This window comes from Capra hircus, chromosome 5 (assembly GCF_001704415.2).
Source record: "Capra hircus breed San Clemente chromosome 5, ASM170441v1, whole genome shotgun sequence".
NCBI lineage: Eukaryota > Metazoa > Chordata > Mammalia > Artiodactyla > Bovidae > Capra > Capra hircus.
Genome location: NC_030812.1, coordinates 3,816,221 through 3,888,309, shown reverse-complemented (window position 1 = coordinate 3,888,309; position 72,089 = coordinate 3,816,221). Strand labels below are relative to the sequence as shown.

Genomic DNA, 72,089 nt, shown 5'->3' with positions numbered 1-72,089 from the left:
TTTACCTTACACCAAAGTCATGCCCTCTTGATTATTATAGCTCTAGTCAGGAAGATCCCCTGGAGAAGTAGATGGCAGCCCACTCCAGTATTCTTGCCTGGAAAATCCCACGGAGAGAGAAGCCTGGGAAACTACAGTCCAAATGGTCACAAAGCGACACAATGGAGCAGCTGAATATACATGCACACAGCAAGCCTGGAATTCGATACATTGAGTCTTTGGTTTTCATCTTTCTCCAAATCGTTTTTGTAAAGTCATTTGCATAAACATTTATGAAGTTTATGGACAATGTCAAGACTACAGAAGATGGGTGAGGATGCTTTCCTCTATGGGAGCAGCGAGGACCCATTAATGCTCCTGAAAATATCGTTCTTTAGTGCCTGGCTCATCACAAAATCAAGTGCATTGATAAATAGTCATGCTTACCATGAGGATAATGCTATTTTTCAACATGTAGTTTAATTTTTGGTTTCTATTTCCAAAGTAGCAACATACAGCAGCAATGAGAACATGATGCAATTTGAAAAACATGACATTAGGAAATGGATGAAAACTCAAATGGCAATTCCCAAGTTCTTGCCTTGCCTTATTTGATTTTCTACAGATGCCGTTTGTTCTCAGCAAAATGTACTGCCACCCAGCAATAAATGATGTGCAAGTTTCTACTACTGAAGACATTTTTTTTTTCTGAGTCCTCACTGATTTTGTAGATCAACAAAATGTTATAACCAAGGGCCTGTATCTTTTCCATTACTAGCATCCTTTTTGCACCAGAAATCTTTTTATAAATAATGCTGAATAAATATTGGCAATAATTAAACATGAAAATATACTTAATCAAAAAGGTAGGAGAATTTATATATTTTTATATATGGGGCATATCATCAACTTCCAATTATTCATGACAATGGTGAATAGATAATTGGTGAACCTAAATATTGACTGTTCAGTTCAGTTCAGTTCAGTTCAGTTCAGTCACTCAGTTGTGTCCGACTCCTTGCGACCCCGTGAATCGCAGCACGCCAGGCCTCCCTGTCCATCACCAACTCCCAAATGGCTTTATATCTAAATAAACCAATTCTATTCCCTATAATTTTTCCCAAACTATTAAAAATGTCAAACAATTGGGGCAAGTTGTCAATAAAAGTAAGTAAGTACTGGGTATATTGTCATTCATTGGAAGGACTGATGCTGAAGCTGAAGCTCCAATACTTTGACCACCTGATGCAAAGAACTGACTCATTGGAAAAGACCCTGATGCTGGGAAAGACTGAAGGCAGGAGGAGGGATGACAGAGGATGAGCTGGTTGGATGGCATCACCGACATGATGAACATGAGTTTGAGCAGGCTCTAGGGGTTGGTGATAGACAGGGAGGTCTGGCATGCGGCAGTCCATGGGGTCACAACGAGTTGGACATGACTGAGCAACTGAACTGAACTGAACCGATGAAATTTCCTGTGGAGTGATGATTACTTAAGATGTGAGTAAAAGGTAATCAGAGAGAGAGATGAAGAAATGAAATTTCTACAAAGAAGAATCAGCCCCAAGAGAGCAAAGCAATAGCTACCTCAGCTAGGTCTTCATTTAAGATTTCCTTTTATCTTTGTTGAGCATTCTTTACTCAGTTGCTGATTTTGTGGTGGAAACTTGGAAATGACGGGACAGAACTCTCAGTGAGCCTAAGAGGGCGTACTTGCCTGATTGTATTCCTTAGGGTGTCATTGTATTCCTTATTCAGGTATTTTCTGCAGTTCTTCAAAGCCTGCTTCCAAACTTGTGTGCTTTGTCTTATTTCCTCAGTGGATTCTATGCCAGTTGCTTTGTGGACTAAAGACATCAACACTTATGTACCACGTGGTTTTTGGTAATTTCTTCACTTCTCTGTTAATCCTTTACGTTCCTCATCTTGTGGGTTTAATCAAACAATAGATATAAAGTGTTTAGAACTGTTAACCAACATTTCAGAAACAGCGACCTGATTGAAATAAAGTGGCATTATTTTAGGGTTTGTTGGGACTGCAGCCCAGGAGACAAATTCAAGTGCTTGAACTGTGTTCCACTGGGCTAAATAACAGCAAGGCTTATAAAGGAAAAAAAAAAAACCCACAAGGTTACATAAATTGATTGTCAAGAATTAGGATTTGAGCTGACAAGAAGAGTGTTTGTTAAGCAAAAATTGATTGTGGTCTGAAATGATTACATAGTTGCAAAGCAGGGAGGAACTTTGAAACAAGTTTGCAGCTAGAAGTTGCTAGCAGACTTTTTTTTTTTTTTTTTTTTTTTGATTGTGTCCTTGAGTTTGATACAGTTCAGAGAATATTCAAATTCTCGGTGACTCAGGAATGTGTGTGAAACTATAACCACAATGGCCACCAGGTTCCATTTTGCATGCTTGGACCATGATGAGTTACTTCATTTTAATTTTTAAATAATTTTAACTATTTTGTTAGAGCAATCCCTGAAATACTGCAATGGCTAATATGTTACTTGCTGTCTTACTGATATTTTTGTATCTCTACACCCACCTTTGTTGACCTTCTCAAATTTTCTTCTTCTAAATTTTCATCCATATTCTGTTTTGCTGTTGTCACCTAAAAATATACATGCAACCTAAAAGTTAAAAGGTATGTTTTATTTGGCAGAATTTTTTGGGATTTAAGCCTGGGAGGAAGCCTCCTAAGTAATCCTGAGAGAAGTGCTCCAAGGAGGTGGGGAGACCAAGCAGGTTATAGAGGAGTTTTGCTATCCTGACTTCCTCACTGAATGCAACTAGTCTTCTGGACAATATGCATGAAGTTCTTTGCTGCAGACTGTTTCAAGTTAATGCTAACAGGTGGACTAGGGGCTCAGACTACTTGGGTCCTCTTGGTGTTGCAATGAAAAGGAAAATAAAAGGAGTGAGTTTTTTTTGTTTTTTCCTTTCCCTTTCCTGAGAACAAAGAACATAAAGAGAATAGTGAGCAGGCCTGAATATTGTTTTTTTGGATTTTATCTAACTGCTCCTAACTCTGCTTGTCTAGAAGCAAGTTTGCTTTTCTGCCCTCTAACTCTGCAGGAGCTACGCTATCTTCCTTTGTCTCTGCACTTAATACATCCTTGTATTGGTGCTCGCCCTTACAACATTCTTCCCCTCATAGGTCTTCTTTTTTTACAACTCAGAAAGAAGACTTCAGAGGCACTGAACTGCCAGACTCCATTACTGAGTTACTGAGACAGCCTATGACTGTCTCTGAAGCAATGCAAGAGAAGAAATCAAGACGCTAACACCTTTGTTCCTCATCACTGATCCCAGACTGTGAGGCCTCATCTTCTGTAAGCCTTTAGACTCCTCACAGGTGGGGGCGCCGTTCTTGAGGCATGAGCCTACTGTGTTCCCCTCTCCCACTGCTGAGAATTAAAGCCACCTTTCTATTTCCTCCAAACTCTGTCTCTGTATTTTTTCATTCAGCTTCAGTGGGCAGAGAAAGCCAAGATTTGGGCCAGCAACAAGGGTGAATTTTCTGTTTTGGTCTTGTTTTCTTTTTCTCCAAGTCTCAGATCAAAGATGGCCTGAAGCCTGGAAATGCATATCAATTGGAGAGAGAAGCAGTTTCTAAAGAAGCACTTGCTTTTTGACCAGAGGAGTAGGAAGTGGAGGCCATTTGAGACAGTGAGTGGAAGAATGTTCTGTTCTCGTTTGCAGTCCCTCCCACCTTGGCCCTGAGACGCTTGGAGGGGCGTCTGTTTTAACTGGCCAGTTGTGAGTTCCAACAGAGCAGCTTTCCCTCCATCACGTGCTCATGTTCTAGAACAGTGTCTAGAACAGTGTATTGAGGAAACACTCAATAAATATTTGCATAAAGAAACTGAAAATTAAAAAAGGGGGCAAAAGGTAGAAGAAGGCATGAGAAAAGGAATATAGAACAATCAGAGAGAAGACCTTAGGATATTTTAATCCTCAAGAAAATGTACCCAAAAAGAACAAATAGGATCAATAGGGGCTTCCCTTTTGGCTCAGCAGTAAAGAATCCACCTGCAATGCAGGAGGTGTGGGTTCAATCCCTGGGTTGGGAAGATCCCCAAGAGAAGGACACGGCAACCCACTCTAGTCCTTTTACCTGGGAAGTCCTGCAGACAGAGGAGCCTGGTGGTCTTCAGTCCATATAAGAGTCAGACTCAACTTGGTGACAAAACTACCACTACCACCAGGATCAATAAAGTCATTTAAGATCATTTCTTTGGCAGATGAAGTAGAAAATAAAAAAGACTGCATTGGTCAGTGCTTCCCTGGGAGTCCAGTGGTTAAGAATCCACTCTTCCATTGCAGGGGACTCAGGGATTCAATCCCTGATCACGGAACTAAGATTCTGTGTGCAATGCATCATGGCCAGAAATCAATAAAACTTAATTCTGCATTGGTTAGAAAAAGTAAGACGTTTCAGTGAAACTTTGCATTAGGCATAACAATACATTTCATCTTCTCTTCAGTTATATCTGTATGTATGTAATATGGACTTGCAAAAGCAGCAATGCCTCATGAGATCTAAATAATCTTCTCTTTCTATATTATGGCAAATAGTCCTAAAATGAACCAAGTACTCCTCAACCCACAGCCATTTATTAGGTGCCACGTTAGTCACGCATTTTAGAGAATGGAGCTTAGCTTACTAAATTAAGGGGATTGTTTTCATAATAATTGGCCTCAGTAGACTTTTCCAATGATCACTGTGCACTGAGCACCCTGAAATAGGAGAACTCTGTGAATAGAAGTTGCAACCCTCTCTTCTGGGCTAAAACTTTGGCTTCCCCATGACTTGCTATCAGTGATAACTTTATATTTTTCTTCTCTGTGCTTTTTCCACCCCCCCTCCCCAGACATCTCTGATTTCAGAGTTTAGACAATGTGATAAATCATTTCATATACTCTCTCCTGGATATCTTCCACGTGAAATGCCCTCATTTTGCTTTTTTGTACAGTCTTTGTAGCATCTCATGATTTTATTGGATTCATCAATTGTGCAGAGCATTTGATTGTATATGGGCAAACACGACCATACAATTTCTCTAGTTTATCTTCTGTGTAATGTATCCTTTAAACAATCTCATAAATACACCCAGCCATTTCCCCAGCTTGTCCTCCCTTTGCAGAAGCAAGCTGAGGGGAAAATGTACAAAATCCTTTTTCATACAGTTTTACTCACTCTGAGGACTAGATGGGCAATTACTTCCCCCTTTTAAATGTTTTACATTGTGTTCAGTGCTGCTTGATACTTATGTAATCTTTTCAGTTACCTAGTCTTTAAATCCAGGAATTAAGTCCAAGCCCCTGAAACAGTTCCGCCAGCCTAGTATACCTGGCCTTGCTTTGAATAACCCTGGTTTAAATTTCATGAACATCTGTATGACAATTACTATATCCAGGTAGGAATATCTTGGCCACCTGATTCATGTAGGACACACAACCTTCTGATCAACTGAGTTTTCTGGAAAGCTGAAGACATGCATTTATGAGCAACAAAGTTTTGAAATTAATTTTGAATAGACATCATTTAAAAATGTGTTATGTTTTTCTTATGTATGATTCTAAGATACTAAAATAGAAGCACATGGGGGACATAGAAAGATTCCTAATACCACTATTGGAGAGATTTAACAAATTTTTTCAGGATCTTTTTTCCTTCAAAATTGTCAAAATCTGGGCAAAATCACCTTGGGAGTAACTAAGACTCCCAAATTTTCCTGTGGGATTTTTTTGAATCAGACTCTCCCAGAAAGCACTTGACTGTGACTCGAAAGTCACTCCTAGGAAACTCCTAGGTGAGGGGAGGGGAGCTGCATGGGTAGAAGTTTGCCCTAATGCAAAATGGTGATCAGTGATCTGATTTTGTAGTTCTCAAAGCTGCCTTTTGGGGTTTCCCAGGTGGCGCAGTGGTAAAAAATCCTCCTGCCAAAGCAGGACATACACGAGACCGATTTGATCCCTGGGGTGGGGACGATCGCCTGGAGTAGAATATGGCAACAAATTCCAGCATTCTGGCCTGGAGAATTCCATGGACAGAGGAGCCTGGCGGGTTACAGTCCAAGCGGTCACGAAGAGTCGGACGCGACTGAGCACGCGCGCACTGCTGCCTTTTGCTGTGCTTGCTCCTCGCTCGAGGCCGGCAGCTGTCTGCCATTGCTCACCGCTGTCAGCGCGCCGGCCAGTAACAGCCCTTCCCCTGCTGTCTACCGTAGTCACATTCTGAAAAGTGATAAATATGGGGAAAATGATACATTTCTTTGCAAAAGAAAAGTAAATATTCTCAAGGGTAGGCTCAAAGGGCCCTCTTGTGCATATTTTACCAACTTATGCAAGGGGCTGGGAACAGCTTTATTTTGTCTTTACTACAGGGACAGCTTTATTTTGTCTCCCCATTGCCTTAACCATACTCTTTGGAAGTCCCCTTTCGGCCTTTGGATGGTACTTCAGGTTATACTATAATTTAGGAATCACTTTCTGATTCTAAAAATCCCATTCAATCTGAATCAAAACTTCGAGCATGCATTCAGTTTAAAGCTTTCACCTCTTAGCAGGTAAAGCACCAGTGTGCTATAGGTCCAACAGAGAGGAAGAGGGGTGAGGGGATGGAACCTGGTCTGTTATTTCACTCTCTTTATTCCTAATGACTCTTCTCTCATCCCCACTGCAACAATTTCCTATTTGCATCTCTCCCTTGATTTTGGCTCAGCAGTGAAAGAACCCACCTGCCAATACAAGAAACCCAGGTTCAATCCCTGGGGCAGCAAGATCCACTGGAGAAGGGACAGGTTGCCCAGTCAAGCATTCTTGCCTGGGAAATCCAATAGCCAGAGAAGCCTGGCAGGCTACGGTCCATGAGGCCACAGAGTCGGACGCAACTGAGAGACTAAACCACAACTTGATTTTGGCAGGTGTCTATATTTATTTCCCAGAAGATATTAGTGGTTTCTTTGGAGAACACCAACAATGCATCCTATCTTTTTGTGGGGGATTTATTTTCTAGGAGATCTCACATCACCTTCACAAGCTTCTTCCCTCGCTCTTGGACGGGAACCGTTGCAGACAAGGGCTCATTTCTCTTGGGAGGCAACACTCTTGGATGACTTCCATGTCTTCCTGTAGGGCCACTGGAGGACTCACAAACCCTTGCCCCACAAGACATGGGAAGTTCAGGTCTGCTGACACTCCAACCCCTCCACTGTTCCTGCTTCCTTTCCACTACAGCTTTGTTTGGCCAGCTTGTGATTTGCAGATTCTTCCAGAGAAGGTCAAATACCTGTCCTTTCTTCCCTTGCAAACTTAAATGGCAACTGTTTTTCCCAAGTACACATTCAAGTTTCTGCAACTCAGCTGCATCTTTTCTATGCAGACAAATCTAAACTCTATGAGCAGTTTTTCCTTGGGGTGGTGGTGGGGTGCTCTACCTTTTTGACCTGTAGAGGAAGGGCTCTCCTTTCTACCTACTTAGGAGAACCACATGCATGCTTAGTCACATCTGACTCTAGCAACTCCATGGACTGTAGCCCACTAGGCTCTTCTGTCCATGGGATTCTCCAGGCAAGAATACTGGAGTGAGTTGCCATTCCCTTCTCCAAGGATCTTCCCGAACCAGGGATGGAACCCACATCTCCCATGTCTCCTGCATTGCAGGCAGGTTCTTTCCACTGTGCCATCTAGGAAGTCACTCCTAGGAAAGGGAGAAAGGAAAATGCCATAATAGTTTCTATCTCTAATGAGTCTCTACCCCCTCCCCATTTTTTCCAGTTTAAAAAAAGTTTATTTCTAAAACTTTCAAAGCCTGTTGAGTTCCTACCATATCACATTAGCCTTTCTTTCCAGAAGAAACCAATTTTTAAACTTTTATTTATATTTTCTTTATAATTTTATCATATAACCTTTTAAAAAATCACCTGGAGAAACCTGGGCTTCCCTGGTGGCTCAAATGGTAAAGAATCCGCATGCAAAGTAGGGGACCTGGGTTCAGTCTCTGGGTTTGGAAGATTCCCCTGGAGAAGAGAAGGGCAACCCACCCCAGTAATCTTGCCTGGGGAATAGCACGGACAGAGGAGCCTGGCAGGGTGCAGAGTGGGACATGACTGAGTGACTAAGCACAGCACACAGGAGACTAGATGAGTGCTGATAAGGACCAGTCTGCCACCTCTTAATAGGTCCTCTGGCATGGGGGTCACCTCTCTTTAGAGTGCAGGCCTGTACTTGTTGCTTGTCCTGAACTTTGCAGCCTCGGGCAGTCCCTCTAGACAGTAGGAATAGTCCCATTGGACACTCAGTTACAAGTATGTTGTGTGAGTGTGAACTGAGGGCTTTGTAATATTTGTCTCAGTTGCCAGGAGCCTTGTTAATTTTGTTTTATTTTATATCCTGGTGTACTTTAGATTTTCAAACCTGCAGTGCTGATATATTTCTAGTGTTTGGTAAGTGTAATGTGGAAGGTGCCCTGTATCATGATTTTTTTTTTTAATGTTTTAGATTTATGTCTCATCCCCCAAGCTAATTATAAGTAATTCACTGAATTCTTAAAATTTCTTATATTGTAATTAAATAAATATATATTAAGTTTTCAGCATGTTTGAAAAAGGAGTTCAATATGTATTTGTTTATTAATCATATGAGTTTTTCCTATGTAAATTTTTCTTCCTTCAACATGGTGCCTTTTCAAGACCAATACTTTGTTATTCTCTGTGTTAAAGAGGAAAAAGATTGGACTTTGGGTTAGATAGTCAAGTGCTGCTTGACCACTTAACTAGGTATGAGATTTGCAGAAAGATTTTCCACTTCACCCTCGGTTTTCAGTTTTTTAAAGAATAATACCGAATTTTTCTGTTCTTAGGAATGGAATTGTGCCATTTTGCAGAGATGCGGGTGGACCTATAGACTGTCATACCAAGTTAAGTAGGTCAGAAAGAGGAAAACAAATATCGTATATTAATGCATATGTGTGGAATCTAGAAAAATGGTACAGCTGAACCTGTCTGCAAAGCAGAAATAGAGACACAGATGTAGAGACTAGATGTACAGATCCCTTAGGGTAGGGGGACAAAGGGGTGGGATGGATTGGGGCTAATACATGCACACTACTATGTATAAAATAGACAACTCATGAGAACCTCCTACATAGCACAGACAACTTTATTCAATGATCTCTAGTACCTAAATGGGAAGGAACCCCCCCCCCAAAAAAAAGAAAGATAAATGTGCATATATGGCTGATTCACTCTGCAGGACACCTGAAAATAACACATCAGTATAAAGCAACTATACTTCAATAATTTTTTTTAAAGAATTATATGTTGCAATGAATATACATCTTCTGGAACTCAGCAGATTTATATGCGTTAGTAGCCTTCACTCATCCTCCAATTACTCTTGTCTTTCTTAAGATGTTTTACTCTATCTTCTCTAAATTAGTGATGGTGATTTCTTACTCTCAGAATAATTAATCTTTCACAATCTGTACCACAGAATCTACAGATCGGCTACACCAGCCACCCTTCGCTCACTTGTATTATATTATGCTCAGAGTCCTTAGAGAACTATAAAAAAATATGTGCACTTGCCAGGGGCACTATTGCTGCTTTTTCTGATTCCTTCTGAATTCTATAATGTAATTAATCTAGGCTTGGTGCTCTGTCAACTTCAATAATCCTGATAACCTTATTACACTCTCCAGTGGAGAGATAAGTATTAGGCAAGCACCTGGGGGAATTAGATTCTACTGTCGCTGTGACCAGCCAATGTTTTTAGAAACCACTTCACCCCCTCGTGTATATGAGAAATTGTATATTAAACTGAGGATGAATAGAGTTGTTGTGTTTGCCAACTTGTTTTCATAACTGGGGGCTGGGTGGGGGTGGAGAGCTGGTGAGGATTCTAATAAGGAAGAAGAAAATTAAACTGCATGTGTGTAGGTAAAACCAATAGTCTATTTTCATTATTAAAGCTGTTTGTCATTGCAACAACCACTGGTTGTTGTCGCAGGGAAGGATTGTACGTGCCTGCAGTTTTAGAAAACAGCTTCTCAATTTTGCTTTGCTGCTTTTGACTTGATTGCTGGGATGGCAGTGTGATTGGATACCTGAATAATAATAAATTTTGGCATGCAGATTTGAACAGTGAAGGAAAAAGATGAGGAAAATAATGGAGGTGGCTTAAGCCCATGTTAAATTTATGCAAAAATATGGTTAGCCAAATGATGAACAGATGCAGCTGAGTATTTCCATCATTTTTGTTAAATATCCTACAAATGATTCTGGCTGGTTATACAGGAAAATTGCATCAAAATGAAGTGTGTACATGAGTAAAATATTAATGACTGATCTCCATTCAATAGACTATAGAAAATGCAGCTGTTTTTAGCTTCCAGCTGTGGAAACATAACTTACTTTTTCTGCAGGGGAAGGAAAAGCAGACTTCCCATTTTGTTTTATTTCCATATTATTTCCTATTTACTTATTTTTTTTTTCTTCCTTTGGATTTCTGCCACCTCTTTCTTTTAGGAGTATCTCCAACACCCTCACAGTCTTCCTGAGTAATATGAATCAGCACTTGTAAACTTTATTTAGACTTCTGGTAGTGTGTGTTAATCCTGAGCGGTGGGCATCCTGGGAAAGAACCTATTAGAGTCTCGGTCTGAAGTAACTCTTCTGATGAGAGGCTGTGTGTCTTTGCCTTCTGAGTCAGAGCTGCCATGAGGCCAAGGGTAGGCAGAAAACTAGGGACTGTCCTCACTTCTCATAAAAGCTTGGCCAAGCTTGGGTGGTAATGATTAAGATTGTCGTTTTGAGAGACAAACAAAGGCATATAAGCGGTAGGGTAGGACGAGGATAGGCAGAAGGCTAAAAATGAACAGAAAAGTTAGTAAGTAAAATCTGTGAGGCAGAGGTGGTTGAAAAGCAACAGAAAACTCAAGTGGAGCAAAAGAGAAGAGAGCAAAGTGAATGGCTAATGATAATAATGGCATAGACATATGCAGCCAGAGACTGAAGATCATTTCGTACGCCATGTCATTAAATAGTCACAGCAATCCTACACGTATTCTAGAGCCCGTCTAAGTCCTACACATATGGAAAACTGAAATTCAGGAACATTAAAATATATATATATGCACATCCAAGATCATACAGTTGGTTGAATCTTACACTTTGGCTCCAGAGCCCATACTCTTAAGCACTGTTACTAAATTGCCTTCAGTCACACCTGTAGTAGTGAGAGAAAACCTGGGGAAGTAATTGACTTATCATTGTATCAGAAAAGGAGAGTAAGTAGCAGTTACTTTCACTGAGATCAGTTCTATTTCACAGAGTCTTTGCCTTAATCCTGCCATAATTCTGGCTATGAAACTTAACCTTTTCTCCTATGATGCCTGGCTATATGGTACTGAGACCTCCTACCCTTACTGCCTGAAGTATTCCAAAATAATATGAAGATAGGCCTAAAAGAAAGGTGAAGATGTGGGAATGGAGTCCAGGCAAAGACATGAACATGGATAAATGCTCTGAAATAGAATCAAGTCTAGCTGATTCTACTCTAAGCAAGAAGTCCAGTTTAGCTCTATTTTAACAGATTCTTTCTGTGCTACTTCAAAGGTCCTAAAACTTAGAACCATAAGAGTGACTGATACACTGGAAGGGCTGAATAACCACTTGTTAGATGAGTAACTGCACAAAGAAAACTGAACAATATTTAGGCACTGGGTATTGATGAATGGAAATCAAATGGTGCCAAAATGGTAACAAGAGGGGAAAAACAGTTCAAGCATGTAACATGAGAAAGTGAAGTGGCTCAGTCGTGTCCGACTCTTAGCGACCCCATGGACTGTAGCCTATCATGCTTCTCCATCCTTGGGATTTTCCAGGCAAGACTACTGGAGTGTGTTGCCATTTTCTTTAATTCACTAATCTGCTTTTGATTTGGGCTTCCCTGGTGGCTCAGATGGTAAAGAATCCACCTGCAATGCAGGAGACCTGGGTTTGGTCCCTGGGTTGGGAAGATCCCTTGGAGAAGGAAATGGCAACTCACTCCAGTACTCTTGCCTGGAAAATTCCATGGACTGAGGAGCCTGGTAGGCTACAGTCCATGGGGTCACAAAGAGTCAGACACAACTGAGCAACTTCACTTTCACTTTCACATGTTAGTAACTTCAGTGTTTCTCATTACCAGCTCTACAGACACACTCTTTGACCAACTCAAGTTTTATGTTAGGTAATAAACCATCTTCAATATAAATTGTAATTATATGTAACTGTGCTCTCTAGGATGTTAGAACTAGGAAATTCATTGATATCCACTTTGTCTTCTCTTTTGATGCTTCTCATGTTCTCCCTTATTCTAGCCATGAGCCTGTATTTCTTCAGTTCATAATGTGCGATTCACTTGGTGTTCTGAGTTCCTCATCTGCTACTGGTGTTAAAGCTGTCAGATGTTGGCACAAGATATGGTTAAAAAATCATTTTATTCACTATCTTTCAGTGCCATTAATGAACATTGGTCAAAATTCTATAAGTACCTGGCAGTACTAATTTGAGTTATAAGCACCAGGCTATACTGAAAATCCTCCTGTCCTTCAAATGTTTGAGTTATCAACCTTAAACAAAATCTCTCAGTTTCAGTATGTAATTGTATTAGTTTGTATGGACTGCCATAACAAAATACTATGGACTGTGTGGCTTAAACAACAGAAATGCAGAAATGTATTTTCTCACACTCAGGCACTTGGAAGTCCGAGACGGGAAGGTTTGACTTATTCTGGGGCCTCTCTCTGTGGCTTGAGAAGGCCATCATGCAGACGTCCTCAGGTGGTCGTGCCTCTGTCTGAGTCTCTATAGTAGTCTCTTCTACAACACCAGTCATATTGGATTAGGGCCCACCTATCCAACCCACAGGGACCTCACTGTGTCTTCATTACCTCTTTAAAGGCCATGTTCTCAAATATCATCACCTCCTGAGGTACTGGAGTTAGGACTTCAATACAAGAATTTTGAGAGGACATAGTTCAGCCTGTAACAATCGTATTCCCTCATGAAATATCTTCCAGAACAGGGGTTCCCAACCTCTGGACTGTGGACTGGCGCCTCCTGTCAAGTCAGTTGTGGCATTAATTTAAAAATAAAGTATACAATTAGTGTAATGTACTTGAATCATCCTGAAACCATCCCCGCCCTCCTCCTCGGCCCATGAGAAATGTTCTTCCACAAAACTGGTCCCTGATGCCAAAAAAGTTCAGGGACTACTGTCCTAGAAGAATCTTGATGGCCTTGCTGCATTAAGTATCTGGACATATCTAGGTAGCTTACACTTTAAAAAGCACCTTTCCTACAAGCAGAGGACTCTGATGGTTTTCAGAGGCTAAAGGGAAGAAATGATTGAGCAGATAATTTTGCTAATCTAGAGAATAGGCATATGTTAAGTTTTAATAAGGTCATTATACAATAAGTGTGTTTGTTTGAGTGTGTCTATGTGTGTGAATGTGTGGTTTTTTAAATCTTTACAACCACAAAAATTTTTATTTTATAAATCCTACTGTAAACATAAAAATATCAAGGCTTAGAAAAGTCAGGATGGGGAACAGATGTACACTCATGGCTGATTCATGTCAATGTATGACAAAACCACTACAATATTGTAAAGTAATTAGCCTCCAATTAAAATAAATAAATTAAAAAGTCATCTGATGTGAAAAATGGCAAGATTCTATTTCATAGAGCTGTGGTTAAAAAGCAGATTTCTATAATTTCAAAACCCTTACACTGTTGCTGTTACATAGGAACATCTCTCTAAAGGCTAAACTCAGTTTTGACCAAACTCATGTGGAAATTATTAAATGAGACTTACAGAAATGTTCTTTGCTTCTTTCATATTTGTAGGCAATAACCTAGTGCTTTTGTTAAATTAACAGAGGTGATTCCATTGAGAAATTCAGTTCAAGTAGGCTGACTTAAAATCTCACTGAGGGAATAGCAAGTAAAATTTCTGTGCTCACTACTGATGATAATAGCAGGGTTGTCCTGCATCTTAAAGCTGTACTAATTTAGAACCATTCAACTAAAATAAGATGTCTATTACAAATGAAGCTTGTGTCCATTTGTCTGTAAATCACATCTGGCAAAATGAACCAGATGGTTTTCCCCAAAACTGGAAAGTACATTTTCCATGGTTCAGTACAGAAAAATTCATGTTGAGATTTATGAGAGGTCTCAAAGGATGAGATAGTTATGCTGTGGTATAGGAAAAATATAAATAGACATTGTAAGACTGCCCATACAAAGAGGTATGTAATACTTACTAAGATGCCACAAATAACTAACCATTATTTTATCTAGAATCCCCAGGTCAATAATCATCATGACATATTCTTAGAAATACTATTTTTATGAATCAAACTGAAAGTTAAAATCACTTATTTGAGCAGAGATATTTGTAGCATGAGAGGTATACTTAATAAGAGCTGTCAATTCTAATTCTGTTGAATAGGCCAGAAGTTTTAAACAAAAGGATATGCTTTGGAATTCTTTCACCATATATTGTATTTATAACCACTGATTTTTTAAATTTATGATCTATTTTTATGATTTTATTTATGATTTATTTTTTAGTTGTGGTTTATGATTATTTATTTATTTATTTATGATCATTTGCACTGATACAAAAGTAATCCTGATAATTGGAAGAAAGCCTGTTAAGACAAAGCAGAAAGAATGACTTCCAAGTTAAAAAAAAAAAAGATGAAATAAGAAATTACCTACCAATTAGTGAATATGTAATAAAAATCATGAAGTAACAGAAAAATAACATGCATTTCAGTGTACAATCTTCACTGAGAGACTCTAACCCTGTGATATGCATACCCTAAGGTTTTCCTCCATTTAAATTTTAGTATGAATGATTAAACTTAGTTCTGTGACCACCCCCTAAAATGTACAAGACTAGTGAAATAAAATTTGTTTTTGAGAGATAACTCAGAGGTATATCATAATTGCAATATTTAAAATTATAAAATTGTAGTAATATTATGCAGTATTTAAATGGACTAATTGAAATGTACATGTGTGTATGCTTGCTCAGTCACTCAGTCATGTCTGACTCTGAGACCCTATGGATAGTAGTCTCCAGGCTTCTCCGTCCATGGGATCCTCCAGGCAAGAATACTGGAGTAGGTTGCCAGGCCCTCCTTTAAGAGATCTTCCTGACCCAGAGATCAAACCCGAGTCTCTATATGTCTCTTGCATTGGCATGCAGATTCTTTAGTACTCAGCCACCTAGGAAGCAAATTGTACATGCAGGAAACCATTATTTCTTAGCTTTCCAAAATATAGTTTGTATATTTACAGATTTTGGTTACAAGAGACCACCTGTTTATATTGCCAAGTGATAATGGAATGGATTATTGGTAAGAGGACTCATTACACAACTCGAGACCATAGAGAAAAAGAGAAGCACAGAAGAGGGAATCTATATAAATTATGTAATTGTATTTTTCCCATGTTTAAAAAATATATGGACAAAAATTATGAGAGGGGAAGTCAAATTGTTACATTTTACTGAAATTTGTATGATTTTGAGTTAGATACTTAGAATAGCAGAAATACTGGCAATCTTGTGACAACAATGGAATTACCCTTTAGAATAACCAAAGTACTTAATGAGCAAAAGGTAAAGGTGAAAGGCTTGGGTAATGGCACCCCACTCCAGTACTCTTGCCTGGAAAATCCCATGGATGGAGGAGCCTTGTGGGCTGCAGTCCATGGGGTCACTAAGAGTCGCACATGACTGAACGACTTCACTTTGACTTTTCTCTTTCATGCATTGGAGAAGGAAATGGCAACCCACTCCAGTGTTCTTGCCTGGAGAATCCCAGGGACGGGGGAGCCTGGTGGGCTGCTGTCTATGGGGTCGCACAGAGTCGGACATGACTGAAACAACTTAGCTGCAGCAGCAGCAGCAAGCTCTCTTTGTCACAAGGTATGTTCTTCACATGTCACACTCTAAGGATTATTTTATAATATTTCCACTTCTGTACATGCTTTAAAAATATTTTAAGAGCAAAATGTATTGTCAGTTACTCTACGAAAGATTCAGCCTTACAATGAAATCACTGCAGTGCATGGCTACATGTCTAAGTCATCAAAGAAAGAAATAATTCACTCCAGAGAGATGATCTTTTTTTCTTCCAGAAAAATATCATTGATATGCAACCTTTGAACATGATTAAAATTCAATGACAGACAACATCACATTAAATAAAGGGTCATTAGTTAAGCTTCCAGCAGATCTCTCCTGCTGAAGGTATTAGTGAATGAAGCTGCAATATTCATGTACATTGGCTGGCCTGAGCCAAATGGCAAGAATAAGGCATGCTGCAGTCCCGTCATGCTTTCGTCCTTAATTAATTCTGACCTCACTGTGAGGGTGAAAGGGTTGAAGTCATTATTCCTCTTTCAGAAGTGAGAAAACCTGAGTTTGAGAGAAGTCCTGCCAAAGGTCAGAAGGCTCCTCGTGGCAGCACGGGGACTACCATCCGCCCCTTCTTTCTACTCTGGAGTTTCCACTCAAACTCAAATCCGTACTTGGAAATAATCTAGTAAGTTGATTTGATCTCTCTGTGTGATTGTACTTGAATTCTTTTTTTCTTTTTTTAGATTAGCCTCTTTTCATTAAATGACACTCAGAAGCCATTTTGCTGATTCTTAAGCTGAACTGTGATTTGTGACCTAAGTGATTTGTTCTCAAGTCTAAGAAATAATGTTTCCAATGTGTGAATGCTTTTGAAAAGTAATTCCTTAAAAAATTCTATTCAAAACTGACATTTATAGGCACATGAAATTATCTGTTGCTCTAAAGACACCTGAGATTTGACCACTATTGTTTGGTCACTGAAAGGAGTTAATCAGGATTTAAAATTTCATTCAGTTTCCATAACGGCAAGAAAAGGAAACACTGGGGTTGATAAGATCTTAGAATTAGACTAATTTTAGCAAGCACAACAGTAAAATTAAACAGAAGGATATATGAACAAGGGAGATCAATGACGAAATATTTTAAAGCCAGATTTTTTTTTTTTTTTTCTGTTCCAGTGGTAAAATTTGATTGTAGCTCTCTAAGATTTGTTAGATGCTTTTGTTGTGGTGGTGTATGTTTTTTTTTATAAACTTTTCTTTTGTTGTATTAAGCTACCAAATCAAACATTTGTATTTCTATGTAAAATTAAAACACAATTTGTGACTAAATCATTATATAATAGTCTGCCACTGCAATCTAGCATTTTTAGCTTTTACAAAAGTTTTGATGATCTCACTAATGCTGTCCCCACAAAAAGAAACTAAATTGATCAAACTTAAAGTACTTCATAGAAAATGAAAACTATGAGATGAATAGTAATCTATCACATTTGCATTTTGTAACCAAACAGAAAATCTCCATGTTTTACTGTTTAAACTCACAATGTATTAAGCTATACTTCTTAAAAATAATTTTAAAATGTCATGATTTTTAAGGGAGATTGAATTTGCTTAAAAGTGTGGAATCTTACATTTGTACAAAAGAAAGTAGATTGGAAACAAAATACCTAATTCTTGAGTTCTGCCAAATAAAGGCCAGGAATACACAAATATCTAAAAAGAAGATTTTATAATAGAAATAATGATAAAACAATTTTGTTCCTCCTTGACAAGAACAAAAGAACACTGTTTTATTCTTGGAACTAATACAACAGAATACTGTTCAATTCAATATTTACTTTTTATTCTATCATTTATTCTATCAATATGTATTAAACATCTATTATTTGCCAAATACTATGCTGGGCAGTATATAAGACAACAACCGTCAGTTGTCATGAAACTTACATTCCAATAGAAGAGTCTACAGCTGGTAAGGAGTTATGCTTAATCTGTTCATCTCCATTAGTAACGGGGGAAGTGGGAGTGATGGTGAGACCTGGGACTGAGATGATGGAGCGGTGGGATTGTGGGCAGGGAGTGACGTTTCAAAAGTGCCCAAGAGAGTGCCACACACAGTGCCCCGTCATTATCTGTGACATATTACTGAGAAATTCTGCCTATGAATGGAAATGAAAGTCCCCAACCAAGAACCCTAAATATCGCTTCTGCCAAAACAAAGCTGCAGGTCCATAACATAACACTACATTTCTATAAACACATAAACGCTCTGGGGAGCTCCACAGTTTGGCAGACAGGGCTCTTTGTGTATTCACACTGAGCTTGTGGAGCCCTGCGCCCTGAAGAGCAGACAGTAGAGCAAGCAGGAGACGCGTCCTCAGAAGCTCCATCCTTGTCCTCAGAACAGCTCAGCCTCCAGGGCACCAAGCAGGGGAGCGGGAGCACAGTCTGCAAAGAGCGGGCTTCTGGACGTCACGGTCTCCTGGTTTAGACACCTTGTATAACCAGTCTCTTGCAGGAGGGAGGCGTCACTGTGAAAACCCTGGGCTATCACTCCTATGACTAAGCTACTTGTGGGCTTTGAGTTTGTAAAAAGGAAGATGCCCTTGTGTGAGTCTCACCTAACCATGTCAGTCCTTAACAGAGAGTGAAGCAGAGTAAATGTTCTTTTGTTGACTGCAAGCTTTTGTGTTGTGGGAGAAGGGGAAGGTGGGCTCTAGAAACTGAGAGCCCCTTGGGTGGAGCAGAGTGACAGAAGGCTGACCCCACATCTCTATTTGCATGATACCCAATTACCTCTGAAGTAGCCTGGACTTCCTCTGCGTTCTCACAGTTTTCCATAGCTCTAGATATTGAGCCTTACCATCTTTGTAGAACATTTTACTCAAGAACAAATCTACAGTATTTTATGTCCATCAATAATAGATAATGTTTAAGGCCTCAAACATTATCTTCATCCAAGTACCATGACTAACCATAGACAGAACATAACACGCCATCCTGAATTACACCTGCCTACACTCTGCTTAGTGACACTGCCTGCCAACACCTGTGAGTTGCTAAGTGTTACCAGCTACAAAGCGTTGCTTATGAGTGTTACTGCAGAGTGAGTGATTGGCCCCATATTGCAAACTGCCTGTGGTTTTGCCACCTAGGTAGAGGTAACGCTTGAAGTCTGCACAATTTGCTTTCACTCGTGAGTGCTGCATATGGGACTCCCAGAACACGTAATAATGGTTTATCGCTTCATTTTCCCACTCATCTCTGTCCATTCTTAACTCCGATTCACATCAAGCAGGTAAGAACCAGCTACAGATTTCTTTAACCATTTGATTTTTTTATATATTTCAAATGACCCCATTAGCTAATCCACAGTACAGTTTTGACAGTATGGCAATGAAGTTCATACCTTTATTTCTAACTTCTGATTGGCTACAGACTATTTTAAACAGCATATTGCAAGTAAACAATACTTTCTTTGAAGATTTGGTCTCACAATCTTCATCACAGTTTGGCCTTTGATCTCTTTTAAAAACATCTCTCAATTCTTCTGTGAGTTATAACTAGGGTAACCATATATATTATTTTGGTTAATAATTTATCACCCCGAGCTCAACACTTTCAAAAGGATAGAGGGACAATATCAATAACAACTGAATAACAGTTGTAAATCAAGACTCTCCCAGGAAAAACAGGATGAATGATCATTCTTTGGGCCTTGTTAAGGCAGAAAGTCTGATAAACGCTTGCATGCATCCACAAGATAAAGTAGCTTAATTATTGTTTTCCACCTGAATCTAACGAATGTCCCTAATATACCACTTTCTGACTCTGTGTTTCCATCTTAGGCCTAGCTCACAGCTTTCCCAATAGTAAAACTTGTAACTGTTACAAACGAGATTGCATTACTTTCTGGAGGTTGGGGATTTTGAACGATACTATGGATTATTCTTTTCCTTGCTAATAATAAACAACTCATAATTAATACTAGATAAACCGATGGGAGTTTTTACTTTTTTACATATCTCTGTGAGTAGAATATTACCCTAACAGAGATGGTTTTATTAAACTACTGATTTTGTGTCCTGCTGTCAATACTCAAGAAAGAGTTGTTATAGATAATGTTGCTGATAAGCTGATGATGAGAAGAATCAAAGTCTTAAATTTTTATGAAGAGTCATTGAATCTATGAGGGCAAATTTCTGACCAAAGCTCTCGAATTAAAAATTTAGCTGAATGAAAAGTAGAAAAAATATTAATACTCAGAGACTGGGAAATAATATATGAGAAAAGTTAAAAAAATACTTTAATTGTTAAGCAACTGAGTAGTTCATTATAGGCATTCATTCTGAAGTAATAAAGCTGAATTAATCCACATTTTCCATTTATCTTTTCACACTGCCATTTTTGTCCATACTGTAGAGCTTTCTTAAATGAACATTAAACTCATTAACAAAAGAATGGATCCTTTACAACTAACCTAAAGATATGCAAACAGAAGATTAGTGACATCAACATCTATTTTTTAAAATATCTATTACATTTATTAATTTTTATTATATATTTTTTATTTTTTCACTTTACAATACTGTATTGGTTTTGCTATACATTGACATGAATCCACCACAGGTGTACATGAGTTCCCAACCCTGAACCCCCCTCCCACCTCCCTCCCCATATTATCTCTCTGGATCATCCCCGTGCACCAGCCCCAAGCATCCTGTATCCTGTATCAAACATAGACTAGCAATTTGTTTCTTACATGATAGTATACATGTTTCAATGCCATTCTTCCAAATCATCCCACCCTCTCCCTCTCCCACAGAGTCCAAAAGTCTGTTCTTTACATCTGTGTCTCTTTTGCTGTCTTGCACACAGGATTATCATTACTATCTTTCTAAATTCCATATATATGTGTTAGTACACTGTATTGGTGTTTTCTTTCTGGCTTACTTCACTCTGTATAATCGGCTCCAGTTTCATCCATCTCAACAGAACTGATTCAAATGTATTCTTTTTAATGGCTGAGTAATATCCATTGTGTATATGTACCACAGCTTTCTTATCCATTCGTCTGCTGATGGACATCTAGGTTGCTTCTATGTCCTGGCTATTATGAACAGTGCTACGATGAACATTGGGGTACATGTGTCTCTTTCAATTCTGGTTTCCTTGGTGTGTATACCCATCAGTGGGATTGCTGGGTCATAAGGCAGTTCTATTTGCAGTATTTTAAGGAATCTCTACACTGTTCTCCATAGTGGCTGTACTAGTTTGCATTCCCATCAACAGTGTAAGAGGGTTCCCTTTTCTCCACACCCTCTCCAGCATTTATTGCTTGTAAACTTTTGGATCGCAGCCATTCTGATTGGTGTAAGATGGCACCTCATTGTGGTCTTGATTTGCATTTCTCTGATAATGAGTGATGACATCAACATCTATTGGAACATATAGGGCTTCACCAATGGCTCAGTAGTAAACAATCCTCTGCAATGCAAGAGACACAGCAGAAGTGGGTTCAATCCCTGGGTGGGGAAGATCCCCTGGAGGAGCAAATGGCAACCCACTCCAGTATTCTTGCCTGGAAAATCCCATGGACAGAGGAGCCTGGTGGGCCACAGTCTGTGGGGTTGCAAAGAGTCGGACAGGACTGAGCATACCACACTATTGGAATATATATTGCCTTTAAATGCTCAGGGGCAGAGGGATGATATATTTTTCTTATCATTCCAGAGGCAAAAAAATCTCAGGGCTATAATTTAAGAAATAAATAGTTCTAAAACATAACTCTGTATAAAGGCATTACAATAAGCCTGACATCATGTCTTTAAATACTTACACTTTTAAATCAAATAGTTCATATACACAAGAGTTAGCAAAAAAAAAAAAAAAAAGAAAAAAAGAAAAAAAATCCAGGGTCCCAAACACTCTAGGATGGGCTATTGGAGATTAAAAAAGAGGATAAATGTAGACTTATTTTTCGCTTTCTCTCTAGGGCAGTAGTTCTCAACATTTAGAACGTATCAGATTCAATGGGGCATGTGTTGAAAATGCAGCTTCTCAGAACTCACTTTGCATAAGATGAAATATGAGATGCCTGTGGGACATACAGTTGGAAATGTCAAAAATGTCCTTGGTCAGGTAGTCTTGAAGAAGAGATGTGAGCCGGCCTTAGAAATGACATGTTTCTAGGTGATGGGGAAGTCTAGAGCCAAGCTGTAGAACAATTTACAAAGCAGAATTACACAGACTCATGTGAATGCTCCCATAACCTAACTGTACCAAATTCTCCGCATTTAGATGGTAAAACTGGTCTTGGGAATACAATGACTTGGGTAAGTTATTTTCCTATGCTTTAGCTCACAGAATCAGAGAGTGTCACAAGTGGAATGGAACCAAGAAATCATTTCATTCAAGCCCATCAATTTATCAGCAAAGAAACTTCCCCAGAGAGATGAAGTGACATAATCAGGGGCTACAGAGTTTGTTGCAGAGTCAAGACATTGCAGTGTTTCTTCTAATCTATCACATAACTTCTAAACCAACTTTTGAATCACTGTTGACTCCAACACTAAGCAGAAATAACACAAGCACATGTAATTCCAAAAGAAGATTTAGCTTCTTCTGTAAGGGAAGTACTTAAGAGGCCAACACCCGTCTTCCTTCAAACTACAGAAGTGGTTGCTTTGCAAATAAGGTCTTGAACTGTAATAATTCACACAGCAGTAAGAGCAGAAGCAGCTTAGCTAACTTTCTCTGAACTGGGCTTGATTTAAAGTTATAACTCTTGTGTGTGTTCATGGGTATGTGCATGCGTGTATGTGTATGTCTAAAAACAGAAAATGCTGGGGGATAAGAACGCAGTTGGAAAACTAACTTTAGGTGACAAAAACACGTTAGAAGTGGACAGGTCACATTGTATTCTTCTTGCCAATCTAAGGTTAAACTTGCAGGTAAAAGGTATTATTATATTGACATGAGTTTGTTTTTTTAGAGCTCTGTGGAATTATATCCCTAGTTATGATTTGTCTATGTACTTGATGGAATATAAGGAAAGGGTTTATGCCAATAATAAAGGTCATCATTTAAAGGCATAATCCTTTCTAGGTTTGGATTGGTTTATGACTGTATTCATTTTCTCTTGCTGCTTAACTACTTATCACCAATCTAGCTGCCTAAGCCAGTCCTCACTTAGGAATCTTACAGTACTCTAGGTCAGAAATCATGCTTGGATGAGCCATCTACTGAGGGTCTCACAGGCCAAAGTTTAAGCCAGCCTGGGCTCTTACCTGGAGGCCCTGAGGAAGAATCAGTTTCTGAACTCATTCAGGTTGTTTGCAGAATTCAGTTTCTGTGGCTGTGGGTCTGACATACTGTTTCCTTGCTAGCTATCAGCCAGAGGCTACTCTCAGCTCCAAGGAGCACCCCCCAACATTCCTTCTTATTTGCCCCGTTCATCGTCAAAGCCAGCCACATCAAATCCTTCTCACACTTCAGATCTCTATGTCTTCTACTACCAGATGGAAAACACTGAGGTTTTCCATTCTCACCTGACTAGGGAGCAGGTCAAATCTAGCTGATTAATCTCCAAATCTTAAGGTCAATCAACTTGAGATTTAATTACATCTCCAAAATCCCTCCAAAGCAATATTTAGATTTCTGTTTAACTGAATAACCAGAAGACAAGAGTCTCAAGAGACCGTCTTTAGAATTCTGCCTGCCACACAGCATTTTACCTACAGTGCAAAATAGCAAAACTGAGAGCATTTTATGGACTCATGATATTCTGAAATTTTTTTGCAATATCATTTAATGCTAAGTGTACTAGCAGTTTCACTTCCTCTGAAACTCCTTTGTCCTTTTTATGACAACCAGTTTCCTCATTTGTGTTGGTAATTCCACCTTTGTTAAGTTCCTCTGGCCTCATTCCTTCCATCTCTAGAATGCTGGCAGTGTCAACCACTCTGAGGATCAGTGGTCTTCTAATTACATCAATTACTTCTAATTACAGTGCTAACAAAATTAGAACTCCTGGGACTTCCCTGGCAGTCCAGTGGTTAGGAATTTGTGCTTCCATTGCAGGAGGCATGGGTTTGATCCTTGGTCAGGAAACGAAGATCCTGCATACCAAGTAGTGCAACCAAAAAACAAATAAATAAGAATGAATTAAAAAATTAGAAGTCCTGTCTGGTAAAAACAATGATTAGATGCAGAATATGATAGCAGAACTTAAAAAAAAAATAGATGCTATTCTTATAGCAAGTGTGTATTTTGTGAGAATGTGTTTATATTTTGTGAGAATGTAAGGGACCCAAATACTATTAGGTAGCCAAGAAGTATATTATCTTGGGCACATTATATAATCTTCAGGCAGAAGTTTCTCTAATAGGATAGGGTAACTATGTGAAAGCAAGGGTATAAGTATCAGTTTCCAAAGGAAATGATGATGATGATGATGATGATGTTATTATTTTTATTCATTTATTTAACCTCAAGCTATAGCAGAGGCTTTTTTAGCTGTTGTTTCTATAATCAGGAAGATCCCTGTTTCTCTTTTACTCTGTTCATTCTTTCACTAAGGATGTGAAGATTATTTCAGGTATCTTGTATTTAAGGGGAGGGCGTAATGAATGGTCTCAATTTGTGATGATCAAAGTATAACCTTCTATTCCCATGTGGAAGTTCCTGGTTTCTGTATGCCCTCCAGTGCAGTCCCATTTTCTGTTTTTGCTTGTGTCTTTGGTTGTGTGTGTGTGTGTGCATGCAGACATGTGTGTAATAGGAAGAGAGAGCTGAATATTTCCCTTACATTTTTGGGAGGATAACAAGACAGTTGATAGTATCTTTGTGGCCATTTAATCAGCATCCATATTCTTTTTGCACCAAGAAGTCTTTCTCCAATATCCAGACCATGATACACATAGAACTGGAAGTCTAGTTCACATTTTTGGTATAAATTTTATTACAGAGGTACATATCCTTAAACATAATATAGCACCATTTTGCATACTGTTAAGCTTCAAATAAAATGTATCAAATTATAAGAACAAATTTTTACTATTTTATTTGTGCAATCCTGTTATTTTCACTTTTGCATTTGACTTCTTTTTAAAATGGGTATTTATATCACTTTCAACTTTTTCATAGTAAACAATGCTGCAAAAGGTGGACGTTTCCGGGCATTGGTTGTTCAGATCAACTGCAGTAGATATTCCCAAATTGCTTTCCAAAATTTTTTTTATCATTTAATAGTCTGCAAAGCACAAGACTTTTAACTGTTCCATATACCTGTCAGAGTTGATATTATCACACTTTTTTAAACTGAGTGATATAAATTGGTATTTAATTTGCTATTAGTTTTTATTTCTCTGAAACTAAGTGAACTTTTCACATCTTTTTTTTTTTTTTTGCCATTTGGATTTCTTATTCTATAAATGAGCTGTTCTTTTATTTTGTCCATTTGTCAATTGTATAATTATTTCGTTAATAATCTTTTATTAGTTCTAAGAATGGTAAAACTCCTACTAGCATGTTATGGTATTTTGTCATTGTGTGTTTGTTTCTAGTATGATAATGCATGGATAGTTTTACTGTGGTCCAACATGTCCATCTTTTGTTTGGTACTTTTATTTACTTATTTTTCCTTACCTACAATTATGAACATATCTTTCTGTTTCTTTATTTCCCTCCAAAGATTTGATGTTTTACTTTTTCACAATGTCTTAAATCCTCATGGGAATTAATTTTTGTGTCTAGAGTACAGTTTAATATTTATGGCTAATCTATTCCAGAACAATGTGACAGTTCATAATCTACTGACTACAATACCAATTTAGTCACACATCAGGATGACATAAATGTGTTTGTTTTTCCATCTAATTCTGAACTCTCTCCTATTGTTTGTTTCTGCACTGCAATCTCACTATGTATAACATCCATTTGCCAAAAAGTTCTTGTCTATTCTTGTGCCTTGATTTTCACATAAATCTTAAAATTAACTTAAGTTCCATGAAAACATCTATTTGGATTTTAATCAAGATTACTTCCAACTCATATAATTGGAGTGATGATACTGACCTCCCTACCCACAAACATCCCATCATTCTCCATTTATTTTGGTGTCCTTTCTTATGATTCTTCATTTATTTAACATTCCAGAAGAAAATGTTTTTTTTTTTCCATAAAACCTTACACTTCTTGTTATATTAGCACTACACAGGGCTGTATATACTTTTGTTGCATTACATTATAAATGCAATATTTACAATTTTTTATTGTTGATTTTGGATCCTTATAAACTAGCAACTTTACTGCATCCTATCTTCACTTCCAGTGGTATGTTCGTAGAGTCTATACAACTACCTACTTAGATATTATCTGAGAATGAGAGTTTTGTTTCTTCCATTCCTGCTTTTAAAGAGAAAGCTTCCAAGTTATTTGACCATTAAGTAAAGCAATTGTAGATTCTGATACATAAATTATCAGTGTATGTAAGTTCTTTAGCCCTTGTTTCTATACAACTAGTATTTTTAAAGCCAATAATTGGCACTGAATTTTGCAAACTATTATTCTGTATTGAAATTTTACACAGATTTTTCTCTAATGGTGATGATTTTCTGAATCAAAATCTTTCCTGGGATTAACACGGCTTGATCAAGTTTGGAATTGGTTTGCTAACATCTTCCTATTACTGACTTTATAATGATTTTTGTTTCTTGCTATATTGTCTGTAAAACTCTTGTGAGCCTAGTATTTGTATGTGTATTTGGGTAGAAACAGGATTTTTTAAGTTCTAGATGTAAATTACTACTTTTATTAAAAATAAAAATTCCTTGTGAGTCATTTTTGTTAAATGTATTTTCCACTTTTTTAATGTTTTCATTCATTGTCTTAAAGTTTTCATTAGCATCACATTTTCATTCTACTTTAAAAGTAATTTATCTTTTTAAAAAACTAGTCCTTTCAGTTAATAAATTCTCTTGCGTCAACAAAGTGCACTGGCCTTGCACTAGCATTGTTTTTGTTTCTGGATTTTTGTCTTTGAATTGTGGGCAAGTCACTGCTGCTGAATACATTTTCTCATTTCTGAAGTGACTATTTCCTTTTCAGCTCACATATGTTCAACTAGGCTCAAGTAGCAAGGATCAAAATTTTCAAAACCAAGAAATCTACAGGTTTATCTTTCTGAACCAGTGCATTACCTATAACAAATATTTTCTTTGGAAAATGTGTAAAGAATCAGAATGCTTGTGCCCTCCACAACAGATTAAAACTTTCAAAGTTTGACATTATCTCTGAGAACCAGCAGTTCACTATCCATAATTAAAGACTAATATTAAAATATATTTAAAGAGAGTTCTTCCGGAATCCTTTACTACTTGAGCGTATTTCATTTTCTGTCAACATCATTTATGTGGTCCCTGACCTCATGCTGCATGCCACAGTTAAAATGTAGTATCTAAGGAGTTAAAGGGTATGTACTTTTTTAAGTATAAAGATCATTAGTTAGAAAACACGAACAGAAACAATCTTGTACGTCCTGTCATCAAGTAGATTTAGTAGAGATATTGCAATTACCTCATTTCAGAAAAGGTTAGCATGAAATACATTAATTCAAATTTAAACATACAAAATAGGATCCAAAAATATTTGTGGCAGCTCCATGAGTGTTAGGTGACTAAATACATGTCACACGTCAGTAAGGTCCCCTGAGATATCTACTTCAACAGGTTTCCTCTGGTCCCATTTCTACGAAACTTTTTATTCATCTAAATATTATTTACACTTTTGGGCTATTTAAAGACCCAGAACATTCAGCAAATAAGTGATTTTGATCAATACTAAGGAGCAACTTGTACAGTTTCTAGGCAAAGTGCTCTAACTTTGGAATATGGACTGGAATAAATTTTAAAAAAATCTCTGAATTAATCTAAAAAACAAAATTAGACCAAAACACTTGGAGTAAAATGAAAACTATTAGAAAAACATTAACTTTTAGAAAGGCTGACTCATTGTTGCCATTAATTATTTGTCTCTCGAGAGCAAGAATATGTATATATTAAGATACCTCTGCTGCTGCTGCTGCTAAGTCGCTTCAGTTATGTCTGACTCTGTGCGACCCCATAGACAGCAGCCCACCAGGGGTGCCATTGCCTTCTCCGAAGACACCTCTAGTACAATTTAAATTGAACTATCCTTCACACTGGACTTATTTAGTGACAGGACTGGATTATATTTTACTACCTTCTTACTTATTATGGTAAAAGGAAGATTGTATAGTTTCTCTCTCTCACTGGCTGTTGCAGAAAGCTAAACCTGAACTACTAGATGAATCAACAGAATTCCTCTCTTCTCATAAAACTATTCAGGAGAAAATGACTAAGGGTCAAGGGTCAACAGTGGTTCAACATTTATTTCACCATGTGAAAACCCAAGAAACATGTACAATCTTAAAAGATGAATATAGAGTCCAAATAAAATCATTTTTAAAATCTTGTTTATTGTCATCATTTACCAATGAGGAGATGCAGTTTATTTACACCAGCAGCCATAGGGGCAAGGGGAATACACAGTTAGTTAGCAATCTGTATAGGATGGACTACTTATGCAAAAATAAGACTCTTCAAAACAAAGGACAATGAGTTTCACTATACTTCCCCAATGATCCCAGCATGCGATAACGCCAGGCAGTGGCCCCTGGGCATGCGGTGGTGGGAACTAATGTATGGAAGAAAAAGCCACAAACCACAGAAATTTGTAAAGAACCCCTCCCCTCCCCCCCAATACATACACACTCAGATACATAATAGAATTACAGGGTGAGCAATACATTTATGAGATTAGGACAGGAATTCTGCTGTTAAGAGGAAAGGTAGGTAAGGAAAGGGAGAGTTCCTAACCACTGTCAACTATATGGTAGGGAGAATTCTCTCCCTCAAAATGAGAATAGTCTATCCCCTCAGGGCACCTGTTAGACCTAGCCCACCTCATCCTCAACCAGGGGGCCACTGCCCTAATAATGGGGGGCAAAAAAACCCAAAACAAACCAAGAGGGAGGTAATGTGAACCAACCACTACTCAAAACTATTTCCAATTCTTCCTTGTAAGCAGGAGAAAAGGCCAGAAAGGAAACAGTAATGTCACAATCTGAGCTCCCTCTCAGAAGTAAGAGTGGACCATGACCTTAAGTTTAGCCTGTTTCCCAGACATTATTATATGATAGGCCAGAGTCTCACTTAGACCCTCCTTTCCTTCTGCATCTCCTTAGAAGGAGATGTTTATTAAAAAGTCAAGGGCATATAACTCCAAATTATTTTAGTTCTTGCCAAGGTCTGACTTTTTAAACAGTTATTACAATTCTGGAAGCCCAATCTGTAGCTAGACCCTGACCCTGAGCAGGACAACTCTAGAGGGAGAATGCAATAATAAACAGCCTCGAGGCCCTATTACTATGCTTTCCTTACCCCTGTAGAGTGTGTAACCCAAATCAGTCCAAGGAACAGTCCGAACAGTTCCTTCTGGGATAAGGAAGGATACATGCACAGCAAGCGTTAAAGAAAATGGATCAGGACCTACTCCATTCCTGTGTGTCAGTCCTTTACTGCTTTTCTGCTTAGGTCCTAGAGGCAATATCCAAGTGGAGGTGGGAAGATAAAACTTCTCAGAAAGTAAGACCCAGCTGGAAGGCATACCAGCAAGGCAGTCCTACGGGAGAAATGCTTAGGTATGACACTGCTTATCATATACAAAAAAATTACTTTCTCCTCCCATCCCAACCCCAATAGAGGGAGCCATGAGAAAGATTCTGCTCTCTCTCACAAACACAAAAACAAAACAAACTTAAAAGAAGTCAAGGAAAGGGAAACTGGGCAGGCTTCAGAAGCCAGAAAATCAAGAGATAAACTAAAACTGGTCAGCGTGAATTAAGAGTGGCAGGCAGCACCCGGGGTGATGAGCTGCACCAGATAGGCAGTGGAGCAGGGACTGGAGGATGTGGGGCCAAGCCAGAAAAATGAGGCTGGGCCCCTTACTGGAGCACAGAATGAGGTAAGAAAACATTTCAAATAAAGCAGCACCGTTCCCGCTCACCTTGGGGGCTCCCACCCCTCTACACAGCATAAACTTCAATCAGGGAGTCAAGTGGAGAGTAGTTTTGATACACAGCTCACAGTTCCCATCCTCCCCTACCCCATTCTCTAAAACCAGGGGATTTCTGGGGGTTCTTTCCTTGAAAGGTCCTGTCCTTCAAGCAACAAAAGGACAGCTCTTGTTGTCAAGAAAGTCCAAAGGGGACTGAGTGGAAAACACTGCCCCGTGTGAGAGGCAGGTGGTGACTGTCTAGATGTTCACCACAACAAAACTCTGTGACTGCCCAACCCAAGGAACAGGGGTGTTCGATAGGATACCGCACAGTCAGATGAAAGATGACCCAATATTGCTCCTTGGCTCCCAGCACATTACTGACTACAGTTGGAAAAGGTCCCCTTTGGGCTCAACTTTGAAAGCTCAGCCTCCTGGCTAGCCATGATGCTTTCCATAGTTCACTTCTGTCCTGAAAGTGGGAGGCAGGTAGTGACCTGGCATAATAACCAAGTTAGACCCACAGACTGGCAAGGTAACTAGTGACTTGAGTAGGAAAACGCCCCACTGAACTGCTGTCCACAGCATAATACATCCAGTTAAGAATCTTGCAGTTTGAAAGATCGTGCATAGTTGCAGAAGGCCCTGCTAACCTCCCCAAGGGATCATTACTCAATCCTCAGCCTGCTTGGAAAACCAAGGTGTCCATCTGCTAAGCCTATGCCACTAGACGCGGTGCAAGAAAGAGGGCCCTTTTCAGCAAGATGCTAGCCCAAGTCCCCAAGTCCGTTGACGTCATTTTTAAACGCTGGACCTTTGGGAAACTGGTGACTTTGAGCTTTTCTTCTCGTTGCAGTCAAGACCACAGAGCTTCTCCTACAGATTCGGCCAGGAATTTTTTCATAGTTTGCCTAGACTGGAATGCCTAGTATCCAGCTCTCATCACTGACTTGATCTGTCTTGAAGAAACCCAAGGTTGAGAGAGCAGAGGTGTCCCACTGCGGCCCAACGATAAAGGCCTGTCCATCAGTTATGTCCAAACTGTCAGTTACCCAGAAAGCCCTTGATACCAGGCAGACAGAAAGGCTGAGGAACCAAAGAACGTTATATGCTGGGTGCACAGCTGCTCACCTGCGCACTGGGGACAGTACAGGGTTCTTGTGCACTAGAAATCAACCGCGGCACGGTGAGCTGGATCCATAGTACAGCTCCTCCTTATCAGGATTTCAAAGCTGACCCAACGTAATACAAGGATCTGAATTCCTAAATTCTTCACTTCGGGTTTTTAAAGGATAGGATCTTCAATGGGAATTGGGACTTTTGTCTGATTTTTTTTTTTTTTTTTTTCCTACTTGGCTACCTAACTTCTCAAAACCACAGGACTGGTCTATGTTATTGTCCTGGTTACCCTCAGACTCTCACGTGGCGGCTACTGGAACTCTGGAGGTGAGCGTTGCAGCTGCTGATCAGGCCCATTCCCAGATTCTCCAGGAAGGGAGCAAAGCGGGAGGCGACACGCTCCTTTATCTTCAACTGGCTGAATGCCAAAATCCTTCACGTTACCAGTCTCTGCGAACTCCAGGTAGAAGTAGCCACACTTGACTGCCCGGTGCACCTCAAAGCAGAAGCCCAAGCAAGAATCCTCTATCAGGTCTACGTATATCTCCTGAGCGATGGCCTCCAGCTTGTTAGTATCCAGGTTAGCCAAGGAAATTTCCTCCATTTTAATCGGTAAACGGCCGTGGAGAGGGCGCTCGGATTACTCACAGCTGCACCGGCGGCAACACGTCGGGCTCGGAGGGCCGCGCCTAGGCCTCTAGGCCTGTCAGAGCCGCGTCTTCAGCGGCGAGTGCGGAAGCCTCCGCCGCGGCAACGGCAGGGGAGCAGCAGTCACCGGCGACTGCTCGGGAATCCCAGGTCCTTCCGTTTTTCCTGGCGTTTCCCGGGGCTGGAACGTGCAGCTCGGGCTGGCCGGGACTCACCGCCGCCACACGGTGTGGGTGCCGCTCTCCGCCGCCGCAGTCTCTTCCGCTCGCTGGTCCCGGCTTAGCCCCGCCTCCCCACTTCCGCTCCTCAGCTCGCCTGCGCACGGGCGGCGCGCAGACGCGCGGGGCTGGTGCCTGCGCGCAGCTGCCTGGCGAGTGTTGGCGTTCTGGAAGATGGGTGGGACGAAGCTGAAGTATGTTAGACTTTCATTGTCTGTAGTGGTAAAACGGTGCTAAGGATGCTATTTTATGTTATTTTGTTTACGAATTTAAACATTCGCTATTGAAGTCAGCACCCATGCTTGATCAGTTCCCTCTTAAAAAAGACAGACGACAACTATGTGCATGTTTGTGGTGTGAGCTGAAGTACAGTTTTGGCATTTGTACTCCGGCTGTTTGAAAATTTGACGTGTAATTGACTTATAATCATTTATACCACCGCCGCAGTTGTCATTTAAATCCACTAGATGGTGCAAGGAAACAAATTACTGTATAATTTTTATCTTTCAGTCTTTTTTTTTTAATGAAAAACTAGGCACTAAAGACATAATTCGTATGTATTGAGCACATGAACCTAAGGCATTTATCTCATTTATAAGACCATTAAGCCAGTGATTGTAAGTAGATCATCATATATATCTCTAAAATAATTCAAAGAGAAAATTATGAGTATTCTCTATTGAAGAGAGACGAAACCTGATCTACCTTAAAGTTAAATACTGGGATGGAGGTAAAGGAAGCCTTTCCTAAAATTCTGCAGCATGAAATAATGGGATCTTGAACCAGTATGAAAAGTGAAAGTATTCGTGGCTCAGTCCTGTCACTCTTGCCAACGTCTGTAGCCTGCCAGGCTCCTCTGTCCATGGGATTCTCCAGTTAAGAATACTGAAGTGGGTTGCCATGCCCTTTTACAAGTGATCTTTCCAACCCAAGGATCAAACCCTGAACTCCTGCCTTGCAGGCAGATTTTTTTACCGTATGAGCCACCAGAGAAGTCCTGCCTATCTGGGCTTAAATCTTAGATTCAACATTTAACAGTTCTGTTTCCTCATCAAAATAAAGCTAGTTCCTATTTCACGGTTAAAATTAAATGATAGTTAAAAAAACAACAACATTGTGACAGTTTCTTACATGTAAGCGAGTATTCAGTACGTGTCAGCTGTTTAAATCATATTAATTATGAATTTGAATATAAGAAAATTTTCCTGTATCTTGTTAGTCTTTTGTACCCCCCGACTCATTACTGTGAAATAGAGTGGAATCTTGTACCTTTATACTTTATCAAAATACCGTTTTAGCCAAAGAAACAAAAACTTTAAAATTATCTGTCTGTATCTGTCTGGTTCTATAATTCCGTTTCCAGAATAAAGGAAAATATAGATATGTATCTTTCCAGACAGGTACAAATAAGGATTTTCTAATGTATATAATCATCAGAATACTACTAAATAGTTTTAAAATTCATTCATAGAATCACACTTTATATTTTTATGAGCAGAGGGTTAAGTACTAGTTTAACTTATTAGTTGATGAGTATTTAGCCGGTACTTGTCCACATCCAAATGTCCTGGGTGTGTATTCTATCACCTTAAAAAACACAAATTGACAGATATGGAGGATTTTGACAGCCTAAGCTATTTAAGACCCGTGCATGACAAAATTTTTTTATCTAGAATGTAATTTTTTCCATTGTAGCCTTTTGTGCAGTTTATACATGTGTCGTTCATAAATTGGTACCATGTTTTGATATAACTTGGAATCTGCATATTATGTGCTAAGCCATGAAATATAATGATTAAGTGCATACATTCTTGAGTCAGATGGCGTCCCTTCTACCAGTTACTATTTTTGTGAACTTGCCTTGTCTACTTAACTTCTGTAAATCACAGTTTTCTCATTGTAAAATGTCAATAACATTTTCATCATACAAGGTTGTGGTGAGATTTAAATTGACAGTGAATTCAAAAGTCTTCACAAAGTGTCTGACAAATAGTATGTAATTTTGTTTACCTACCAATTACATGCCTCGTTAGGTAAGAATATACAGATATAAATACAATCATTTCCACTCACTCCTGTCCCATGCTTTCTTCAAATTTCATTTAAATCAATGATTCTCAGAAAATCTTTATGTGTATATAACCACTCAGAGATCCTTTTAAAATATAGATTATGATTCATTAGTTCTGAAGTAGTACCTGGGTTTCTGCATTTCTAACATACTTTGATCCTGCTGGTTCCTGAACTACACTGGGTAACAAGGAATGAAAAGAGCTTGATTGTGGAAAACTATTCTTCATATTGTTTTACTCCCATATAATTTGTCTCATTGAATTATTGTGAGAGCCTTTGCATACTTAATTTTAACAGAAGAAGTGACTGTTTGTCTGCCTCTTAAATCCTCCTTATATTGAAAAGAACTCAAATTCTCAATTTATTTAATGAAAAAATAAAGTTTATTCAGAACACATATGAGACCATCATAGTAATTAAAATACAAATAATCAGGACTAGGACTAGATTTATATTTCTTGTCAGTATTTTATTTACTCTTATGACACTGAAAATTTGCACTTATGCTCATTACCACCTTGTCACCTCCTTCTACTTGTATCATTTAAAATTGCCTTGCCTGCCTGCTTGCTAAGCTGCTTCAGTCATATTCAACTCTTTATGAAGCTATGGACTGTAGCCCACCAGGTTCCTCTGTCCATGAGATTCTCCAGACAAGAATATTGGACTGGGTTGCCATGCCTTTCTCCAGGAGATCTTCCCAAGCTAGGGGTTGAACTGTCTCTTACATCTCCTGCATTGGCAGGTGGGTTCTTTACCACTAGCACCACCTGGAAAGCCCCTAAAATTCCCTTACATCTTGGTAAAAATGTGCTGAAATTCTCAATGTTAAATCAGTGACATGTTACAAAAAAGAAATTAGAAAGAACTTAGTTCCATTCCAATTAATAGGGTTGAAGGCATTTAAGCCTTTGGTATACAAATATTTTTAAAAGCAGAAACTCTCCATGTTCTAAATCATTTTTTTCAATACAAAGCAAGTAACAGGGATTTGATTCTTCATAAATAAGTGATCTTCAAAGAATATATACATCATATATGATTAAAATATTTAGTGTGCAAATTAAGGGAAATAAAAATATATTGAAATTTAATTGTCTTCGATTATTCTTTTGCCATTCAAGAATCATCATGTCCTTTATTGTAGATGGGTTATATATATATATGTTGCTGGTAATTCTCTGCATTGCTACGTATTTTAGTTTGGGAACTCGTTGTTTGAATCTACTTGGTTTCCAGCAGTTCATGGGAGATAATGATATGACATCAGACTTAGCTGATGAAGGAAACTAATTAATCACATGAGAGAAGAAAAAAGGCAAAGGCAAGAAGAAGGTGAAAATAGAAGAAGAGAATGGGAAGAGCGTTATGGACGCAGTAGAGAAGATAACGCTAGAAACAGAAGCATTCATATTGACCCGAAAGAATCAAACTTCTCAGAAATGAGTACCAACCATTCAACATCTAAATATACCAGGGCTAATAACAGGACTGAAAGGGACCGAATAGAACTTCTTTAGGATGTGGAACCTTTGGATTTTAGTGCAGAAATGTTCACTGATGACCCTCTTGAATCTGAATCAGGAAGGTATCAGCCTGGTGGACAATACCTCTCAATGTCTCACAACAGAATATTTGATGATGTTTAAAGTCTGTAGGAATTTATGGAATAGCTAACCAAGATCAACCAACAAGTTCAGTCTTTATGAACATCCATCTCTAGAATTAACTACTGAACTCCCAGTGAAAAGTGTCAGGATAAGAAAGGCACTAAAAATTAATCAGATCTTAGTGATAATGGCTTATTATTCATTGAATATTGTCTTTATTTCTAATAGGATTTGTTGCGTACCATTCCTGAAATGTCTGCTTTAGAAGTACAGTTACAATGGAAGGATTTAATTCATGGTAAAGATCAGTATATGTTGAAAACATGTAGTTCAGTTTGTTTCAGATTAATGTTTTCAGGAAAAACTCTTTTAAAGGTTCAAGGAAGCCATAGTTATAACTGAATAGTATTATAGCTTTATTATTGTGATTTATATATTCTTTCTAAAAAATATGTTGATTCTTTATTTCCCAAAGAAATGAAGACCTCAATAATAACCATATTCACAAAACCCATGTCTTAAAACAAGGCTTGCTTACCAGACATAACTGAATGTAGAAAGCCCTTTTTCAAACTGTATGCAAATTAGTTAGGTTTTTGCATGTATATTTAAGACTATACTTCAACTGATAGAGTTTGTATCTTCAGCACGTGTACTTTAATCAGGTGGTGAATTATTCTTTCAGTCTTTGGTAGTAACTGGAAGTTGTCTTATGCTCTTGGTATTGCTTTGTAAAAGATTTCCATTTTATAGAGGAGTGTTCACCTTTACCATTTAGCATAATGAGTGTTGATCATTCCATTCAAGAAGAGTCATAATTTTTTTTTTTGAGAGTCATAATTTTTAATGGTAAATAGTGGGGTTTTGGTGACTCAGATGATAAAGCGTCTGCCTACAATGTGAGAGACTCGTGTTCGATCCCTGGGTCGGGAACATCCCCCGGGAGAAGGAAATGGCAACCTACTCCAGTACTCTAGCCTGGAGAATCCCATGGATGGAGGAGCCTAGTGGGCTACAGTCTGTGAGGTTGCAAAGAGTCGGACACGACTGAGCAACTTCACTTTAATCATAATGTACACCCTGGGAGAATCAGCTCTTGCAAAGAGGAGCATGTTTTAAATTATTTAAAGGTTTCTCTGAGAGACTGAAATTCCATGCTTTTTTGTGTGTGTTCAAATAAAACAAAATAGTGACACAGTAGAGTGCACTCAGGGATACACCTGGGAGCCAAAAGACCTGAGTTGCTGTCCTTTTTCTGCCTCTAACTTCTCAGATGACATTTGGTCAGAAGGTGAATTCACATTTGTGAAAAATAGACAGCTGGACTTAGGTTTACTGACTGGTCCTTTTAAAACTAAATTTCTGTGAATCAAGTATTCCCAGGAAATAGGTTTCACAAAATTAAGAGTCAAGTCAATTCTTCTTTATTGGTTACAAAGTTCAAATATTGGATCCTGGGTGTTTTCTTACCGCAGACTAATCTGTTCAACGACCCCGGGCCTCTTGAAGCACCGCACCATCTTTGGGTTAGGAGCATTGTTTGTCTTCAGAGCACCCAGGGTGTGCTGTCATTATCTTGCCTAACATCTGGAGGTGGAGCCTGCACATGGGCATTTTTAGTTGAAAATTTTGTGACTCCTGTCAAATCCATTTTCACCTATAAAATATTAGTTAAAACTTTACTTGCTTTTCTGTATCTACCTAGGTTTTTAAGGTAATTGAAGAGTAAATCAGAGGAGAGGTAACATTTGACCATATTGTCTTCTTTTATTAACGGGACCATGCTTTATGTCAGAAATAAACTATATAGTATGATGGCTTTTTGTCTATAATTTTCTGAAAGAAATATATGTGTGTCATAACTCAACTGTAAACATTCACATGTCCTTCCAGGCATGACCAGCTTGAAGTTTCAGATTCATCCTCTGCTGAAATCCATTTTTCAGGATTTGCATTTAAAACCTGATTATCATGCCTTGCATGAGATTCTGAGATGCTGAAATTTGATATTAGATAAGAGTGTCATGCTAAAATTGCAATGTCAAAAATAAATTTATGATTTTAATCTGCCCTACTAAACTGTGGTATCAAGGTGACTTAGTGAATTTTGGCATTTATAGCAACTATGGTTTACTATCTACTAAGAAAACAAACAAACAAACAAAAAAACCCAAAAAACCAAAAAAACTGTAATCCTGAGCTAACTCCAGTTAGTAAGCAGTATAGTATGCTAATGTGAGATAACAATTTCACTATTTAGTATAAAAGTCTTTCTTTAAAAAATGATCTTTTGATAGACCAATTGGTCAGCATCAGTTTGAACTATATGAAAAGGCTCTCTGGAATTATTTCCACATATTTGCATGTACAGGCAAATGTTAAACATATTTTTAAAGTGTTTATGACACTGCCCTTGAAGATTATAAACTATTTCTTAAATAAAAATAATTATTGCTGGCCTCTCCCTTTGTGAGAGAGTCTGCCTGGTAGTGCAGAAAAGGCTATTTGTTTACCTTATATGTAAATGTAAGGATGGGCTCAGAAAAATGTAAACTCAAACAATGAAGATAATTTCTGATTAGGCAATACCATTGTGATATGGCAACAATTAACAAAGACTTTTAAAAAAACACCCTTATTTAATAGAATTTCAAACTTACAGAAGGGTTGTGAGGCAATTACAAATAATTTCTATATAACTACTCTTCATTTGTTCAATTAACGTTTTGCTCCTTTTACTTTCTCTCTTTACTCCTCTACCTCCCTACCTTACTGCTGCTGCTGTCCCCTCCTCACTGAAGTTTCCTAATCACAAACTGCTCTGAGCTATTATTTTTCCTAATCTATTTCATCAGTAAATTGCAGACATCATGCCTTCTGTGCATGCTAATTTGCTTCAGTCGTGTCAGACTCTTTTTGACTCTACAGACCATAACCCACAGGGTCCTCTGTTCATGGGGATTCTCCAGGCAAGAATACTGGAGTGGCTTGCCATGCTCTCCTCCAAGGGATCTTCCTGGTCCAGGGATCGAACCCACATCTCATATCTCCTGCATTGGCAAGCGGGTTCTTTACCAAGTGAGCCATCGGGGAAAGGAAGAAAATGAAGTCACTGTCGTTTCCAACTCTTTGAGACCCCATGGATTGTAGCCTACTAGGTTCCTCTGTCCATGGGATTTTCCAGGCAAGAATACTGGAGCAGGTTGCCATTTCCTTCTCCAGAAGATCTTCCCCACCCAGGGGTTGAACCCGGGTCTCCCGCCTTGTAGGCAGACGCTTTACAGTCTGAGGCACCAGTGAAGCCCTAATAATTGACTATGTGTGTGCCTTAGAAACAGGCATCCTTTTATATCACCACAATACAATGATCGAATTCAGGATTTTGACTTGTTTAGGAAGTGACTATTGTTTTAACTCCAAAATAAAATCCATTTTCAAATATTGTCAAATGTGCTAATAATATCCTTTATAGTATTTCCCCCGAGATCTAATCCAGTGTTATATGTTGCCTTCACTTACTGTTGTCTATTCAGTCCCTCTAATCTGTAACAGTTATGTAGCAGAAGATCTTGAGAATAAAAGTGTATTGTACACAAGTTCAAAGACATTCTATTTCAATCTAAGATGAGTATAATAAAAATATCTTTAAAGATATGCAATTTCCCTAATTATACCTTGATTATGGTAATAATGTGACTTAACAGATTAGGACTCTGTAGTGATGTTGCTTGAAAATGAAGATGATAATGAAGGAAGTTTATCTACCAGAGTAAGTTTGCCATGCTGACATATTAGTTTTTTGTTTTTCTTAAATAGATGCCTTCTGGAACTTCTGTTACATTCATTTTTAAGATATATTTAAGGACAGTAATATTGATTTCATTCCTTCCTTGCTAACCTGTGTACTTTAGGAGATTTTGAACTTGCTAGCTCTAGTTTTGTCAAGCACAAAACTTTTCAGAAATATAACCATCAAGGTTGATGAAGAGTTTCTGTTATGATGTAAATTGTTGCTTGGGCCTGTCCTGATTAGTAACACATGTCTTTTGGTTGCTAGTACACATGAGAGTAAACCAATAGAAAGTAACATCTAAACATAGGAATTACTGAAAAACAATGGCTCTCTTTATTTAACCAATCTAAGAGAAAAAGGAAGAAATTATAATAATATATTAAAGTCTGATTAAAAAAAAAAAACAAAAAACTAAGGCCAGAGATGTTAAATGAATTGTCCAACTAATTGTTGGCAGAATTAGAACTAGATGCTAAGTCTTCTGACTTCAAATTTTCTCTCTGTTATACAATGGTATCTCTAATATGTACTTTTAAATTTCAAACTGTTAGTAATGACTACTTCTTATAATGCATTTTGTAAAACACTTTAGAGTCAGCATTAATGTGTAATACATCTGAATCTTATTGCCAGGTGTAGCATGCACCAGTGGCCAAAAACAAAAAATTAATTTTTTTTTTTTTTTGCTTATGCACAAGGGGCTAAAACTCATAAAGTGATGCTCTACACAATGTATTTTTTAATCTATGTTAGAACTTCAAAAGGAATATATTTCAGATTAATAAACCATGCATTCTGCAAAAAGATTATAAACTTAATTTAGAAATGTATTTTGAGGGTTTTAAAAATCAGAACATCACAGAAAAGGTTTTACTGCCTAAAAGTGATGCCATTTTGAGAAGTTGTCCAACAAATGGATGTTAAGTTGTTCAGTGCAGCATTGTTTCTTTCTTTTTCCATAACTCTTTGGAACATAGTTCTAGTTTTCAAGCTACAGAGAAGTGTTCATGTGATTAATGGAGCATACTTTTTTCCTAACGACTAATGTCCATTAGGTTTGTTTTTGTTTATCTTTTCTCATCAAGAGCTGTCTCATATTTTCTTAAGTCAAGCTGTTAGACTGGTGGGTGGGATGTCTTTACTTCTTATAGTCCACAGACAGGCATCTGGCAATTGCCACCAAGTGAGAGATTAATTTTCTTGCAAATATCCTGGTAAGGGTAAAATTAAAGACAAATTTAAGTACTAACATGAGGATATCTCAGAATCTCTCACAAATTAAGTAAAGATTTTTTATTATTATTAAAGTAACTCTGGTTTCTCTTTTTGGACTTAAACTCATTTTATATTATCTTTTTTTTTTTTTTCTCTTTGTTTATCTGAAACTACTCATTGGTTTTCAATTCTCAAAGGACTTCCAGACATTTGATTTGTCCCTATTGCCAGAGATTATTAGTTGTTTCTAGACCCATTTTTTTATATTTGCTAAAAATTAATTCTTACATTTTCTTACCTTAACTGCACCAGGCCTCACTCCTTATGGACATCACCATCTACTTGTGCCATTCATTTTCTTAGGCAGCGTTCAGTTCTATTAAAATTTTGTTTCAGTCAGCTGTGAATAAATTCCTAACATAACCCTTAAACATTTTCCTGTTACTTCCTGGCTTGTGTAGTTCTCGTGTGCTTTAAGTGCCTAGGCCTTGTATTTTGTAGAAAAATACAAACACAGACGTGTGTACCATCACTGGCATTTAGCCAAATGCAATGTATATAGTATCTCCAATTTTTTTTAACGTAAAGTTTTCTATTTAAAAGATCATTCACAAAATACCATATCCATAGATTTACTTTCTGTCATATAGCTGAATGTGTCAAGTGTTTGGAATTCCATTTTAACATTTAAAAGTCAGCTGGATTGCCCAGAAGTTTAGATGAATTTGTTTTGTTCTTAATCTTTTCCACATTGAAGATGTAAGTAGGTCATCTGAAAGCTGATTACAACCACATAATGCATGTCTTTCTTTAGCTAAGTATTGGTGTTACACAAACGGTTCTTATCTCAGAAGCAAAGATGACAGGTAGAAGGAAGGACAGGAGGCAGAGTTCTGTGAATTGCTGACACCTGGGGACAGGGAGAAGCCGAGGGCGGCAGCTAATGAGGAGCTGTTTCCTAAGCGTGCCACATAGGCCGGGCTGCCCCAGCCCTCCAGTCTTGCTGGTGAGGGTCTCTTTTCCGGGGCTCTAGCCGAGCCCTGCTCCCAGTGGGATAAACTGGGACCCAGGTGCTGAAAAATGTGTTCGCACATAGGTGTCTGAGCTCCAAAACTGATAGCTCAGTTGGTAAAAATCCACCTGCAGCAGGAGACCCTGGCTCAGTTCCTGGGTCAGGAAGATCCACTGGAGAAGGGATAGGCTACCCACTCCAGTATTTTTGGGCTTCGCTTGTGGCTCAGCTAGTAAAGAATCCGCCTGCAATGTGAGAGAGCTGGGTTCAGTCCCTGGGTTGGGGAGAACCCCTGGAGAAAGGAAAGGCTACCCACTCCAGTATTCTGGTCTGGAGGGTTCCATGGACTATCCAGTCCATAGTGTCACAAAGAGCTGGACACGACTGAGCAACTTTCACTTTCACTTTATATAGTAGATCCCTAACGCTTTATACACCACCAGGATCTACTGCACAAATGTTAGAATTCAATTTCATTTTTCAGTATTAGTTAAATTGATGTTTCATAACTCAGGTTTTTGCCTTAAGATTCCTCAAAGAACAAAGTGAAAATTTAATTATTTAAAATAGAATAAAGCTCATTCTGTTTTATGGATCCATTGGACATATGTCCAAATCTAAGCTACATTATAGGATCTTGGTGATTTCATTTTTTCTCTATTTTTTAATGTTTTTCTATTTTATCATTATAAGGACTATTTCATCAATAGTTATTAACTATTCCTAGTTAAGTTTTAAAATATAAAAATAAAAAGATGAGAAGAATGATGGGATAATCTAGATTCCTAGGGGTATGAGAATCATGAAGTTGAGACCAGTGTTTTTGTGAAAAAAGTTGCATTAGAACACAGTCACACGTGTGTATGTATTGTACATAACTACTTTTGGTTAAATAGCAGAGTTGAGTGAGTAGTTGTATCTGAGACCGTATGGCTTGAAAGCCTAAAATATTCACTATATAGCCCTGTAAGATAAAGTTTGCTTATGCTATGTTTCTCATGAAAGTGAAAGTTGCTCAGTCGTGTCTGGCTCTTTGCGACCCCGTGGACTATCCAGTCCATGAAATTCTCCATTCTGTGAAATTCTCCAGGCACGAATACTGGAGTGGGTAGCTGTTGCCTTCTCCAGGGAATCTTCCCAACCCAGGGATTGAGCCCAGGTCTCCTGCATTGCAGGCGGATTCTTTACCAGCTGAGCCACAACGGAACCCATGTTTCTCTTAGAAGGACAAAATAATAGTGAAGGAATTATCGTTATCCCTCACTTTTGTTACTTTGTTACCAAACTATTGCATTATCTTTCTAGAGGAGGCAAGAGAAACCTGGAGACACCATCTCTATAACCTGCTTTTAGCTTTGTTGTTGCTGTTGTTTAGTTGTTCAATCATATCCAACTCTGTTGTGACTGCGTGGACTGTATGTAGCTCACTAGGCTCCTCTGTCCATGGGATTTCCCAGGCAAAATTACTGGAGTGGGCTGCCATTTCCTTCTCCAGGGGATCTTCCAGACCCAGGGAATGAATCTGCATCTCCTGTGTCTCCTGCCTTGCAGGCAGATTCTTTACCTCTGAGTCACTTTTTACTGAACACAGCCAAGAAATCAGAATTTTTCGTTTTCTAAACTTAATAGCACAGAGAAGAAAATTGACAGAGGAGGATGTTTCACAGTTATTAGGTGAACTGGAAGATAAATTCTAACAGACAAATAATAGTACTCTAATGTTGATGGTGAAATGGATCATGGATGTGAAATGGATTGTATAAGTGGAATCTTAGACAATGAGACAATAAGTGTTCAGATGATAATATTTAGATGAATTTTCTAGAATATCTGTGTGAACAATATATTTCCTAGAACAAAGGGAGTAGGTGATTTAATCCAGTTGTTATCAAATAGGAGAAACTTCATCAGGAAATGTTTTGCAGTAAGGACTTAGACTATTCTGTTTTGCTAAAAAATAGGTGTTTTCATCTTTATTCATTTTTATGATGTTTGTGTGCCAAAATTTATTTGTTACAAAAAGATTTGTAATGTTTAAATTTGTTTTAAATTTTAGAATATAGTTGTTTTTTACTATCTTTTTATTTTTGCCTCTGTGAATTATTTATTAAAGGATAAAATTATTTTTCAGGTCCATTGGATCCAGGTAACAAATGGTAGTGACAATTTTCTTGATGCACTGAAAGTTAAATATTGATGACAAACAGAAGACACAAAAAGGAATGAACTTAGGAAAGTTAGATTTAGTGTTTTTAATTCATAGTTTTTAAAAATTAGTGTGATATTTCTGTACTTTAAGCATTTGTCTTTCTCTGGGAGATAGCCTGTCTGCATCCCAAGCAAAATCTCAAGCATTAAACTATAAATAAATTTATTGGCTTTCATAATAAAGCTTTCTTTTAAAACATGCAAGTGGCATATACCCTTGAAATAATTCTGTGCAGTGAGATTCTCTTCTGGTCAAACATAAATGCTCTCACCAACCTTCTTTAGATCAGAGGTCAACTTCCCAGAGTTACTTTGTTTTGTAGGTTTTCCTTTGTGTACCTGCCTTTTCCCTTTATTTTTAATTTGAGCAGATATTTCTGTAGATATGTTTTCATGTACTTACCTTTGGTTCTTGATAACTTTTCATCATGACTTTTAAGTATATTGTAAGGCACCTTTTTCCCTTAGCCCCCAAATACTTGCTCCAATATAGCCCACATATATAAAGTACAGCATAGAACACAAGAAAAAAAAAATATATATATATATCAGTTCAGTTCAGTTCAGTTCAGTCAGTCATGTCTGACTCTTTGTGACCCCATGAACCATGGGCATGCCAGGCCTCCCTGTCCATCACCAACTCCCAGAGCTTGCCCAAACTCATGCCCATCGAGTTGGTGATGCCATCCAACCATCTCATCCTCTGTCGTCCCCTTTTCCTCCTGTCCCCAATCCCTCCCAGCATCAGGGTCTTTTCCAATGAGTCAACTCTTCTCATGAGGTGGCCAAAGTATTGGAGTTTCAGTTTCAGCATCAGTCCTTCCAATGAACACCCGGAACTGATCTTCTTTAGGATGGATCAGTTGGATCTCCTTGCAGTCCGAAGGACATCCTTAAATTATGATGAGCTATAAGAAAAAGTTACATTTTTTTTTAAACTTCTGTTCTTACACCTGAAATAATAAAGCCAACTTTTTGACACTGTACATATTGACAATTGTTGACATGGGGGAGAAAAGTCGACTGAATAGTTTCAGGCTTAAAGTAGGCAGTTTACAAGTTGACAAACTCTGAGAGTCTGGGCAAACTCCGGGAGATAGTGAGGAACAGGGAGGCCTGGCATTGCTGCAGTCCATGGGGTCACCAAGAGTTGGACACAACTTAGTGACTGAACAACAAGCTGACAAAGATTTACTCATTTTTTACAACTTTTCACTGCATGGAATCCATTATAATTCTGTACAAATTACATTGTATTTTAAGAGAACAACACAGAAGACAAGAAATATGAGAAAGGTAGGAGAGATCTAACTGGTTTGTAATTTGATGCCAATCACTTTGTGTTAAGGTTTCAAAAGATTAAATTCATTACATCTACTCTCTAGTGTCTTTAAGTTATAAATTTTTTCATATTCATTAAATGGCAGTTAAATTGAGGGGCTCTGAAGTTACAGCCTGGGCCACTTACTATTTATACAACCCTGCACAATTTTACTAACAGCTCAGACTTAGTTACTTTGTTAGTAAACTCAGACTTAGTTACTTCATCTGTAAAATGGACATTAATATAGTGCTTTCCTTATAAGGAACTGTAAAAGTAAAATAAAATATAAATTGCTTAAAAGAATTTTGGGCATTAAGTAAATATTCAATAAGCATAACCTATTTTTATAGTGATATAGGAGAAATATGGATCTTTGAATTCAAATGATTCTGGTTTTCAGTCACTTATTCCTATATTCCATAAAGATTGAATTTTTTTTTCTTTGTGTTTGGAAGTTAAGGTACAATGATAAAGGGATATGATCCTTCTTTCAAGGAGCTACATAGTGGAGATAGAGGGATAAGCAGAAATTCATATAACTAAGGATTATGAGGTCTGATATAAGTGTGCTTATTTCAGTAGGCATACTCAGAGTGGTCTGTTCTGTGTGCAGAGAAGGGAACATTCTGTGGGAGTATGACCTTTTGTTCAGAACTTCGGAGAGCAATACATATTGCTTGTCGGAACATTTTAGGTGGAGAGAAGAAAATGATGGAGAGAATAGAGGTATGAAATAATACTGTATTCATTATTTGTTAAGTTACTCACTATTAAAAGTTATAGCTAGAGCAGAAGAATTGGAGGGTGGGATGCAGGAGAGGCTAGATAAAGGCTCTGTGGTCATTGGATTTTTTTTGTTGTTGTTTTTTGCTTTTTAGAGATTTTCATATTGAAAAGGTTATCAGTGTGGAAGACAAAATGGAATGTTATAAAACCACGGGCAGGGAGGGTAACTTGTAGACTATGGTCGTAGTCTGCGTGAGAAATCAGATTCATGAACTAATACCACAGCACTGAAGATGGAGGAAAGGAACATTTGTGGCAAATACTAAAGCTCCAATTTGACAGGGTTTGTTTGAGTTGCAGTAAGAAAAACCTCACAAAATGATGCTACAAATGAAATGAGATATTTGAATAAAAGTACTTGGTAAGATATAAAGCTCTGTATGATTTTCAGTTGTTATCTCCATTTGAGATTATATAGTCAATGACTTTAAAGACACAATTAATATTTGTCCTACAAAATAGAACTGCTGTCTTCTTCTTAAATTATATTTTAAAATGCAATCTTTGAATGTTTGTCTGGAGGTTGTCATAATAATCCTAGTATATTGATAGGAATATATGTCACCTTGATAAGTTTTTCCACAGAACTCAAACTTCTTATATACTTAAAATATCTGATCATATCGACCGAGTCTTAAAATTTTACCAGAAAAGAGAACATGTTTACATACACACATGCACAATCAGGTTGAACTAAAGGAATTATTGAAGTAGTAGAGTTACAGGCAAATTTTCATAGTGCTTTAGCTATTTATAGGAATAAAATTGGGGGCGTAAATCAAAGTGGATTCACATGGCACTAATTTTAGAAGTGAGGCTCAACTTGCCTTCTTATGCACAGGTAGCTGCAGCTGCTGCTGCTAAGTCGCTTCAGTCATGTCCGACTCTGTGTGACCCCATAGACGGCAGCCCACCAGGCTCCCCCATCCCTGGGATTCTCCAGGCAAGAACACTGGAGTGGGTTACCATTTCCTTCTCCAATGCATGAAAGTGAAAAGTGAAAGGGAAGTCGCTCGGGTGTGTCCAACTTTTAGCGACCCCATGGACTGCAGCCTCCCAGGCTTCTCCATCCATGGGATTTTCCAGGCAAGAGTACTGGAGTGGGGTGCCATTGCCTTCTCTGGCACAGGTAGCTAGAAAGCAGCAAATTAATTTTTAAGTGATAATCATTTTTTCACACCACTAGCTAAAGCTTTTAGTGGCCGACATCCTGTAAACCTTTACAGACAACTGCCCTATATGAAATCCTATATGAAATAAATCTTTGACTTATTTACTCTTAGAGGAATCCAGCCATGCCTGGCATGAGTTGAAAAACACTGAGAGATCTCTTTCTCATATTCCACATTTTGGGGCCATATATGCATTGACATTAGGTCTGCTGCATCTGTTCATGCATTTAAATGAAAGTTAAAGACTTTCTCTTTTGATCAAGTTTTAGTGTTTTCATAATTTATATGCACCACACTATTCTACAAGACTTTGTTTGAGCAATTTTCTCTGTTTTATCTGTCATTGGTATTTTTATGCCTCTTATTCCGCAGACTTTAAGATGTGATGTGAATAAAAACAGCTTTCTAAATAAAGATTGATTGTCTGGTAACAGTTACACAATAAACAATAGGCTTCATATGAGACTTTTAAAATACATATGTTGGTTTAAATGATAGAATGGCACATATCATAATTTATTGAATTGTACACAAAGCAATATCCTTATGTAGATATTAAAGTTAAATTGGGAATTTTTTAAGAAAAATTTTTACAGATGCTTTGTTCAAATCACCAAAAACATCTGTGTACAGTGTTTCCTTAATATAGACATTGGAATCACCATTTTTTCCTCACGAAGTTTGATTCTGTCCTACTGAGAGGAATATCTTGTTGGGATTGAATGACCCATTCCCAAGCAAGTCCACAGGTCAAAAAAAGTGGTCATTAAATTTCCTTCCATTAATCTTATAACAATCTTTCTAACACTTTTTCAGTCCTCTGGAATAAAGAATGTTTAGAAAAACATTTTTCTAGTTTTTCGTATCAAAAGGGTTTGTTGGATTTATATTTGCATTACTTCATTAAAAATATGATGTGACAACCTAGAGGGATGGGCTGGGCTGGGGGTGGAAGAGAGGCTCATGAGGGGGAGAACATACATAGACCAATGGCTTAATCATGTTGATATATGGCAAAAAGCCCCACAATATTGTAAAGCAATAATCCTCCAATTAAAAAAAGACTAAAACATATGACGTGCATTTTAGGAAGAGGTTATTTTATTGATCCTCAGTGAGAAGTGAACTTATATCTGTAAGATATAGTGTTCAGTTCAGTAGCTCAGTCCTGTCTGACTCTTTGCGACCATATGGACCACAGCATGCCAAGGCTTCCCTGTCCATCACCAATTCCCAGAGCTTTCTCAAACTCATGTTCATCGACTTGGTGATCCCATCCAACCATCTCATCCTCTGTCATCCCCTTCTCCTCTTTCCCAACATCAAGGTCTTTTCTAAGGATTAAGTTCTTATCAGGTAGGCAAAGTATTGGAGCTTCAGCTTCAACATCGGTCCTTCCAATGAATATTCAGGACTGATTTCTTTTAGCACTGACTGGTTTGATCTTCTTTCAGTCCAAGGGACTCTTAAGAGTCTTCTCCAACACCACAGTTCGAAAGCATCAATTCTTCAGCTTTCTTTATGGTCCAACTCTCACATTCATACATGACTACTGGAAAAACCATAGCTTTGACTAAACAGACTTTTATGGCAAAGTAATGTTACTGCTTTATAATATGTTGTCTAGGTTGGCCATAGTTTTTCTTCCAAGAGGCAAGCATCTTTTAATTTCTTGGCTGCAGTCACCAACTGCAGTGATTTTTGAGCCCAAGAAAGTAAAGCCAGCCACTGTCTCCACTGTTTCCCCTTGTATTTGCCATGAAGTGATGGGACCAGATGCCATGACTTAGTTTTCTGAATGCTGAGTTTTAAACCAGCTTTTCCACTCTCCTCTTTAACTTTCATCAAGAGGCTCTTTAGTTCTTCTTCACTTTCTGCCATAAGGGTGGTTCATCTGCATATCTGAGGTTATTGATATTTATCCCAGTAATCTTGATTCCAGCTTGTGCTTCATCTAGCCCAGCATTTCATATGATGTACTCTGCATAGAAATTAAATAAGCAGGGTGGTAATATACAGCCTTGACGTACTCCTTTCCTGATTTGGAACCAGTCTGTTGTTCCATGTCCAGTTCTAACTGTTGCTTCCTGACCTGCATATAGATTTCTCAAGAGGCAGGCTAGGTGGTCTGGTATTCCCATCTCTTTCAGAATGTTCCGTTATTTATTGTTATCCACAGAGTCAAAGGCTTTGGCATAATCAATCAAGCAGAAATAGATGTTTTTCTGGAACTCTCTTGCTTTTTCGATGATCCAGCAGATGCTGGCAATTTGATCTCTGGTTCCTGTGCCTTTTCTAAATCCAGCTTGAACATCTGGAACTTCATGGTTCACATACTGCTGAAGCCTGGCTTGGAGAATTTTGAGCATGACTTTGCTAGCATGTGAGATGAGCGCAATGGTGCGGTAGTTTGAACATTCTTTGGCATTGTCTTTCCTTGGGCATGCTTATAATTCTTAATTTTTTATAAACCCAGGTAAACATTGTTTTAATTTAATTAAAAATGCATTAAGAGTTATCATGCTTCATTTTTTAAAAGCCCAGGTTTTATCTGGAATGCTTTTGCTGTTTGTTTATGTATCACCCTTTATCCCCTCATTGAGCATAAGAACCATTAGTTTAGATGCTTCGTTTTGGTGGTTGTTTTCTCTTTACTTCATACTCAATTAATGTTTCAGCTTTCATCTTTTATTTCAATACTCTAACATAGGAGTCAGACATGCAGGATGTGTGAAGCATGGGATACTTTGGGATTATTGCCTTTATATTGCTCTGTGATCTGAAGAACATCAGTTACATCAGTTTACATTATTTCTTCATTTTGACTAATGTAGATATGATTGCTTGAGAGATGAAAACTCAATGTTTGTTTCAAAGTTATGGAAAAAGTAGTATATCTAAAAAGTTGAATATATATGGGAAGAGTTGACTAGTAACATCATGATTAAAGGTGTATTAAAATGCCTGTATTTTTAAAAAGCTGACTAAAGTCCAGATAGATTATCATTCAACTTTTTCTTCATGAGAGATGAGAAATGAAAATGAGATACTAATTTTTTTGAGAATACAATACTTCATCAAATAAATTGTGTGTTAAACCCCATAGTCCATTGGCTCTTTATAGAGAATGCTAACAACTCTGTAGGTTCATATTTCTCCTTCCAGCACAAAGATTTGTTCCAGTTATGATTTTTAAAGTATTTTATTAACCAACTCCTACTCCCAAATTTAGTGTTTTACTTCTGTTTTAAAAATTGCTGTCTTTGAGAATTTGTTTCCATGTAAATAATTGGTGAAAGTGGGACTCTGATCTTGGGCATCATTTCGTAATCATAATGACTCATAATTTAAAGAAGTTGTTTTCCTGTGGGTTAAAAGTCGATCCACAAGGAAATATATATACACACCCTTTGAAGCATAGACTTAATGTGTATGAACTTTCAATGGAAGGTTCGTCTAGCTCTGCCTCTCCTGATCATTGCTTCCCATATCGTTTCCAATGTTCAGCCTTAAGGTTACACCTGCAATGCAGGAGACACAAGCAGACATGGGTTCGATTTCTGGATCGAAAGAGCCCCTGGAGGAGGAAATGGCAACCCGCTCCAGTAATCTTGCCCAAAAAATCCCATGGACAGAGGAGCCTGGCGGGCTACAGTTCATGAGGTCACAAGAGTCAGACACGACTAAGCTCATGTGCAGCAGCAGCAGCAGCAGCAGCAGCAGCCTCAAGGTTCAAGCAAGGAACAGTACAACTTGAAAAGAGTCACTGCAGAATTTAAAGACTCTTTCATTCAATTAAAATAAGACAAGCAGAAAAAAGTGCTATTCCTTTTGGAGAAACTGTCAAGGAAATAATTTTATTATCTTAGTAACTTCAGAGGGATGCTCTAGTAAAATTTTAGGTTGGGGCTTATTATGGTGGCAACTTGAAATATTGAGCTAAACTTGTAAGCTTAAATGTATTATCTCTAAATATAGCTGGGAATGTAACACAGACTAATGGAAATACATTTAATTTCAGGATGGAAATAACAGCTGTAACATTATTAAGTAGGAGAGGGAAAATTCTAGATAAACCTCTTCAAAGAGTGGCAAAAACTTTATTTAAATTTGATTTAGTTATGCCTTCTTCATAGTGATGAGGTAAATGTTAAATGCAGAATATAGAACAAAATTTGTATGCTTTAATGTACTATATAGTAGGCGGTTTTACCTTGGACTAGTTCAGTAGAAAGCAAAAACAAAGCTAATGGCTTGCTGCTCATGTAATTTTGGGTTGCATTTTTCTTCATCTTTTCTCTAAGTTTCCTGACCTATCAAAGCGTGTGAGAACAGGGAGACGCATGGCTGCTTACTGGAAAAAGTTCAGTCTTCACCTGCCTACTTAGTGGTCTACCAGGCAGTCTTACACATGTGGTAGTGAAGGCTCTGAGCCTTCGGTAGTCAGGAAAGAAAATGAGATCCTCCTTGGGGCTTCAGTGTGAAACTGTCCATGGAGATGCTCTGGTTTGTCTCACCTGAAGAGAAGAGATTTCTCAAGGGAGGTAAGAACTAGAACCCAAGGTTAGACTGCTAGTTCAGAATGGGTGGTTGTACATTCCCTATTTGCCCAAATACCAATTTGCTATTGTGTTAGAGGATCTTTATTTATTTTTAGTGATTTCATGTGGGCACACTCTCAGCCTCTATGTATGCTTTATATTTTTCATCAACTTTCTTCAGTGTAAATCCTCATATGTGGTGGCGCGACTAAATACACTCTAAAGGAGAAATTAATTTTTACTAGTGTTATTTGCAATTATGATATACAAATGCTTATTAAATGAACAGGGAATTATTGGCAGAGTTAGTTAAGGTGAAAGAGAGAGCAATGTAATATCCATAGAAGCAATTGTTCCTCTTATTTCCTGGAAGTGTGTCTCTTTGAATGGAAATTAAATTTGATGTATTTCAGGATACATATAGTTAAGTACATCCCTGTTTCTATTATGTGTACTCTAAAATAATCTCTCCTAGTTGTTTCTTTGTTCTGCGCATATATTTTCTTAAACCAAGCCAAATCATTTCTGGGATGATTGTGTTAAAATGTTAGATCCTGTCACTCCTCCAGAGGAAACTTTGAGTGCCTTCCTACCTAGGAGGAAAGCTAAAATTTTCGCTTTGTACTTTAACACCTGGCAGCAGCTAGCCACTGTCATACCTCTGAATTTATCACTGACTAATTTCCCTCGCTTGCTCTCTTTAAGTCACACTGCTCTGGTTGCGGTTCTTTAAACATGACAGACTCACTTTTGACTTACCATTGTTTCATTGGCTGTTCCTTCTTCCCTCCAGAGAGCCATGTAATTAACCCTTTAATCTCCTTGAACTTTCTGTTCCAATGCGTTCTCCATGAGTTCTAATTGATTGCCCTATCTAAAACTACAATCTGCTTCCCCCTACCATAGACTTGGATTCCTAAAGCTGCACATCAGCAGATTATTGCCCCCAATTATATTAATATTACTCTTTCTCTTGCGTGATCAGTTCTGTCTGATTCTATGATCCCATGGACTGTTGCCCATCAGTCTCCTCTGTCAATCAGATTTCCCAAGCAGGAATACTGGAATGGACTGCCGTTTCCTCCTCCAGGGGATCTTCCTGACTCAGCAATCAAACCCAAGTCTCCTGTGTCTCCTGCCTTGCAGATGGATTCTTTACCACTGAGTCACCGGGAAAGACCCAGTTATATTACTAGATGCCTTTAATTCTGCTTTTCTGAGTCATTTTGATATACTTATTTCCTTTATGCTTTCTCACTATACTGCATCTATTGCTAAACCTAAGTTCTTCTGTCCATCAAATAAGAGAGGTCTTTACTGGTGGGAGGGGGGTTCATGTTTGGGAACGCATGTAAGAATTAAAGATTTTAAAATTAAAAAAAAAAGATACAACAGCAAATGAACATTAATTGTATCTAAAAAAATAAATAAATAAAAGTCTGCAAAACTAAAAAAAAAAAAAAAAAAAGAGAGGTCTTTACTGAATCACCAGAGTGGGTAAACCCTCAGTTTTCTACTCTATAGTACCTTTGACTTTCCATTTTTGCACCCTTCATCACTTTTTCTTTCGATGTCTCGGGAACTATACACTTTCAAGTTTATGACTAACCAGGAAATCCAGAATGAGCATTACTCCATCACCCGTAGATGAATTAAGCAGTGATTCTCCTTTAGCAGTAGAGAATAATCTTGACAATCAAATTATATTGCCTTCTTCCAGTTTAAAATAGTGAGTTTTAGGACTAATGTGATTCCCTCCTATTCCTTCTTCTTAAATCTCCAAAGACCACCTAATTCCAGGTTGGCGGTAGGGAGGTAACCTTAAGGAAAGGGCATTTGTTTGGGGGCTACTCTCACAGCCATGGTGTGATTTGTCTATACTGCGGCCACTTGCTGCATATTCCTTTTTGCTTAATTTATTTTTGAAAACATTTAATTTTGAATAGTTTTAGATTTACAGAAAAGCTGCAGCAATAGTTCAGGGAGTTTCTACATACCCCAAACCCAGTTTCCTCCGTTAACATCTTACGTTAGCATGTTATATTTGTCATAACTAATGAATAAAATTACTTGTGGATTCTTACCGATTCTGGTAGTCTTGGTTTTAGTTTTTGTCAAGGTAGGCCTACCTGATTTTATCCTTAATTAGAGGGTGTTGCCTTTTTTCCCTGGTAGCTCACCTGGTAAAGAATCCACCTGCAGTGCAGGAGACCCCAGTTCAATTCCTGGGTTGGGAAGGTCCCCTGGATAAGGGGTAGGCTACCCGCTTCGGTATCCTTGGGTTTCCCTGGTAGCTCAGATGGTAAAGAATTCACCTACAGTGTGGGAGGCCTTGGTTTGATCCTGGGTTGGGAAGAGCCCCTGGAGGAGGGCATGGTCACCCACTCCAGTATTCTTGCCGGAGAATCCCCATGGACAGAGGAACCTGACGGGCTACAGTCTATGGGGTTGCAAAGAGTTGGACACAACTGAGCAACTAAGCATAGCACAGCTTTATTTTTGCACAGCACAACCTTTATTCCAAAGGAATGTCCTTTCTGGGCTCTCAGTTGAATATCTGAAATCATCAGCAATGTGTCTTCTTTCCAAATGGGCTGTAATTGCAGTATTTTCTATCCTTGGGTGAACACTGTTATCTCCACTCATTCTAGTCCAGCACTAGCTTCTTTCTGCTAAAGCTAGTAGGGTTTTTCTGTGAGCATACAGGCCTTAGCTCTCAGCCAAAATCTCATGGTGAACCGTCACAGAAACTTCTCTGGCCCCTTCATTCAACTTCTTCCTTTCCAGGAACCTGCCTTGAAAATTCCATCCTCTTCAGCTCTCTAGATTCTGATCTCTGCTTCCCAGCTCAGCAATTGCATCACCTGGGCCCCATTTCCCCGATACAAGTAAATAAAGTATCTGTCCTCAGAGCACTGCAGTGTCCTTTCTCTTAAAAATCATAGCACTGCTTTGTCTGTTGCTCAGTGCAGTGAAAAACCCTCATATATTTTATCTGATTTTATAGTTATTTATAGTTGGCAATCACATAAGATACCACTTCTTCATGGTTGGAAATTGTCGCATAAATAGATTTTTATTATTATTTCAATGTTGGAAATTTGTGAATGGCTGAAAAACAAAATTTGTTGTTTAACTATTAATTTATCACTCTAAAACTTTTATAGCCAATAATGTTTCCAGGTATATTTATGACCCATTCTTAGAATGTAACTCTGCTCTTGCTAAAGTTTTTGAGAAGCTCTGGTATATAGTATAAACTTTTGGCTATATTTTGTTGAAGACTTGCTTTTGATATTCTAAGCCAAACTTTTGGAATACCAAATAGTGATTATATTTTTTCAAATACCTGATCCCAGAATTAAAATGGTCATCTATACTGAACAAAAGTCTAGGAAGATGAGCATGTTTTCAAGACTGTTTTGGACTTTATGGCCAATAAATTAATACTATTTTTGTTATATTTTTGAATAAGGAAACATCACTTCAAAATCTAATTTAAATTAAAAACACATAGCTCACAGTATTACTGAGAAAAAAATACACAGGAGAATAAATCACAATATTATGCAAACTAACTCTTCTCTCGGAGAAGGCAATGGCACCTCACTCCAGTACTCTTGCCTGGAAAATCCCATGGACGGAGGAGCCTGGTAGGCTGCAGTCCATGGGGTCACTAAGAGTCGGGCACGACTGAGCGACTTCACTTTCGCTTTTCACTTTTATGCATTGGAGAAGGAAATGGCAACCCACTCCAGTGTTCTTGCCTGGAGAATCTCGGAGACAGTGGGCCCCCATCTATGGGGTCGCACAGAGTCGGACAGGACTGAAGCGGCTTAGCAGCAGCAGCAGCAGCAGCAACCTCTTCTCTAGGTGTAATATATACCATGGGTATTTTATGCACAGAACACCATCTGAAAGTAATATTAATTCTGCTTAGAGTCCTGGAATACATCTTCAGGAATATTCTTTTCTGTGTATTATCTTTTCTAAACAGGGGGAAATGAGCTTGAGGAAGTAAAACTAATTTAATGTCTGTCACGCAAACTTCCATCTATGTCTCACTACATATATACTTGGGTAATTTTAGTATAGAGAGAAAGAATCCTAGGGATTCAGTTAACAGAATAACGAAAAAAGTACTTTAGAAAGGACAGTATGGAGGTTCCTGAAGAAACTAGGAGGACTACCGTGGGACCCTGCGGTCCCACTCCTGGGCATATGTATCTGGAGAGAAACATGATCCAAAGGGGCGCATGCACCCCAGTGTTCGGGGCAGCACTGCTTACAATAGCCAGCACAGGGAAGGAACCTAGATGCCCATCGGCAGAGGAACGGATGAGGGAGATGGGGCAGTTATACGATGGGACATTACTCACCATTAAAAAGAATGAAACAACGCTATTGGCAGCCACATGGACGGACCTAGAGAGTGTCATACTGAGTGAAGTAAGTCAGACAGAGAGGAGGAACATTGTATGACATCCCTTACCCTAGAATCTAAAAAGAAATGATACAAATAACCTTACAGAACAGAGCCTCACAGACTTAGAGAATGAACTTCTTGCTTTTGAGGGGGAGGGGTGGGGGAAGAGATAGTTAGGGAGCCTGAGAGGGACATGCGTGTCCACACGGCTGCATTTAAACTAGGCAGCCAACAGGGACATTCCGTACAGCACGTGGAACTCTGCTCAATGTCATGTGGCGGCCTAAATGAGAGGAGTTTGGGGGAGAATGGATACATACATATGTGTGACTGAGTGCTTTGCTATTCACCTGAAACTATCGCAGCATGGTTTGTTAATCAGCTGTACCCCAACACAAAAGTGTTTTTATTTAAGTACTTCAGAAAAAAGTAAGCCAAAGTTCTTAAACTATCAAATCGTTAGAAGGTTAAAGCTTCATCCTGCAGTAAGGATTGTGTTGATCACACTGAGAACAGAGCAACTTGGTGACATGGTGATGCATTTCCCCGCCTCAGTTTCAGTGTGTATTGCGTGATTATTCTCAAAGGCATGCTAGGGTTTTGACATGGCTTTTGTTTTTCCTGGTAAATATATTTCAGAAGAATGAGTTTTGTATTGGCTTCCTTTTGTAATATGATTTTCTAACTTCAATATTAAGAACTGAGTCAGCATAACACACTGAAAGGAGATAAGATTCCTAAATGTTGACACATTGTGCATCTGACCCAATTCATCATAGGTTGTGATGTGAGTATACTGTGACATTTAGGTGTTTTGATGATGACTTTTTTTTTAAATTAGAGGTGAAAAGGAGGCCTGATTTGCCGGTACGATATTGGCTCTTTCCTTGTTATAATTTAAATTGCTATGCTTTGGAGAAGATAGATGTACAAATGTTATCAGAATCTTAAAACAAACTAGGCTTTGATTTATTTTTGTCTTTATTACAAGCCTACTTCAATGAATAACTGACAATATGTTAACCAATGAGGACAGTTTTACGAGGTTCTGTAGGTCAGTGAAGTTTGTTGCATTTGAAATGACATGAAGCTAATCATTATGTAATGATCACATATGACCTTATATTATGAATGCATTTATGAATATTTTTTATATGCTTATAATCAGATAACCAAGCAAATTCGTGTAATAAGATTTCTGGTATTATGGATATGAGGAGAAGATTAATTAAATGAAATACAATATACAAATGGAATATCCAGTTTAACTATGAAGTAAAAAGAAACTAGGAACTTCCTTATAAATATGAAACCTGACATCATGACCATCATATATTTTATGGAAACCTACTTCATGGATCTGAGCTGGAAGCATGTATTTGTCTCTTTAATCAAGAAGTCAGGGTGAGCTAGTTCTGGCATTGTATGGCAGTTTAGTAACATCTGGCATTTAGTACCCTCCTGCAGTCCTGGCCTCCTATTTTTTGGTGTGTGAACTTTCATTTTTGTAGAGTCAGTGTTGATGCTGTTCTTCCAGATATTGCATTTGCTTTTCAAGCAGGAAGAAGTGTAAAGAGTGAGAGAGCTGATGGCTAATGTGCCATTTCATCTCCCTAACAAGCTTTCTGGGAAGAAGCTCCACCAACATACTGATTTTTTTTTAATCTCATGGTGAGCACTGGGTCATATAGTGAGCCCTAACTGCATGAGGATTTGGGAAAGTTAGTATCTTCATTTCCACCTAGTTAAGGAAGGCAAGAGAGAAAGGAAGTGTCTAATGTCAGAGCTGAAAGTCCTCAAACCACGGGATTAAGATTCAGGGAGGCAGGGCCACCTATTTCCAGAAATAAAAAGTTAAAAATATTTGATAAATGCTGCATCTGGTAGAAAATTGCTTTTGTGGAGAAACTGCTTTCTGGGGGGAATATATATATATATATGTATGTATATATGTATGTATGTATGTATGTATGTATATATATGTATGAATATATATATATATATAATGTATATATATATATGTATTTTTTTTTCCAGCATTAGGTATGGAGAAGGCAATGGCAACCCACTCCAGTACTCTTGCCTGGAAAATCCCATGGATGGAGGAGCCTGGAAGGCTAACAGTCCATGGGGTCGCTGAGGGTTGGACACGACTGAGCGACTTCACTTTCACTTTTCACTTTCATGCATTGGAGAAGGAAATGGCAACCCACTCCAGTGTTCTTGCCTGGAGAATCCCAGGGACTGGGGAGCCTGGTGGGTTGCCGTCTATGGAGTCTCACAGAGTCAGACACGACTAAAAAGTGACTTAGTAGCAGCAGCATTAGGTATATCTAATTTGTGGATGACAAGGGGGAAAAATCACTACTCTGTATGAGAGGAAGCCTTTAACTCTGTGAAGAGGTAAGAGTTAGAGATATATCAGAGTACAAACCCTGAAAAAGGTGACCTCCATGTAAATCTTCAAAACTTGACTAAAGTTAGTAAATTCACAAAATGCTTATTGCAATTTAATTTTTTTTAAACTGCAGAGAAGTTGTATTTTACATCCTGTCTGATATTAGAGAAACGTAGGAGAGGCATGTGGAATGCAAGTGCTATAGACAAGGCATGAGAAGAAATCAGATTGCAAGATTGTATTATGAGGAGAAATCTGACTGTCTCTAAGGCATGGGGTGTTTCCTGCAAGTCAAGTTTTTTTTTTTTTTTTAAAGAACTGTCAGGACAGGGAAAACTCAGCTGACCTATAGGCTACATATAGAAGACTTCAACTAGTAAATAACTAGCAAGTCAAGATCGTTGCAGAGATTCATGCATATGTAACTATGTAGTAGATGAAAGAGTGTGTGTGTGTGTGTGTGTGTGTGCGCGCGCGTGCGCGCATGTACTGAGTGTGTGGTTTAAATACCTTTGATGCTGAATTTTCTTTTCAAGTTATCATCTTTGTTGTTGTATGTTAAAAAGAAAACTTTTCCAGAGGAAACTATTTTCTTAGCCATTTCTTTATTGCATTCTGTAAGATAACAAATTGAAAGTGAATTTTTCACTAAGTCCTTGAAAAAAGGTTTCTTGAATTTGTTTTCTAATGAGATTTTTGAATCGCTACATAAACACCATTTAAAATGGTTACATAGCTTCTAAAGTATCTTTATATCATAACTTATATAATCAGTTACATGTTCATGCACTTTAGGTTCTTTCCAACTTTTTATGAGAAACTGTACTGCATGTTGCATATCTTCTTGCGCTAATCTATTCTCCTCTTGTGTGTACTCCTAGGGTGAGTTCATAGGATCAAAAATTATATGCAGTTTATATTTTTATATAAGCTGTAAAAACAGCTACCAGTAAGACTATCAGAGAAGGCAATAGCAACGCTCCAGTGCTCTTGCCTGGAAAATCCCATGGATGGAGGAGCCTGGTGGGCTGCAGTCCATGGGGTCGCTAAGAGTCGGACACAACTGAGCGACTTCCCTTTCACTTTTCACTTTCGTGCATTGGAGAAGGAAATGGCAGCCCACTCCAGTGTTCTTGCCTGGAGAATCCCAGGGACGCGGGAGCCTGGTGGGCTGCCGTCTATGGGGCTGCACAGAGTCAGACACGACTGATGGCAACTTAGCAGCAGCAGCAGCAGCAGTAAGACTATACTAATTTCTGCTAACAAGTTTTATTTGCCTTTATTGGAGTATCACCAACAGTGAATATCTTTCCATGTTTGTTAGCTAATTGATTTAATTTAGAAGTTTTCTATCTTATTCTTTGCCCATTTTTGTCATGTTTTAAATTAAGTTCATAATTTACTTGTGAAAACTGTGTATGAGAATGCTAATGCTTTCTTTGATAGATACAAATATCAAAGCAAGTATGAGTAATAAAAAGTACAAATATATGTAAAAATACATATAAATATCAAAGAAAGCATTAAAATTCTCATACACGGTTTTCACAAATAAATCATTGGAAGGACTAATGCTGAAGCTGAAGCTCTAATACTTTGGCCACCTGATGCAAACAGACAACTCATTGGAAAAAACCTTGATGCTGGGAAATATTGAGGTCAAGAGGAGAAGGGGACAACAGAGGATGAGATGATTAGATGGCATCACCGACTCAATGGACATGAGTTTGAGCAAACTCCGGGAGATAGTGAAGGACAGGGAAGCCTGACGTGCTGCAGTTCATGGGGTTGCAAAGAGTTTTGGACATGACTTAGTGATTGAACAACAACAGATTAAGTCAATTAGAAAAATATCATGAAAAGATTCGCTGTTGCTATTATTCAAATAAAAGCAGATAAAATCTGTTAGTAGAGAGGCTAATGATTAATATTTTACTTATATATGTTTTATTTATTGTGACAAGATCTTTCCATTTAGACGGTCAAATATATTGGCTTTCAACTATATTGTTTCAGGTTCTATTTTGGAGTTTTAGTATTCCATCAATACAAACATGTTCAACATTTTCTTGTGGTGTTCTCTTATTATATTGTCATTTTTATGAATGTGAAATTTATTTTAAACTGAACAGTAAACTGTGAATCTAGATTTCATTTTCAAAGTAGCCAGCTCATTGTATTAACAATAAATAATAAATAATATACTTGAAGATTTTAAATATAACTCCATTATATACAAAATGTTCTGGAAATATTTTTGATTTCTGGCTCTCTATTCTGTTTATTTAATATGCATCATGGATAGTCCCAGTAATTTTTCACTAGTAGTAGAAGAAATAGTTCCCTGGAAGGAAAAAGTAAAGTATATTATACGGGCCTCCCTGGTAGCTCAGGTGGTAAAGAACCCACCTGCATTGCAGGAGACCCCAGTTAGATTCCTGGGTCAGGAAGACCCCCGGGAGAAGGGAGAGGCTACCCACTCCAATATTCTTGGACTTCCCTAGTGGCTCAGATAGTAAAGAATCCACCTGCAATGCAGGAGAGCTGGGTTCTATCCCTGGGTATTCTGTTTATTTAATATACATCATGGATGGTTCAAGGAATTTTTACTAGTAACAGAATAAATGGTTCCCTGGGAGGAACAATTAAAGTATATTACCCAGTGTATGTTTAATTATATAAAGTCTATTATACTGCAAGAAGGTTATAATAGTTTAAAGAGAGGACACGCATAGCGTTATTATCTTAGTCCTGGATTTCGTACTAGGATTTTTTATTTAGGAGTTTAACCGTGAAGACCGGGTTGGACTGTGTCTCCAGTGTGGGGCTTTATGGGAAGGTCAAAGAGTTAAACCGTATGTTTTATGCATCTCACCTGCTGCCTTGAAACAGGTCCATTACTTGCACTCAACATTTCCCACTCCAATCTCAAATAGCAGGGCTCTATTTTGCCAAGTTCTGTATTCCCCAAGACACTTATATCATAACTGGGAATGTTTCTTATTACACATTATAAAAGTCTCTCTTGTTACTTCAAACTGTAACAAAATTTAACACTTGTGTTGTTTGCTTAACCAATAATCATAACTTCTTCTACTGTACACACACATACTTGATACTTGCTTTTTATTAGGGCAGGATTCTCCCACAAAGAACTTTTGAAGGTCTTGTTCATATATTCTCACTCTACATTTCCATTTAGACCCCACAATTTAAATGCAGTAGTGCTACTCTTGTATTTGAGGACTTTTGCCTCATTGTTTATTTATTCTTTCCACAGCAAAGCGTGAACCAAAAATTTTACATATAACAAAATTATTCTTCAAAAATAAAGAATGCTATTTTGCAAAATACTTTTTTACTGCTAAATGTAAACAACTTACATCTCAGTGATTTAATTTCTAGAACTTTACTGAAAATAAATGAAAGTATATATTCACACAAATTAAATACTAAAAGTTGTAAACAAGCTAAATGTTTATCAACTGAGGAAGTGGCTAAGAGAAAGATATATATCCATACAGTAGAATATTTCAGCTCAGTTCAGTTGCTCAGTCGTGTCCGACCCTTTGTGACCCCATGGACTGCAGCACACCAGGCTTCCCTGTCCATCACCAACTCCTGGAGCTTGCTCCAACTCATTTCCACTGAGTCGGTGATGCCATCCAACCATCTCATCCTCTGTCATCCTCTTCTCCCCTTACCTTCAATCTATCCCAGCATCAGGGTCTTTTCCAATGAGTCAGCTCTTTGCATGAGGTGGCCAAAGTATTGGAGTCTCAGCTTCAACATCAGTCCTTCCAGTGAACACCCAGAACTGATTTCCTTTAGGATGGGCTGCATGGATCTCCTTGCAGTCCAGGAGGCTCTCAAGAGTCTTCTCCAGCACCACAATTCAAAAGCATCAATTCTTCAGCGCTCAGCTTTCTTTATGGTCCAACTCTCACATCCATACATGACTACTGGAAAAACCATAGCTTTGACTAGATGGACCTTTGTTGGCAAAGTAATGTCTCTAGTTTTTAATATGCTGTCTAGGTTTGCCATAGTTTTCTTCCAAGGAGCAAGGATCTTTTAATTTCATGGATGCATTCACCATCTGCAGTGATTTTTGAGCCCAAGAAAATAAACTCTGTCACTGTTTTCATTGTTTCTCATCTATTTGCCATGAAGTGATGGGACCAGATACCATATCTTAGTTTTTTGAATGTTGAGTTTCAAACCAGCTTTTTCACTCTCCTTTTCACCTTCGTCAAAATGTTCTTTAGTTCCTCTTTGTTTCTGCCATAAGGGTGGTACCATTTCCATGTCTGAGGTATATATTTTTTATAATAGAATATTATTTTATATATAATACTTTATATATATTATTCTAGAATATTTTGTTCTATTATATATAGAATAAATATGTACATATAATATTACAGTAAAATATTATTTATAAATAAAAACAGAGCAAAATAATGTTCTTGTTACAACATAGAAGAATCTCAAAACAGTATGGCAAGTAAAAGTAGCCACATGCAAAGGATTGCATATTCTATGATCCAGTTATATAAAAATGTCCAGCATTTATTATTTATAGACAGATGATGACCATTTAATGTGTGGGGTGATACCTCATTGTAGTCTTGATTTACATTTCTATAAAAATTACTGATGTTGAGCATCTTTTTAATGTGCCTGTTGGCCATCTGTATGTCTTCTTTAGAGAAATATCTAGTTAGGTCTCCTGTTCATTTTTCGATTAAGTTGTTTTATGTTGTTGAGCTGTATGAACTATTTGTGTCTTTTGTAAATGAAACCCTTGTCAGCTACATCGTTGCAAATATTTTTCCCTGGTGGTCTTTTCATTTTGCTTATGGTTTCCTTTGCTGTGCAAAAGACTGTAAGTTATTAGGTTCCATTTATTTTTATTTATATTCCTATTGCCTTGGGGGGCTGACCAAAGAAAAATTACTGCAATTTATGTCAGAGAGTATTTTGTCTATGTTCTATTCTAGGAGTTTTATGGTGTCATGCTTTACATTTAGGTCGTTTATGTTCATTTTGAGTTTACTTTTGTGAATGGTGTAGAGAGTATTCTACTTCATTGATTTATTCTTCAACTTTTCCAACACCTCTTGCTGAAGAGACTGTCTTTTCTCCATCATCAAAAAGTCTAAAACTAAATGCTGGAGAGTGTGTAGAGAAAAGGAAACCTTCATACATTGTTGATGAGAATGTAAATTGGTGCAGTCACTATGGAGAACAGTATGGGGTTCAACTACCATATGATCCAGCATTACCATGCCTGGGCATATATCTGGAAAAGACAAAAATTCTAATATGAAAATATACATTCACCCCAGTGCTCACAGCAGCCCTATTTACAGTAGACAAGATATGGAAGCAACCTAAGTGTTCATGAACAGATGAATGGATAAAGAAGATGTGGTTTGTATACACATACACACACTCACAACACATACACACAACGGAATACTACTCAGCTGTAAAAAGGAATAAAACAATGCCATTTGGAGCAACATGGATGGACCTAGACATGATCATACTAAGGGAAGTAAGTCAGACAGAGAAAAAGACAAATATAAAATCACTTATTTGTGGAATCTAAAGAAAAAGATACAGATGAATTTGTTTACAAAACAGAAATAGACTCACAGACATAGAACACAGTCTCATGGTTACCAAAAGGGAAGAGGGGGCAAGGGATAAATTAGGAATTTGGGATTAACAGATATACACTACTATATATAAAATAGATAAACAAGGGCCTACTGTATAGCGCAGGGAACTACATCAATATCTTATAATAACCTAACATTGAAAAGAATCTGAAAAATAATATATATATGTATAACTGAATCACTCTGCTATAGACCTGAAACTAACGCTCATTGTAAATTAACTATATGTCAACAAAGAATTTAAAAATACACATATATATTTATATACATACATATACACACATATATGTTCCTAAAGAAGAACAAACAAGTTGGGGTATGGTGTGTAGTGTCAGATATATCTGATTATATAAGAGATTATCAGTCTTTCTTAATTTAAATGTTTTTTATTCTTTATTACCGGCAATCAAATGAATATCTCCCTGTACCAACAAAGGAAAATCCTCATAAAACAACCTTGTATATTTGGAATAAGATTTACAAACTCACTAGAACATCATTTTTATTGATTCTGATTATAGGTTCTTATATTTAAATAATGAAAGTATCATGCATTCTCAGTCATAATAAATTGAGTTGCTCATGTTACAAAAAATTTAAAAAAAATGTACAGAAAATGCAGATTTATAGAGACAGAAAACAGCCCAATGTTTGCATGGAGTTGAGCTAGTGGTATGAATTGACCACAAACAAGCTCAAGGGAATTTTAGAGGGGCAGGATAAAAATGTTTTAAAATTGGGTTTTCCTGATGGTTGGAAAACTGTAAATTTGGCAAAAAATCTTAAATAGTACATTCACTTACAATAGGTAAAATTTATGGTATGTGAATTACACCTTAACAAGTTGTATATAAAAAGGAAGGGAAAAAAGAAGAATTGATGCCATAATTAACTACTGGCTGCACATTTCATTTGACATATTTTAAAGTATATTTTAAAATATGCAAAATGGCTGTCTGGGGAGGCCTTACAAATAGCTGTGAAAAGAAAAGAGGTGAAAAGCAAAGGAGAAAAGGAAAGATATAAGCATCTGAATGCAGAGTTTCAAGGAATAGCAAGAAGAGATAAGAAAGCCTTCTTCAGTGATCAATGCAAAGAAATAGAGGAAAAGAACAGAATGGGAAAGACTAGAGATCTCTTCAAGAAAATTCAAGATATCAAGGTAATATTTCATGCCAAGACGGGCTCGATAAAGGACTGAAATGATATGGACCTAACAGAAGCAGAAGATATTAAGAAGAGGTGGCAAGAATACAAAGAAGAACTGTAAGAAGATTTTCACAACCCAGATAATCATGATGGTGTGATCACTCACCTAGAGCCAGACATCCTGGAATGTGAAGTCAAGTGGGCCTTAGAAAGCATCACTATGAACAAAGCTAGTGGAGGTGATGGAATTCCAGTAGAGCTACTTCAAATCCTGAAAGATGATGCTGTGAAAGTGCTGCCCTCAATATGCCAGCACATTTGGAAAACTCAGCAGTGGCCACAGGATTGGAAAAGGTCAGTTTTCATTCCAATCCCAAAGAAAGGCAATGCCAAAGATTGTTTAAACTACCGCACAATTGCACTCATCTCACATGCTAGTAAAGTCATGCTCAAAATTCTCCAAGCCAGGCTTCAGCAACACGTGAACTGTGAACTTCCAGATGTTCAAGCTGGTTTCAGAAAAGGCAGAGGAAGCAGAGATCAAATTGCCAACATCTGCTGGATCATGGAAAAAGCAAGAGAGTTCCAGAGAAACATCTATTTCTGCTTTATTGACTATGCCAAAGCATTTGACTGTGTGGATCACAATAAAGCATGGAAAATTCTGAAAGAGATGGAAATAACAGACCACCTTACCTGCCTCGAGAAATCTGTATGCATGTCAGGAAGCAACAGTTAGAACTGGACATGGAACAACAGACTGGTTCCAAATAGGAAAAGGAATACGTCAAGGCTGTATATTGTCACTCTGCTTATTTAGTGTATATGTAGAGTACATCATGAGAAACGCTCGGCTGGAAGAAGCACAAGCTGGAAAAAAGATTGCCGAGAGAAATATCAGTAACCTCAGATATGCAGATGACACCGCCCTTATGGCAGATAGGGAAGAGGAGCTAAAAAGCCTCTTGATGAAAGTGAGAGAGTCAAAAAGTTGGCTTAAAGCTCAACATTCAGAAAACGAAGATCACGGCATCTGGTCCCATCACTTCATGGGAAATAGATGGGGAAACAGCAGAAACAGTGTCAGACTTTATTTTTTTCGCTCCAAAATCACTGCAGATGGTGACCGCAGCCATGAAATTAAAAGATGCTTACTCCTTGGATGGAAAGTTATGACCAACCTAGATAGCATATTCAAAAGCAGAGACATTACTTTGCCGACTAAGGTCCGTCTAGTCAAGGCTATGGTTTTTCCTGTGGTCATGTATGGATGTGAGTGTTGGACTGTGAAGAAAGCTGAGCACCAAAGAATTGATGCTTTTGAACTGTGGTGTTGGAGAAGGCTCTTGAGAGTTCCCTGGACTGCAAGGAGATACAACCAGTCCATTCTAAAGGAGATCAGCCCTGGGTGTTCTTTGGAAGAACTGATGCTAAAGCTGAAACTCCAGTGCTTTGGCCACCTCATGCAAAGAGTTGACCCTTTGGAAAAGAGTCTGATGCTGGGAGGGATTGTGGGCAGGAGGAGAAGGGGACGACAGAGCATGAGATGGCTGGATGGCATCACTGACTCGATGGACGTGAGTTTGAGTGAACTCCGGGAATTGGTAATGGACAGGGAGGCCTGGCGTGCTGCAATTCATGGGGTCACAGAGTTGGGCACGACTGAGTGACTGAACTAAACTGAACTGAACTGAACTGAAAGTATATTTTAAGTATTATTTTGTACAAGTAGAATTATAAGGTAAAAATCATGTTTTAAATTTTTATATAGTGTTAAGTTCCTTTTTGTAGGAACTGTAGCAATTTTCACTCCCACTTGTAAAATCTAAGAATGCCTGATTCCCCAAGCTTTCCATGTTATCAGACTTGGATTTTAACTTTCTAGTAGTCTGTATATACTTTTAGGTTTCATTTGCCATTATATAAGTGAAGATGAGAATCTTTTATATATTTAAAAACTATTTGTTATTCTCTGCACATTCTGTTGATGTCTCTTGTTTTCATATTGTGTTTTGTCTACTGTTGATTTTTAAGAACTCTTTAAAAATAAGAAAGTTTAGCATGTTATCTGCTCTTCAGTTGACAGATTTTTTTTTCTACTTATACACATCTCTTTGACTTTTGACTAAATGTATTTCATTAGAAGTTCCAGGTTTGTTTTCATCTTTCTCTTTTAACTGTGTAAGCCAGTCTCTTTCAATTTTTATCTATGAAAAATGATTATTGTACAAATCTGCCATCAGTTTTGGAGGGTGTGTGTGTGTGTGCTCAGCCTTCTCTGACTCTTTGTGACCCCATGAACTGTAGCCTCCCAGTTTTCTCTGTCCATGGAATTTTCCAGGCAAGAATATTAGAGAACATACAAAATGGTTTTTAAAATCTATTTTCACTGTTCTCTTATTTTTTTCTGTAGAATTTTTAATAAAATTTATGCTATGATTTTGTGTTTATGAATTTTTATCTGTGGCACATATCTGGCTGTGTTTTTGCTTCCACATAATACAGATATTACAGACATGGTTTTTCCAATAGTCATGTGAGAGTTGGACCATAAAGAAGGTTGAGTGCAGAAGAATTGATGCTTTTGAATTGTGATGATATAGGAGACTCTTGAGAGTCCCTTGGACTGCAAGGAGATCAAACCAGTTAAAGGAAGCCAACTCTGACTATTCATTGGTAGTACCTGAAGCTTCAGTCTTTTGGCCACCTGATGGGAAGAGCCAACTCATTGGAAAAGACCTTGATGTTAGGAAAGACTGAAGGCAGGAAGAGAAGGGGGCGACAGATGATGAGATGCTTGGATGGCATCACCAACTCAATGGACACAAGTTTGAGCAAGCTCCGGGAGATACTGAAGGACAGGGTAGTCCTGGGCTGTAGTCCATGGGTCACTACGAGTCAGACATAGCTTAGTGACTGAACAACAACTAAATGATGAGCATTTCCCTCCATCCTAGTTTCTATTCATTTAATTTTTTCTTAGTTCTTGATTTTTTAGAAAAGATTTAGTTCTGATGACATGAAATTTTGTCTTTATTATGCTAGCATCTGAGAGTTTTCCTTTTCAATTTCTTTCTGACTTTCTTGCATCTCCATTATTTGCACTTGTTTTGGGGCTTGTTCTCTTCCCTAGAAAAATATTCCTCTGTCACTAATTAATCGCAAATTAGGAGGAGAGGTATCCTCTTGTGAGGAGCTGATTTAATGATTTAATAATAGGCTTATTACATTCCCCTCTTTTCTTATTGGTTTGCTTCAAAGCCCTGCTATTCTTTTAAGGAATCCTGTCATGGGAGAAAAATGATGGTGCTTGACTCAAGTCTTATTTCATTACTGCTGCCCCTTCCCATCTGTGAAAATATGGTTGTTGTTTTTCCTTCTTACAAACTAGGAATTTTCCCTGCCTGCTGCAAGTTACCACTTCAAGTTATATCAGTTACTCACTACTGCTACAGTGCTTGAGAAAGAAAATATTTACTGTTGATTCCTCATGGCCCCTTTTAATTTGGTCAATGGTGTATCAGTTTTGGCTATGTCTGCACTGTATGCATACTTGAGATTCTTTCTCCCTCTCCCTTTCTCTCTCATTCTTTCTCTTCTGTCCTCTGCTTTCTATTTTCACTTTGATATAATAACCAACTTATTTCCTATAAGAAAATGGATCACTTTACTAGAAAAAGCCTGACTTCCTAGTAGGCTTCAAGAATGACAAACTCGTCAAGAAATGAACTTTCTGGGAACTAGTGCATTTCACCACATTAAACCATTTTTGACTATAGCTAGAGAACTGGGACCAAAGGGACATTACAATACAGCAAAGACTGTCAGCTATCAATGGACCAAGAACACTCTGCAGAAACTGGAAGAAATGCTCTTTGTAGTTTTAATCTATTACTTTCCATTAAATGTGTATTATAAGAGCAACCGTAAGATGTTTTGAAAGAGGAAAAAACATGAATGGTAGAAATATGATAAATTATAATAAAGGAATGTCTAAACTGAAAGTTTTTTTTAAAGTAGACATGGTGTCTAAAATTTACCTACAGTGACTTTCTATGTTAAAATTTTATAATCCGTGTTTATTTAATATCAGTCACAACTTTATGCTATATGGAGACCTAGCCTACTATCACTGTAAGGACATGCCTGAACTCAAATTTACGAAAGTGATAGAAAAGAGATATACTTACATCTTGAATCTCACTTATCTTGCTCCACTGATTGCGACACCAGGACTGCAATTTCAGGTGAGAATGGAAGGGAAGAAGTTTTGAGAAATTAGAGAGTTGCATTTTTCCTTGGATTCCTATCTTACATACAATCAATCACTGGGAAATAACATTAAATTGAAGAAAGTTAATTTCTGTTAACTCTCTCTTACCCAGAGAACCCTTTCTTAAAAAAAAACCCCTCTATCAGGAAGTGTCCTCTCACTCACATCCCCTGTAGTAACACGGTACAAACTTCTCTTGGAACACTGATTACACTCTGCAACTGCCAATTTAAGGCCATGATGTATTGTCATTGCAAATTTGACTTCAGGTCCTGAGATCATCGTGGTTTTGCTTCCTTTCATATCTGAAGCTGCTCAGTTTTCTCACCATGGGCATGCAGTAAACATTTGCTGAATGAAGAAAAGAACACAGAATTTACTCTTCCACTCTTGTGAACCCAGAAATAAATACCCAAGGTCAGTCAGTCAGTCAGTTCATTCACTCAGTCATGTCCGACTCTTTGCGACCCCATGAATTGCAGCACGCCAGGCCTCCCTGTCCATCACCAACTCCCGGAGTTCACTCAGACTCACGTCCATCGAGTCGGTGGTACCATCCAGCTATCTCATCCTCTGTCATCCCCTTCTCCTCCTGTCCACAATCCCTCCCAGCATCAGAGTCTTTTCCAATGAGTCAACTCTTCACATGAGGTGGCCAAAGTACTGGAGTTTCAGCTTTAGCATCATTCCTTCCAAAGAACACCCAGGGCTGATCTCCTTTAGAATGGACTGGTTGGATCTCCTTGCAGTCCAGGGGACTCTCACGAGTCTTGTCCAACACCACAGTTCAAAAGCATCAATTCTTCGACACTCAGTCTTCTTCACAGTCCAACTCTCACATCCATACATGACCACTGGAAAAACCATAGCCTTGACTAGACGGACCTTTGTATTGCTGCACAAATATGAGGGTGCGTATGCTATGGTTTTTCCTGTGGTCACGTATGGATGTGAGAGTTGGACTGTGAAGAAGGCTAGCGCCAAAGAATTGATGCTTTTGAACTGTGGTGTTGGAGAAGACTCTAGAGAGTCCCTTGGACTGCAAGGAGATCCAACCAGTCCATTCTGAAGGAGATCAGCCCTGGGTGTTCTTTGGAAGGAATGATGCTAAAGCTGAAACTCCAGTACTTTGGCCACCTCTTGTGAAGAGTTGACTCATTGGAAAAGACTCTGATGCTGGGAAGGATTGTGGGCAGGAGGAGAAGGGGACGACAGAGGATGAGATGGCTGGATGGCATCACTGACTCGATGAACGTGAGTTTGAGTGAACTCCGGGAGTTGGTGATGGACAGGGAGGCCTGGCGTGCTGCAATTCATGGGGTCGCAAAGAGTTGGATATGGCTGAGTGACTGAACTGAACTGAACTGATGGTAAATACTGTGTGCATGCGTGCTCAGCAGCTTCAGTCGTGTCCGCCTCTTTGTGACCCTGTGGCCTGTAGCTATTTGCTGTCTGCATCACCTCTGGCAGGCACTGCTCTCCTTCTGAATGATACCATGCTTTCCTGCATGTGGATTTCTTCTGCCCTCTGTGTCTGATCTAGGAGAGGCTCTCTGTGAAGAAAAAAGAGGTAGAGACACAAAAATGGAGAAAAACAAACTGCATATAGTACATATAAAACAGTCAGCTCCAGTTACCCAGAATGCTGAGGCTGGCTGCCTTAATGAACCTAGTTCTTAAGCCACATTTTTGATTGAGCCACAGGTTTCTTTTTAGCTAAGTTAGACACAGTTGATCTCCACTGTTTGCAACAGAAGTAGTTCAATGAATACACATGGAGGTGTAGTTAGTCTTAATATAACACACAAAAAGTTATCCATTTATCAACACTTGACCTAAAAACTAGAGAGGAATTAAAATGGAAAACAAAGAGAATAATGATTGTGGATCATTTTTCAGTGTCACCAGAGTCAGTTCTTACAGCATGAGTTAAATTTTTCCTTGTAGGGCAGTTCCAGATATCAAATTATACTCATATTCATCTGTAAATATTAAGATATAGTTTCTTCTAAGGTTCAACTACTTTTAATTAAATTGAAAACAATAATACTGCTTCCTTTGCAGGTTTATTGTGAGGATCACAGGGCATCATGTGAAACACATAAATCCAGCAACTTAAACAAAAAAATGGTTAGCCTCAAAATGAACTATTATTATTAGCAGATGTGAGTTTTCTGGTTCTAGCCCTTGTGTTAGGTAGTTAGACATTAACAGAAAGGAGGTGACAGAAGCAGATAAAAACCAGAGGGGAATAATCAAGCTAAGTCCCAACCATCTGGAGACTCTCCTCTGACACTAGCATCTAAGAGGCGATGGCGGCTAGAGACCAGCGGGGAATAGTCCAGTTAGGACCCAGCCATCTGGAGACCTTCCCTCGGTCCCACCCAGGACAAGTGACACTATGGTCAGGTGGCGGGCAACTGATCCTGATAAACAGGGAGCAC

At 38.2% G+C, this 72,089-nt stretch overlaps 1 protein-coding gene across 1 annotated transcript; it reads right to left on the bottom strand.

Moving 5' to 3' along the window:
* Window positions 28,391–32,094, bottom strand: ATXN7L3B (ataxin 7 like 3B). Its single transcript, XM_005679727.3, has one exon. The coding sequence runs from the start codon at window positions 31,711–31,713 to the stop codon at window positions 31,420–31,422; it is 294 nt and encodes a 97-aa protein (XP_005679784.1). The 5' UTR covers window positions 31,714–32,094; the 3' UTR covers window positions 28,391–31,419.

What these genes read in the sequence shown, in the direction of transcription:
- ATXN7L3B (XM_005679727.3), bottom strand. Translation starts at nt 31,713, where the DNA reads ATGGAGGAAATTTCCTTGGCTAACCTGGATACTAACAAGCTGGAGGCC.